General features: G+C 57.7%; 1 protein-coding gene across 3 annotated transcripts; it reads right to left on the reverse strand.

The window, feature by feature from the left end:
• Positions 1-475: 475 nt before the first annotated feature.
• SPSB1 (splA/ryanodine receptor domain and SOCS box containing 1) lies at positions 476-59,505 on the reverse strand. 3 transcript variants are annotated; one of them, XM_037045307.1, is made up of 3 exons: positions 59,297-59,505; positions 9,992-10,797; positions 476-2,380 (listed from the first exon to the last, which is right to left on the reverse strand). In XM_037045307.1, the coding sequence occupies exons 2-3, from the start codon at positions 10,683-10,685 to the stop codon at positions 2,253-2,255; spliced, it is 822 nt and encodes a 273-aa protein (XP_036901202.1). In that variant the 5' UTR covers positions 10,686-10,797; positions 59,297-59,505; the 3' UTR covers positions 476-2,252. The 3 variants fall into 3 exon arrangements, with proteins under 3 accessions (XP_036901202.1, XP_036901204.1, XP_036901203.1); XM_037045309.1 differs by lacking the exon at positions 59,297-59,505 and adding an exon at positions 22,975-23,229; XM_037045308.1 differs by lacking the exon at positions 59,297-59,505 and adding an exon at positions 22,855-23,229.
• Between the last annotated feature and the right edge of the window lie 10,636 nt (positions 59,506-70,141).

Raw genomic sequence — 70,141 nt, forward strand, 5'->3', positions numbered from 1 at the left:
TGGGGACCCTGCACCTCCTCAGCACCACTGTGCTTGGCACAGGGGACAGACGCCAAGGGGCGTGACCGGCTCCTCCCGCCCACTGCCCACAGCCTGGGCTCCACCACGGACCTCCGTGCTGGCTTCTACACGCCCACCCAAGTTTCTAACCCCTGGACAAGCCTGAAGCCCCTGTGGATATCGGGGCATCCTTTCTATCAGGTCACAAGTCCCATGGTCTGGGGGGGGGGGTGGCGCGCTGGCTCACAGACTTCTGAAAAGGGATGGGGACATTCCAGGATCCACCTCTCCAGGATCTTCCTGATCCTCTGCGACTCTGGCTGGCATCCCGCCTCCGGCCAAGGGGTGGGGCTGGGGGCAGGTGATCACCGCATCATCTGTCGAAAACTGTGGGCAGCGGAGCTGGCCGGACCCGGGAGGGGAAGGCATACCTCTTTCCCTTCCGCCAAGGCACAAAGGAGGACTCAAAGGTGGCTTTGTATTTTAATAAACTTTCCTTTATTATGTTACTGACTATGATCAACCATCATAAAATAGATTGGGAGTCTCAAAACTGTACAGGCCACGGGGCTCTGGGCTGAGAGGGGAGAAGGGTGGGCTTGAGGGTGGGGCGCTGGGGGCCGGGAGTGCAGAGATGGCCGAGCGCCCTGTGATGCGGCCGGCCGCTGCGGGAGGTGCTGGGCCAGGGCGACAAGGCTGGATCTGCTAAGTGAAATGCTCTCGTGTGCAACATTCATCAGAAAGGACCCACCCTGGAACAGGAGCGAGGAAAACCTTCACAAGTCTTACAGGTAAGGTCTCCATGCCTGGGGGGAAAAAAAAAGCCAAAACCCTCCCAATAATAAGGGGGTAATTTACATTCCTCACCCAGTCCTGGCACCAGCTTTGTGCTTTAAAAAATATATTCCACTGGAAGACTTTTTTTTTAAAGGTACCCTACAGCAGCTGTTTAAAACATAATTCTTACGGACAAATATATATGCATATATATTAAACACTTTAAACAAATAAAGTTATCTATTGTACCTGTACAGAAGTGAGCTGAAGTCAGACTCTCAGACAGAGTTGACTCTGAGATACAGAAATGCAGTGGCAGGGGATGGGGTCTGCTAGTTGGGGGGCTGCGGCCTGGAGGGGGCGTCCCTCTCCTGCAGACAGCCCACCTTGCCTGTACGTGATGAAAGGGGGGCACTAAGCAGGGACTGTGTGGGTTCCCCGTGAGGCGCACCTCCCCAAGGCCTCCCCCGCCTCACCATGCTCTTGGCTACCCGGGAGGAAGACACCCACACTTCCCTTCTTGGTCCGGTAGTTCTATAGGGCGCAAGTGGGAAATCTCAGCCGGGAAGCAAAACCTCACCCCGCCTTATAGCCACGCAAGACCACGGAAATAAAACCACGTGCCATGGTGAATGAGCCGACGTGTAAGTGACTGGGTGGAGACACGGAGGCTGCCGCAGCTGTGGGGCCAACCCCAAAGGCACTCCTACTGCACTTGAGGCTGACGCCCCCTGAAGGGCCCACTCGGGGACTCGGAGTGGAGCCCCCTGGAAACTGTAGGTCAAGGGACCCAAACAAAGACCCCCGTGCCCACCTGGGGACACGCCATAGACGCCCAGCCCAGGGAGAAGGGCAGGTGAGACACACGCATGGGGGCGGAGCAGCAGGTGGAAGAAAAGCAAGAGAACACTCCAGAGAGGTGACCATGACAAGGTCCCTTTCTAAATGGAATAAATAAATGGCTTTTCTTATTGTTAAAAGAATAAATACGGGGTCCAGGGGCGCCGGCAGCGGGGGCTGATGCTGAGCGTGCAGCCCACGGGAAGGTCCACTTCGGGTTGCGCCTGGTGTTCGGTACGTTTCTGACGCCCTGAGCTTGGTTGCGGGACACGACCCCTCGTCGAAGCACCTCTTAGCACCCCTGGGGTCTTCTCTCCAGGCTGGCCCCTCCCATCGGCCCTGCCCTGGGACCCGGCAGGTGGAGGCTGCCTGTGCGCCCCCAAGAGCAGATGGGCACTCAGCGCTGGCTTCGTCGGAGTCCACTGTGTCCTTCCCCAGGGAGGGGCAGTGGTGCGGCGGGGCCTGTGTCCAGAGCTGTTGGTGTCTGTGTCCTCAAGGGCAGCCGGGAAGACGAAGAGGAGGAGCAGGGCCTTCCTCACACGGCCGTGGATGCCCGTCCAAGGCGCAGGGTGTGGCAGAGGAGGCTCCGTGAGTTGGCACCAGGTGGCTGTCCTGCTGCGATCCTGGGTGGAGGGTCACTGGTAGAGGAGGTAGGCCTTGAGGGAGGCGGGCAGCGGCAGCGCGTGGATGTCTCCCAGCCGCTCCTTCCCCAGGGCCAGGCGCACGGCGCGTCGGCAGAGGTCCATGAGGGGCATGGGCTCGGCTGTGGAAGTGGAGGAGAGAGAGAGCGTGGGTTAGCGCAGCTCCGGACGGGTCTGCAAGGAATACTATCGGCAGGGGAGGAGCATCACTAATGGTAGCTTTAGGGCACAGTGGATCATTTGATACTTTTCATTTTAGATGAATTATTAATAGCCAACACAGAACCCATTCTGGGCCAGGCACCTCGGTAAGCTCTCAGCAAGCACTAATTTAACTCATTTAACCCTCACAATGGTTTATGATGATTTCAGATCGCAGCAGAGGAGGAGACAGGACCCAACCCAGGCTGCCCCTGCTTTTCCACTCAGGATGCGCAGCACCCCACGCCATCAGACCCCACGCCAGCTCTCAGGTGGGGACGCCTCTTGTGTCGACCCAGCCTCACGCGGGTACTGTTCTCATCTGCATTTTACAGTGGACGACCCTTAGGCACAAAGGGGACCCGACGTGCCAGGCACGTGGATTTGAAAGAAGCTTCTAACTGCAGCCTGCACGGGCACCAGGGTCCTGTGTCCCTGAAGCGCCGTGCAGCCCGTGTCTCAGATCAACTTTCCTCCTCAGAAAGAACGTGGAAGTCGTTCCCTCTAAGGCCCGGAGGCTCTGCTCGCCCTTCCTCCCACTGCTGACTTTTCCCTGACCTCTTCTCTAAAACCTGGTACAGGTGAGCGCGTCTGGAGCTGCTTGGGGCCACCCCACCGTGTTCAGGACACAGAGCTGACATGAATGGACCTGTGTCTTCACCCATGGTCTCCCCTGACTCTGAGTCTCCTTTGTGAACAACACAAAGATCAGACCAATCCCCACGCCCCCACCCACACACACAAAATTTAAAAAAAAAAAAAAAAAAACAGAAGAACTCCAGCTTTTCCCTAGAGAGCCCATTCTACCACCAAAAAGTGGATTAAGGTTCTTTAACATCAACACCATGTCTCAGACTATTAAAAGTAACATTTAATATTGGTAAAGACCAAATTATTGAAGACCAAATCCTATGGCTGGGGTGGCGGGGAAACGGGGATTGGCTGTGAACACGTCTGGGTTTCTTTGGGGTGGTGAGCGCGTTCTAGAGTTGACTGTATTCACGGCCGCGCAGCTGTGGACATACTGGGGACCGCTGAGAGATGCCTTTTAAACGGGCGAAGGTGCGGTGTTCAAATTACATCTGGACAAATCTTGAGATGTCATTTAAAATGCACTAACTTGAGATGTTTAAAAGAAAATCTCAGACTTGGTCACGTATTTGCTAAATTCTAGGCTTTGAAAGAAGACGACTGACTGCTTTTCATCTCTCGAGGGTCATCGCCGGAACGGACTGAAGTAGTAAAGGTTTTTCGTGGAGAGCTTTGAAGCGGGGCCATTGCTGGCGGCAGGAGGATGAATGAAATGACCCTGCGTCCTTTGAGACAAGGGGCCCACAGACTCCAGATGAGTGGAGCCGGGTTTCTCCCCCTGACTGCTTGCAGAGCCTTGGGCCTCCCTCATCATAGAACATCCTTTCCCGGTGACCCCAGATCTGGCTCCTCGCTTCCGCCCCACACGGAAGATGACTCTTCTCCCTGGGTCTCAGTTTCTCCATCTGTTAAGATGTGTAGCTGGTCTCCCAAGTCCCATCTAGCTGCGATCCTGGAGGCCAGAAACAGCCGCTCTTGGCCTGGACCTACAGTTGAGGAGTGGCCCCCCGCACTGGACCACGTGGGGAAATTTGGAGGTGCTTCCTCTCCTCCACTCAGGGGCTCTCTCCCATCTTCCCCCAGCCCCTGCCTCCCCAAGGATGCAGCTCAGCCCCCACTGGGAGGCAGAGGGGCTTTCCCTGGGGGCCGAAGGTACTGGAGAAAGCATCAAGAGCCACTGAACTTGCCCAAGGACCCTGCCGGGCTGTGGAGTGAGGGCTGAGAGGTAGTTCCCATCATGCCCTCCTGGCTTGAGGGGTTTCTGGTCAACTCATGTACAGCCTTATGGAGAAATACCATCAACAGCAGAGGCCTCTGTAGCCAGTGTCCCGCCCTCACCCTTAGCTGGTATGCATCGAAGCACTGGTGATAGCTGTGGCTTGTGGAGCACCTACTGTGTGCCTGCCGGGGACCTTGGTGCCCAGCCTGCAGATGGGGAAGCAGCTCGGGGATGGGAGAGTCAGGGTCCAAGGCCTGAGAGCCAAGGGCTAGAAGATGGACATCAGTCCATGAAATTCTCAAGTGCCGCTATTTCTACGCCTGCATGAAGAGGAAGCTCCCAGCAGTTTACCCAAAGGGGCAAGGACCTACAGCCACCACTCCTGCCCCTCTGAAAGCAGCTGGGGGGGGTGCTTCCACAGCCTGAGCACCTTTGGACTACCCTAAGTAGCCAGCTCGAGGGGGTCTGTGCAACTGGAAGGGACATGTCCTTCAGACACGCCAGATCTTGCACGATGGACTATAGGGGTGGCAGCTGACAGCCATGCTGATGTTATGAGCCGGAAATGTGACCAGTCACCCAAGCATCCCCAGTGCGGGTCTATGTTCAGGGGCCTCAAGGACAAAGAGGTCACCCCCCTCCGCCGACCTTGTAGGAGCCAAACGGTGATGTCCGGCCCACGGCCTGATTGCTTTTCAAAGGCCAGGCAGGCTGAGAACGCGCCGGGCAGGCTGAGAACGCCCGGCCACAGAAGCAGACGTGGGCACCATGCATGTCTGTCCCACAGGTTTCGGTCGGTCGCTAACAGGACCCAAGAAGACCCCCTTCCCCCTCAATACTTCTGACTGGGGGCTGTGGCCTCTGTATCCAGCCCCATCCTCAAAGCTGGGTGCCCCCTGAGATTCCACTGAGGGTTTCCAAACAGAAGGCGGAGCTGGTCTGATGACTCCTGGCGGCTCGGCCATCTTCCGAAGCCCATTTACGTGGTTCAAGTGAGCGAAAGGGGGAGGCGCCCAGTGCGCAGCGCAGAAATTGGGAAGTGAACCAGGGGCTACTTCTGGGAGCAGGAGGTTGGGGAACTGGCCAGTCCATGTGCCAACTTCCGCGTGTCTTGAAGAAATGGTGACCTGGTGGCCCCAGTACCCCAGCCCGTGGCTCTTGAAGTCCCCTGAGACCACGACACAGCTTGAACTCCAGAGTCCGACCCTGTGTCTAGTTCTTGGCTAAATGAATGAGCTTTGGGGGGGATAGGTGGAGTCAAAGACCAATGTCTCACGTCAGGAAGTGCCCCAAATTCAGCGATGTCCCCACCTCACCTTCTCCACTGCAGTCACTGGCATTGTGCTTACTCCTGCAAGCAGCATCAGCGAAAATGCTCCCGGAGACGGAGTCTAGAAACTTGCTATGGGACAGTCACCCCAGGATACGTGTGCATTTCCCTTTAGAATTAAGCAGTTCTTACACAAAAGCATTGAAACGAAACACTAACCCTTGCTTTTGCCAACTAGGGAAGACTGCCTGACACCCCGCTGGGTAATGTGGATACCCTTGGTCCCTGGCCTTCAACTCGGAGAGCTACTGTCCCTGTATGACCAGCCTTTTGGGGGGCGTGGGGTCTAGAAGAACCTTATCCCTCCACATGGCCTTTGCCCCCAGAAAGAAGCCGCCACAGGGTGGGGTGGTCAGTCTCCCCAGATAGGACCCTCCCTAGCCCCAGCTGGACTAGGGGTGTAGGGAGAGGCTGACATGGAGTGAGGTGCCCCAGGAGGACACCGGGAGGAGGTCACCAAGTTGAAAGACTCCTGAGGAAGTGAGCTGAGCCTTGACTGAGCCTGCAGTCACGACAGACTGCACCAGACTTATCTGGGCGCCTGAAAGGGAGAACTTGAGAATGTCTCACTCAGCGAAAACGCTCCCATGGGGAGGACGCCTGCTCCCCGCGGGGGTGGACGGGGGGACTCTCGGGTCAGGGACTCTCCCTCGGGTGACAGTGGACTGCTGCTTGCAAATAGGCCTTTTCCCTCTGCATCTCCAAGGAGGGTGGCAGGCGGTCCTGGGGCCCCAGCTGGGCTCTGTGTCCCCACCTCAGGGCCATCCCCTGCCCTTCTCCCCAAGAAAGAACAAAATGACACAGCAACCTGTCTGGTGGCAGCCTCAGTCCCAGAGGTATCAACCCCCCCCAAGGAGGAGTCAGAACAAGTGGCCTGTGGTCTGAGCTGCCTGGGGGGTGGGGGAGGGTCCCCAGCATGGGGCAACGACCCTGCTGTGCCGGGGAAGGTGGGCTGGGGAACCACGTGCCCACTGCAGTCCCAGGCAGGGTGTACTCAGGGGCAGCTTTAGCTGGCCTGCTCTGCAGACAGCTGCTCCCAGCTGAGGTGGAGACCTGGTGGCTGGGGTTGGGAGGGGGTAGGAAGGTGTAGACAGGTTCCCCCAGGTGTCCCAGGGCGGAGGAATGGATCAGAACGACCTCCAAGGCTTTGACAACAAAGCCCACTCCAGGCCTAACTCCAAGAAAACCTGGCCAGAGCTTCCACCTGCCATGTCCTGCTCCCTGGCTGGACCCCAGACCCAGTCTAGCTGTGACATTCCTTCGTCCTCGCCTGCCTTGGAAGGTAAAGCAAACCCTTCTGGGCAGAGGACTTAGGCACCCTTTGCCCTCACCTGACGGGACCCCACCATCCTAGTGCTGGGTTGTCTCATCTCCCCCCCAGGCAGTGGCACGAGGAAGGGCTGGTCTCATGGGCATGGGCTCTGCTTGCTGTCTGCACATCTTTAGAGGGTGGGCTACTATCTGCCCCTCACCCAAATTCAGGACCACCTGGAACCTCCGAATGTGACGCCATTAGAGCAGGTTCTTGGCAGGTGTCACTGGGTAAGATGAGGTCTCACTGGAGTAGGGTGGCCCTGAACCCGATGGCTGGTGTCCTTAGAAGCGGTGGGGAGGCACAGAGGGGAAGACCGCGTGACGGAGGAGGCGGAGATGAGTGCCACGTGCCTGCCAGCCAAGGACTGCTGGCAACCAGGAGCCAGGAGGAGGCACAGGAGGGAGTCTCCTGGGAGCCCTCAGCAGGAGCTGACCCTGCCCACACCCAGGTCTCAGACTTCTGGCCCACAGAACTGTGAGAGAAGGCTGCTGTTCTCAGCCGCCCAGCGGGTGGTCATTTGTTCCCACAGCCCCCAAGACGAGCACTCCACCCTTCCTGCTCCTCTCTAAACCGCCACTCAGTCAGGCGTTTGACCCCTCCCTACCCGCCCACGTGACTCTCATCGAGGTTTCCAGTGACTGCCTCGTCCCTAGAGTTCATGGACAGTTCTCAGCCATCAACACACTCCACCTGGCATGACCTTGTCCTTCTTGAAGTCCTTCTTTGCTTGGTGTCCAGGACACCAATCTCCCCTCCAGCCCCAGGGCCACTCTGTCTCCCCTCCTCATCCATCCGACCTGACGCACCCCAGGGCGTGGCCTGAGCCCTCTCCTGTCACCCTGAGGTGATCTCATCCAGGGGTCACACCTCTAAACACCATCTGGCCATAGATGCCTCCCCACTAATACTGCCCCAGACCCTGTCTCCAGACTTCCAGAGCCATCTGGACACGTCAAGCGAGAACTAGCCCCCATCACCTCTCCCCTGGGCAGCTGCCATAGCTCCTCCCTGGCCTCCTAGTGGCCAGTCTTCCCCTAATGTCCATTTCTAAACAGCAGCCTGACCCTTTTGGGATATGGAGTACCCTCTCAACAGAGAACCGAGGTGTGNGCCACTGTCTCCCCTCCTTCTCATCCATCTGACCTCAAAGCACTGACGCACCCCAGGGCATGGCCTGAGCCCTCTCCCGTCACCCCAAGGTGATCTCATCCAGGGGTCACACCTCTAAACACCATCTGGCCATAGATGCCTCCCCACTAATACTGCCCCAGACCCTGTCTCCAGACTTCCAGAGCCATCTGGACACGTCAAGCGAGAACTAGCCCCCATCACCTCTCCCCTGGGCAGCTGCCATAGCTCCTCCCTGGCCTCCCAGTGGCCAGTCTTCCCCTAATGTCCATTTCTAAACAGCAGCCTGACCCTTTTGGGATATGGAGTACCCCCTCAATAGAGAACAGAGGTGTGTCAGGAAGCGGCCGAGGCTGGCAGTTCTGACACACTGCCCCTCACCCTACTCCCCACATGTGCAGTGGGCTGAGGACGCTGCCACACCTCATGGGTTTTCCCATCTGGATCCTCCAAAGTTAACACTGTGCAGAGTGGGGCCCAGACTGGGGAAGGCGAGAAGCCACGTCTGGCGTCAGGAATCTGGTGCTGGGGAGGGGAGTCCTCAGCACTGTCCACGAAGGCCGGAGGTGGGTCCAGGCCACGGGCACTCCCAGCATCCCCCCAGGGGCCAGCTCATAATGGAGAAGTTCTCGACAGCTCCCTCCCAGTGCACCCCCTCCCCTCAAACCGGAAGGCCTGGAGACTGCAAGACCAGGCTAAGCATCTGTGCTCCTGACACTGAGGGGCCTCCCCACCACCTGGCCTGCGGTGGGGGTTAGATCTGGGGGCACTTGCTGCTCAACGACAGTCGGTACAAGGGTGGGTGGAGCTTTCTAGGAGGGACCCAAGAGGGAGGGTCAAGCACAGTGGTGGATGGCTCCAGAGTCCCAGGTCTGCCTGTCACCACGGGCTCCCAGCCAGGTGGCCACAAAGCCCTCCGCCTCCCAAACAAGGACAGTACTGTCACGTGAGAGTTATTTTCACACACAGCCTGACAGAGGCCACTCCTCCCTCCAAAGGGACAGGCGGGAAGTGCTGCTGACTCAGCCTGTTGCTAACCCAGGTCCTCCTCCCGAAAAGCCCCCGATGCCATGACTGAACAAGCCCCTCTCAGGGAACTGTGCTCCAAGGGAGCCTACGTAGGAGCCTCCAGCACCAGGGGAGAAAGGCCCTACACCTGTCCAATGAGAGCGAGAAGCCACTGGCTCAGTTACAGGGGAGGACCAAGAACTGCCAAGGCTGCAACCCCCGCTCCAAGATACGCTGGCTGCTGTGCTGGAATTTGGCCAACTTCGTATCAGACCTAAAGACTGGTCAACCAGAAACACCTGATCTTGGCCAAAAGGCCGAGAAGCAATAGGTCAACTGGGAACAAACCACATCTATCAAAGACCATCTATCATTTACTTATTGCCTTACTCACCATCCGTCCGTCTATCCACTCACCCATCCACCCATTCATCCACCCACCCACCAATCTGTCTTTCATCTATTCATTCATTCGTATACCCTCCCATCCACCTACCCACCCACTCATCTATTCATTTATCTACTCATTCATCCATCCACCCATCCATCCACCCATCCATTCACCCATCCATCCACCCATCTGTCTTTCATGTATTCATTCATTTATACACCCACCCATCTACCTACCCACTCACTCACCCATCTATTCATTTATCTACTTATTCACCCATCCACTCACCCACCCACCCAACCATCCGTCCATCCACCCAACCTTCTACCCATCTCTGTCCAGCCACCCATGAGGTGCTGCCAGGTGCTGGCAGGCTCCAGCTAGAATTTTTCATTTAACCAGAGGCAGGCAAGAATCACCTCTGAGGATCCGAATATGCTGGGATATCTACTCAAAGACATTTTAATTACAATGACCGCACAGATTTCTGGCGAGGCCCTTGGGGCCCCAGGGACACAGGCAACCTGGGGACAGTGCAGAAGACACTTACGGTCAAGTCCATTCAAGTAGCGCATGCGGATCTCACAGTGGCCCCAGACAGCACTCACAACAGGATACAGTTTTTTGCCCTTGAGTCCCCGAAAAGCCACTCCCATGTACTGTCCGTCCACAATGAAGCTCAGGGTCCCGTCGTCCATGTCCAGGGCCACGAGGAAAGAGTCGGGGACAATGAACGTCTCGTCCGGCTCCAGAAAGGCCGGGTATGTTTTGCTCGGTTGGTTTTTGCCGTCATGGTAGAGCCGGTTGCGCCCCAAGTCCCAGCCCCAGGACTCGTGGTTGTTCCCCACGAGGGTCGTGTACCCGACAGAGTGCAGGGGGGCGTCGGCTGTCGCCACCCCCACCACGGCGTGCGTGCCCCGCTGCCTCGTGGCCCACGTGATCTGCCACACGTGCAGCCCCCGCGTGTACCCGACTTTGCCCCTGATGGCGTCCGTGCTCTGGGCCACCGGATGCCGGTGAAAGATCAGCTTGTCGTCCTCCTTCACGAAGACGTTGAGTGAGCGGTCATTGTTGTTCCACGAGTGCAGCAGCTGGACATCGTGGGACACAGGGGGCATGTCCAGCAGCAGGTCCAGGCGGGTGGGCTTGCAGTAGTCCAGGCCCTGGAGAGCCTGCTTCAAGGGCCGGTACGTGGGGTCCCTCATGTCCACAGTCTTGATCCCTCCGGTGACCTTCTGACCCATGGTGGCCTGCTTCACCTAGTCACCGACTCCCAGGGCAAACTCATCAATCGCGGGGCCTCTTCTCCTGAAGGCTGCTAGGCACCTCTGTGAGTCGCGGAGCGGTCAGTACGGCCTAATGGGTAGAAAGAAGAACAGGGGGTGGGGTGAGCAGGGGTGCAGGGACGTGGAAAGGGAGTTAACTAGTACATTCAAACAGGCTGACTGCTGCCATGTTCCAGCGGTCTGGGCTCTCAGAGCACCCGACACGGGGCAGGCTGGAGCCTTGGCACATTTGGAAACCCTGCTCTGTCTCTGTAGCTAGGTCGTCCTAAGGGAGCCCGAGAGGAAGGAGGGAGGGAGGGAGGCGCGGGGGCTGGCGTTGTGCTCCACTGTGTTGGGTGCACCACGTACCTAATCGCGGCTCTTCAGGACAGAAGGCCGCATTGGCACAGACCCTGGAGTCAGCCCATGCAGTGGGCATCTCCCCTGGTCCTAGCAGGGGGAGCCGACTTCCTGCTGCTTCGGGAGGCAGCAGAAGCTCTTTGAGATGCCACCTCCCTGCTCCTCCTCTTTTCCAGCACAGCCGCCTCCCACAGGCCCCTAGGCTCTCACCAGGGAGGGGAACCCTGGAGTAGGTAGCAAGTTCAACTTGGGGGCGGCGAGTGGGCTCGGCTGGAAGGCCACAGGGGCTGCTGGCTGGGCAGGCCCCAAGGCTGCAGCAACCTCCCCAGAAGGTCCCACGTCCCGCTGCGTTGGCCTGGACAGTGGTGCCAGTGACACTCTTCTGTGTGCAGGTTGGGGGAGAGTCCTTCCAACACATTAATTTAAAACACGTGTAGAGAAATGGGTGGGAGTGGAGAAGGACCGTAACAGGGAGGATGAGGGGAGGGAAGAGACGACGGGGTGCAGGGTGAGAAAGGGCGAGAGGGAGGGAGCTCTCAGGCCATTGAGTCTGGGCCTGGGCACACCTGTAACTCCTGCTTGGGCTGGAGCAGGGATCTGCTTCGTCTGTACAGCACTAGAGAGCAAATGTTTTAGGCTTTGTGGACCGGACAGTCTCCATGCAACTGCCCAATTCTGCTTGGAGCAAGAAAACAGCCACAGGTAGTGTGTAAGTAAACGGCGAGCATGGTTGAGTTCCAACAGAACTTCGTTAACAAGAACAGGTGGTGTGCCAGCCCACCCCTGACGGAGATGAAGGTTCCCCTGACCCAGCCCCCGCCCGTGACCTCTGCTGCAATGGCAGCAGTAGGAAAGCACAAGATGTGTACGAGGAGGAATCTCGAAGCAGCCAATTCAGTCCAAGCTCAGAACGAGTGACGAGGAAAGGCAGCATCACCTCACAGGGGCGGGCCCTCTGTCTGTCCAGGTCGGCTCCACAGGCTCTTCCCGTTCTGAGAGTCCGCCGCCTTCAAGGCCGGGTGCCAGGCTAGTCTACGTAACGGGTCCTTGTGCTAAGCTCCTACCCTCCTGGACGCCCTGTAGGGAGCCATCCCGTAGGGAGGGCCACTGGACCACACGACCTTGAACGGAGGGAGTCTCTGGGAGGAAGAGGTGGGAGGGCACACATAGCACCTGGCGGTGGCTCCGCACAAGGGGCAGCTCAGGGCCTAGCCAGGAGCGACGTGGGATCTGCCACTTCTGGGTCACCTTGCCCTCTGAGTCGCCTCCTAAGCGATCAATCACTGTGGCAACCCTAGGGCCACTCTTGACTCACCGGTCACCTGCCAGTCTCCACCCAACGTCCAAGCCCTGGTTAGGGCCACCACTCCGTTCTCATTGCCTTTCTGTCATCCACACCCGGCCGCAGCCCCACAAGGCCCCTGAAGCCATCCGTCCGCCTTCCTCTTCCCATCACTTTTAAAATGTGATCTGTCCTTCTGCACGTCCCCCGGGAGCTCCCATCGCCCCCTTTTTGGGGACTGCTGTCTAGCAGGATGCCTCCTCTCCCAGGCTCCTCCCCTGGGGCTTCTAATGCTGGGGGAAACAGAGGCTGGGGACACTGCCCAGGACTCCCCATAGCTTGCCCAGGCTTCTGCTTGCTCCTCTGTGAGATGGGTGCCCCACGCTTGGCCCAGGCTCCACGGAGACAGTGCTCCAGAGAGACCGGGGACAACTGGCAAGGTCACTTTTCTTTCCTCTAAAGTGTGCTCCGTGCCCTGAACAAAGATCACTGTTATCCCTCCTCTGGGTCACCACACCTGGTTCTACAGATGGACTCTGTCTTTGGGCCGAGACCCAAGTGCTTAGAATGATGAGCTAGAGCAGATCAAGTTTAAGGTCACTTCTAAGCTAGGCATTGGCAGAACCCCCCAAGCCATCCTCCCTCTTGTTGCTTGGGCTCCTCCAGTGGGGCCCTCTGTGCCCTCGGGTGGAATTAGTGGAGGCACGAAGAAGGAACCCCAGAACTGGATGCTGAGCCCTAGGTGGTGAGGAGTCCAAGGCATCCCCAAGTGCATTGTGGGGGGGCTGAGACCCGGGCCGGGCCTTTAATGGCCCAAAGGGGGAGGGGATGGGCACACCCACCGCCATGTCCCCTGGCACATGGGGATGGAGACACCTATTGGATACACCCACTGTTTTCATACACAAGCCACGGAGAAGTGGGGTGCTGGCTGAGAGCTATCAGTGAGAGGGGACGAGCCACGTGGGGTCCACAGGGTTAAAAAAGGTCGAGGGACACGAGAGGATGCAGGGTGAGTGTCTGAGACACACAGACAGACCCCCAGACTGGGACACACTTCTTGGCTTGCAGGTGCCATCGGGGTGTAAAACATCCAACAATCGCCCGCCACCCACTCTTCCAGGGTCTTTGAAGCCACATAGCCCCGCCCAGGGACATGTGGACAGAGACATGCACGGAACCGTGTGCTCCAGCAGACTTGGAGAGAAGGGGGCAGCCCTTCGGATGTACTGACTTAACATAAAATGGAACGTGATGCGCTTCCGTGTTAAAAAGCAACTTGGAGATCAATACGCAGAGTGTGACCCCATCTCTGTAAGAACGGGGTTTACAAGGCTTCTCTCTGTGAGACGTTTTCGTAGGCTCAGGCGGAGGGCTAGAAGCGTAATCCCTGAACCTTGCACAGTGGTTGATCCTGCAGGACACAGGGGTGGCGGGGAGACGGTTCACTTAGAAAACTTTTTGAACGGAAACTGTCCAAAAATGCATACATTGTATGCATGCATTGTAATGATAATGACGTTTAAGTACACAAAAAAGAATGCAAGGCTGAAAAATACCAGGTTCACACACTACATCCACAAAAACCAGTTGTCTTCAGAGCAATTCCTACGGGTGGCCCTGTGTGTTCGCTTCTTTTAATCGAGCACATGACACAGGTTTCATTTGCCCACCAAGATACACATTGAACCCAGAGTTGAGGAGGACATTTAAACTGAAAGGTCGGAATTCCCAGCTGGAGCTCTGAGACCATCCGCAGGAGAGACATTCTTTCTCCAGTGATTTCTCCTAGGACATCCGATGACACAGCTTTCTAAATGACAAGTTTTAATTTGCCCAGTAGAAATGGGGAAGCTGTCTGTCCCTCCCAGCCCCACAGGAGAAAAGGGCGCGCAGGGGAACCCAGACCAGCGGGAGGGCAGTGACCGGAGAGGGGCAGGAATTCCCACCCTGGGCTCTGGTAGGACAGCAGGCTCAGCACCTGCCCGAAACTCCATGCTGTCCCTCCCACGAAAGCCCAGCTCTGCAGTTCACCTTCTCTTCAGATCAATTGACCCTGAAGAAAAAACATCTCTTCAGATCAATTGGCCCGGAGCCCCGCCCCTATTAGAACCGGTCCCTTTGTTCTGTTGTTGAAGAGAAAGTTCACTGAACCAGCAGCACTCCGTGTGGGTATTGGCGACCACGCAGCCTAGGTGACGGGTGACAGATGGATGGAGTAGGGGTGGGGGTAGGGGACACACGCAGGAGGCAGACACCCAATCACCTCCTTTTGGGCTCCGTTCCCCCTCAGGGCGACTGACCCCAGAACAGTAAAACCATTGTTTTGACTCAAGATGGGGAAAGAATGAAATTCAGGATGTGGAACAAGGTGACCTATTTATAAAGCCGCCTTTCACCTGAAGATCAAACACGCTCCCTCCCTCCCTCCGCTGCCCCGCCTCCCTCACGGGTGGTGGCAGCCCAGGATTTTGCAAGAGAAGCTGCCCTGAGTGATCTGTGATTATAGCAGAACCGACCTCTGCAGCCCGGTGCCGCTGGCTCTGCCTGCTGGTTAGGGTTCCGGCCTCCTGGGAACCATGGCTCACCAGCAGGCTTCGGAGTGGGCGCGCCCAGGGTGTGTTCCCTGCCAGGCCGGCCGTGGGGCCCTGCACTTACAATTCCCTGCCCCGGCCCACCTGTCCACTGAGCTGGGTTCTTGCCCAGGCAGGGACACAAAAGTGTCTGCCCCTAGAATCAACGAAAAGTCTTGGACCCTTCCGGAAAGTTCTGACGACTGATTCTGGAGAGAAAAATCCCACACGGCCGGTCCAGAGCTCTAGCCTCTGACCTCAAAAGACCAAAAACGCACCTGCCGTAAACACCTACGAAAGGACCCAGATTACTCATACGGCACTTTCAGAAAGGGCTCCAGTCGGTTGAGCGGCGCCTCTGGGAAACCAGCCTGACACTCATACAGAGACTGAAAACTAAAACAAAGAGCCATGACTGCGGCCGGGCCAGGCTTGTGATGGCTACGGCCTGTGCCTCCTCCAAACCAGCCACCCTGTCCTCGGAGGCCTTCAGTGGCACACAATGACCCACAGAGACCTTCCAGAGGGGTTACCTGGGCAGTGGCAGACACGCCTGCTAGTGGCAGGGGGAAGGGAGTCTTGGTTGCAGGCCCCCAACATCACCCAGCCTGGGATTGGGCATCCACCTCGTTGGGCCTGTGTGGTCCACCCCACAGAAAGGGGGCAGGAAGACAGGGCAGGGGGCAGTGCCATGGCCACCTCCACGGGAGCCCAAGGCGGGGAAGGCTGAGGGACAATGGTCGCCCCTTTCTGGCTGGGGACAGAAGCCCTCAGTCCCCCAGGTGGACTGGGCAGCCTCAGCGAGCTCACACCAGGTGCCTGTTATATGAAGCTCCCGTTCCCTCCTGCCTCTCTCTAACCCTGGAGGATACCTGAAAGGATGCAATCTTGAATGTCAAGGGCAGGAAAGTGCTCAGCCAGGAAAGGGCCAGGAAGGCACAGATTGAGGCCTCACAGGATGGCCCAGGGAGCCCAGCCCCAACTTGGAGGGGCATTTGGGGAGGGAAGGGACCTACGGGCATCCTTGTACCTGGCGGGGAAGAGGGTGGGGAGGCAGGAAGTCCCCTGTGAGGCCACAGCTACAACAAAGCTGCCTGTGGGTGCACAACTTCAGAGCCCCTATATTAGATAAGCCCCTAGGTCCACAGCAGGGGCCAAAATCCCATAAACTTTCTACAGGGAGTAGGGGGGAGAGGCTGTAGGGATATGCTGTAGTCAGGTTCACAGGAGTGCTTCTCAAAGTGAGGTCCCCGGACCAGCCAATCAGCAACACCTGCTAGAGCCACAATTGCTCAGGCCCCGCCCCGACCTACGCATCACAGATTCCAGGGGGCCCTGCCATCCACATCCCGAGGAGCCCTCCGGGGGCTTGGGGCAAGGCTGGTTGAAAGGAAGAAAGGACTCCAGCTCGACATTGGGAATTTTGAATCCATGTTAAGTGAGAACAGTCAGGCTCGGATGGATAACCACAATTTTTACAACTTCTTGTTCTATCTTGATTTGAAGTATTTCAAATGTTATATATGCTCCTAGAAAAGCTCGATCCAGAAGTGGACAAAGTATAAGCCGAAGTGTCTGCGCTTCCACTCTGGTGCACGTCCACCGGCACACACAAGGCAGCCCACGTACAGCAAAGGGTCCACCTCCCAAAATACTCCCCGGTCTGCTTTCCCCAAGGGGTGATACATCAGCGCCTAGGTCGATTTCATGAACAGCCTTCCACCGTCAGAGTTTTTGTAACTTTCCCTTACAGATGGACACCTAGGTTGTTTGACGGTAATGATGCAGAGTTGAGAATTTCTCCATCACGAGATGGCCCTGGAGCAGCTTCTTTTCATGTAGTTCACGGCCACCTCTCCTCTCATCCCCCTTAAAATCTTGGACCTCAGCAACCTCCTCTCCTGTGCCCCACTGTCCATTTTTAATAGAAGAAATCAAGTGTCCAGACAACCCGCCACCAGACTTCCTGGTCTTTGAACCGACCCTGGTGGGCTGACGGCGCTCGGAGCTTCTGCACAGCTAGCTGGACTGCAGGTTTGTCCACTGGGCCTGGAATGGACTGCAGCCAATGAACTTGGAAAGGGTTCTCAGAGGACTTGGGCACTATGTCTCCTAGTGCAACCTGATCACCACTCCCTGCGGGGTTTTCAGAACTGGATGGGACGCCAAGGGCGAGGTAAATCCCGGGCCTAGAGGCCAGTCGGCAGGGAGAGGACTCAGATCCAGAAGCCACCCGCCTGCAGGAGCTCCCTCTGTCATGTGGCCGCCCTTCCCCAACGATCCAGTCGACCTGGACTGTCCTGCACACCTGGGCTGCCAGCTCGGCAGGGGGTGGCCTCGGTGAGTCTAAAGGTGGCAGATAAATGATCCCCAACTTCTAGGTGAGCAGAAGGATTTGGGTGCCAGGTTCCAGTGGCACCAGCTGGTCCCATGGAGGGGCACAGCAAGGACATGGGAAGAGGCCTCCCCAGCTGACACGTCTGTGGACTAGGACACAGCTCCTAAAGGTGCTAGCCAGAAGGACCCCTGTACCCGGGACCAACAGGTTGGCTATGTCAAAAGAAAGGAAGCACACAACTGTATCTGCCCCCAGGTAAAATCTAGAAAAAATTTATCTAGGCATTCTCAGGGAAAGAGACAAAAAGGAACCAGAAAAATGGAAGTGTCTGTGTTTAGGGTGATAAGTTTGAGTTTCCCTTTTTTCAACTCTCCTTACCATCCCTCTACTATTATTGCAAAAACCACGAATGGATGAACTTAAATGTCCATCCATGCATGCATAAATGGATAAACAAACTAGAACACATTACAATGGAATATGACTCAGCCACAAAGAGGAACGAAGTACCGATACATGCTCCAGGGTAGGCGAATCTCAAACACTTGAGGCTGAGTGACAATGGCCAGATAGAAAAGGTCACGTATTGCATTACTTACACAAAGTAACCAGAAGAGGTAAATCCACAGAGACAGGAAGCAGATGAGTGATTGCCAGGAATCATGGGGGAGGGGAGGGGCTGCACATGGGTGAGTGAGTGCCGATGGGGTCAGGGCCTCTTTCAGGGGGAACAAAAACGTTCTGGACCTCGATAGAGGCCGTGGCCGCACAACGTGGTGCCTACTAAATGCCACTGCACTGCACTCTTTAGAAACGTTAATGCTGCCTTCTGTGAACTTCACCCCAACCAGTAAAAAAATCACAAAGAAGTGAAAAATGTCCACCTCTGCAAACCCCGCCTAGCAGGAGGTGAGGTGGGAAGGGGCCACCTTGCAGAGAGGCACCAAGGTCTCTGGGGCGGGCGGCGGCAGGCCTGTCACCAGGGTTACACGCAGGGATCGGCTAACGAGATTCGTATGTGGGGAGAAAGCCTTCCAGAGCTGCGTCTGCAACCCAGTCCCCTGCTCCCCACCCCCTTTCCCTTCCTCCAGGAGAAAAGTGCAGAGCTGGGGTTTGGCAGCCCCGCGGCCTTGAGACGGCACCTGTAGATCGCATTTCTCTGGAGGAATCTGGAATGCGTGCCTGCATCTCTGCGCTGGCACCCAGAATATGGTCTAGGAGGGGCTGGCTGACACGCACCAGGGCGGCCGGCTGGAGTATGAGGACATGGAAGAACTGCTGTCATGGCGCGTCACGGGTACTCACACTCCCCACTCTGGGAACGAGGCGGGACGAGGAGAGGGACGGGCTAGGCCTCCCAGGTCCTGCCTGTCCACAGAGCAGGTCAACACCCAGAGGCCACCTCCAAGTGCAGAGGCCCTACCTGGTGCTGCCAGGAAGCCATCACAGCCCTCAGATCCCGCTGGTCCCTCTGCCCCTGGTGCCGGGGCCTGCCTGTCACCGGTGATGCCACGGCACGGGGCTTCAGCCAGGCTAACGCATGTTTTGCCTGCACCTGTTGCCACATGGAAACCTGTCTCACGGGGTTCAGTTTCTGCGTCCTCGCCGAGACTGCTTCTCACAGATCCAGAGTGATCCATGCTTCTCGTGCCAGGCGCCACCAACCCCCACAGGCCCCTTCTGCCAGACTCCCTCCCACGAAACACACAGAGCTGTCTGCACTGAGAGCCTCTGTGTCTGTAATAGGCACCAAACAAATCTCAGGGGCCTGCTCACCCACCCCACAAGCACCTGCTGAGCCCCAGTGGGCTAGCACGGGCTTCCCAAGACCCCTTCTGTGCTCCCTAGTCCCTGAATATCTCAACACAGCGACGGCTCCTAACTGTGGGCCCAGGCATCCTGGGGTGCCCCAGGCATCCTTTGATCTGGGGTGGTTCTGTCCCACTTGTCACTTCATCCCAGGCATCCTGCACTGGCAGAAGGTACCTCCTCCGGATGAAACCGGCAGGAACTGACAAAATCGGTAAGGTGGTCACCTGCAGAAGTGAGCCCACCCGAGAGGTGGTCTGATAAGTGCTTGAGAAACACCTGGGTCTGAATTCGGTGACTTAGGGATGGAAATCGGTCCACAGACATTTGCCAGGTGCCTATCACACACACCCAGGTACAACGTGTTGCCCTTCTGGGGCTTGCCGGCTAGTGGGACACAGATAGCAACCATTCAAATAATTAATGCAAGCTTCCAGGGCAGAGGTTTTTATCTGTTGTGTTCACTGTGGTGGCCCCAGAGCCTGGAACAGTACCTGGAACAGAGTGGGTGCTCAATAAACAAGCATTGAATGAATGAATGAATGAATGGGCCGGGTAGTTACGTGTCAAAGAAAAATGAGGCCAAGTAGTGAGAGCAAAGCAAGTGATGAGGGTGGAGGGCAAGGGAAGGTGACTCTGATTCTGTGACAGATGAACAGAGACCCGGATGAAGGCAGGAAGAAAAGCATGGGACTGTTCAAGGAGAGGAGCATCCTGAGCAGAAGGAATAGGACGTGCAAAGGCCCTGAGGTGGGTGCATGGAGGCCAAATGGCTGGAACAGAGGATGGCGAGGCTGCAAGGGGGAGGTAGGATGAGAGATGTAGAGGGCAGGCACACCAGGTGCTGGGGGCCGAAAAGGGTTGGATTTTGTCCTCAGCACGATGAGACACCAGCTGAGGGCTTTGAGCAGGTGGAGACGCAGTCTGACTTCTGTGCCAACAGAATCCCTCCAGGCTGTTGCATTGAGAAGAGGTGTGACCAGCTAGGGAGTCAGTGCTAGGGTGCACCTGGGGGTGGGCTGGGGGGTGGCAGAAAGCCAGGATCCAGAAAGATGGGGTCCTAATCCATGGACCCCAGCTCTCGTTAGGTCTACCCCTAGGGTGATGACAGAGATATCAGGCTACAAAGCTAGAGGTAAAAGTCCTGAGGGCCACTCGCCGGTCCCCTGACTATGGACTGGCACCTCCTGTTTGCTGCTTTAAGAGGCAAACCCAAACCTTTAGCACACCCAACTATCCTACCCCTTACTGAGTGTGAACCAGGGCCCCCAGTTTGTACATCCGTCTCTGGTGAATCTGGCAGAAGTCTCCCAACGATATCAATGCTGGGTTCCCTGGGAGGAAATCCAGTTCCTGAAATCCAGTTCCTGCAAAATGTGGGTGGGCTGTACTGACCCCAAGGGCCCAGCCCACCCCTTGGGATCCTCACCTGAGTAACCCTGCTGCCCCTCCTCAAGACTTCTTGGAACTGGAACAGGGTCAGTCAAGGGCGACTCATTAAGGGCCTACAAAGCAAGGAGGACACGCGCAGTCTGGAGTCAGGCCTCCTGGGTTTAAACTTCACAGGCTGAGCGACCTTGGGCAAATCCTCTAACTTCTCTGAGCCTCAGGTTGCTCACCCATGGCCATGGGGGTGATGATTGCTTGCCTTGCCGGTTGGCTTTAGGGTTAGATGAGAAGCCCATGGAAAGCTCAGCACGTCACAGAGAGCCAGCACCAGGGACACGCTGCCATTCGGTGGTCTGAGGGAGAGGGCGTGGGGAGGGAGGGGTCGGTTGCTCTCGAAGGAGGTCTCTGCCTCCTCCACGGTGGACTGCGGCCATGCACACCCAGCCACCCATTCCCCAGCCCACAGGCAGCGATCTCCACAAAGACCAGGTGTGTCCCTGACGCTCCTCATCTGAAGCCCGTTAATGGTGACAGAGACGCCCCCATGGGAAGCCTTCCACAGCAGCGGTTTTGCCTCCCGCATGCCCCCCCTCCCCCCGCCCTTGTGCCTGCCCCAGGAAGGGGTAGCAGCTGCAGCGGGGAGTCTGTGGGTCCCGGGGCGGGAGGGGGCTGCCACGGCTCTGTGCTCTCCGAGGCTAGATGGCTGGGAAGTTTCTCAGGAAAGCAACTTTGATCTGGGGTGGTTCTGTCCCACTTGTCACTTCGAAGAACACAAAAGGAAGAAAGGATAGGTGGGAAATAAGGCAGCTGGACTCATCTCTATTTAATGGCCTAGTCCAGGATGGCAACCAGTGCTAAGAGGAGAAGAAGCATGAGTGAAGACGCTTCCGTGCCCAGGACCAGCCACTGGAGCCAGACCAGGTCCCAGGGACACACAGGGCCTACAAATGCACACTTCCCGCGCCCGCCTCTGCGGGGCTGCACCGTGACATCAGGCGGGCTGTGCCGCAAAGGTATTTCCTCTGCAAGCTGGACTTCCCCGTAAAACAAAACCGTGCTGCCTTCACAGGCAAAATGAGGAGCAGGGGCTGTGACCCACACTCCTCAATGTCAAGGAAGGCCTGCTTGTCCCAGCCAAGGGCGGCTAAGACCACAGACCCAGGTGTGGGGACCCTGCCCAGCCCCCCGTGCCGAGGCCGGCCTGGGGCAGTGGGTTTCCAAAGCTGGAGGAAGACCACAGGCCCTCTTCGCCCAGCACACTGAGTATTTCTAACGCCGTCCCAAGTTTCCGTTCCCATATCGAAAGCGCCTCTTTTCTGCTGAGGCAGCAAGACCTGCCAACAAAACAAGCCGCTGGGACCCACGTTTTCGTAACACAACGCCTTCCCTTGAAACGCGCTACAATGAATCACTGAGGTTTAATAGTTTCGGCAGCTGGGCTCATGGAAGGAATCCGTGTGAAAGTCGGACAGCGGAGCTCGGGCGGTCCCCACGCGCCCTGTCCCAGGCCCCCACCCAGATATCCCACCTCTCTTGATGGACAGCACCCCCTCCCGAGGCCCCCAAATGGAAAACCAGACACCACTGAGATTCTGCATGTGGAGTAGTCCGATCGCTCGCCTGAGAAGCAGTCCCTTTAGGGCCGAGAGTGCCAGGGACCCCGAATCTGGTTCCACCCAGGGTGGCCCCCAGACCCAGCTCAGGCATCAGAGATGCGGAGTCTCAGGCCCCTCGCCCACCGATGGCCTCAGAATGGCACTGTAGCCAGAGGCCCAGGTGCCGTGTGTGCCCAGGGGTGGGGGCCGTGGTGTGGGTCCTCGCCAAGGTGCAGGCCCGGAGCAACGCACACCAGAAAGAAACACGGAAGAGTGCCCATCCCTCTCCAGGAAGCCAGTCCTGAAATATAACAGACTCACAACAAACCAAACCTGGAAGCCGACAAATCGCACACAAGCCACCAGCAGAGCCTGTCAGGTCCCCGTCCTTCTGCCAGACTTGGGAGGGGGACACTACGGATTCCCTGCCTTTCTAGAAGGCCTTAGGTGCTCAGGGTTGGAAAGACCAAGGTTATGGCAAACACCACATCCAGGCCCCTCCTGGGCTCACAGTTCGGTGGGGGCTCCCCTCTGCCCCCTGCAAGCTCCTTGTAAGCCCCCCTCCACTCTGCTCCTCTAGTGTTCCCCACCTGCCACCTAGCCAAGCCAGCCTTGCCTCGAGCTTTCTCGTGACCACACCTGTCATTTCATGTCAGCGACCCCACCCGACCGGCCCCCATGACCAGTGGGGCTCCTCTCGGCCGCAGCACCTTCCCTGCTCCAGGACAGGGGCTCCTTCCCAGCTCGGCTCCTCCTCCCCCGAGACCCCCCCCCCCAATTACTCCAGGACCCTGGGTCTCACCAGAATCTAGAAGGCTACTCGTAGCTGCAGGTCACATCCTGGCTGAGGTCCACAACCCTGCCTGAAACCCACCGCACAGGGCCCGCCGGCCAGGAGCCGCACAGTCTCCCGGACACCTACCAGGGATCTGGAGTTCTGGAATGTTTCGGGCCAGTGCCTGGGGAAAGTGCCAGGAGAGAAGCCCTAAGTCCTCAGACGGGGGGTGGGGGGTGGGGGGGTCTGAGAGGAGGAAGGCAGCACCTGGCGTCCTCTCTGCTGGCTGACGGGCCCTGCTGGGTCCCCTGACCTCCCTCGCTGGGGCCGGATCAGCCCTGGCCTGCAGAGCTCCTCCGTCACCAAGGGGAAGCGGCCCTTGGTTACCACGGGCCCGGACAACACAGAAGGCCAAACAAACCCTGGAGCTGCTCCTGCTCCTCGGGCTGGCTCCTCGCTGCTGGGAACAAGGGCAAGGTAATCGGCCAGTTCTTCAAAGCCCTCCCGAAGGCAGGCTGCAGGCCGAGGGGAGGCCTTTTGTGACCGAGCCCTGCCCCCTGCCGCTACAGTCCCAGGACCCAGGGACCCTCCCTCTGCTCCACTCGGGGACACTGAGAGGAGCAAGGCTGCAAGTTACGGAGGAGGCTGGGCCCACGCAGGAGCAGGGCAAAACACAGCACCCATCTGCACGGCCACTAAGTCACATTTCCAAAAGGACAGGTGGGCCCCTGGCAGGTGGACCGGTGGAGAGGGGCCGTCCCCACTGAGTCCAGCTCAGTCTGCAGGGTGGACTCAGGGGCGTGCTGTGCCCTGAGCCTCCTTCAAGACCCCTTTCCAGCAACAGCCAGCTTGCTTGTCCCCAAGCCGCTTGTCACAAAACAAACAGAAAACCTGCCAGTGAACGTAAGATGCTCTGCTCACCAGGTTCCAGATGGTGCTGGTGGGTGACAGCCAGGACTGTGGTCACCCCCCAGGGGCACAGCCTGGCCACTGACCTCCACTGCCTCCTGGCAGAGACCCCGACACAGTGATATTCCTCCTCCCAGGGAACAGGGTGCCCCCCACGCAGGGGAAGCCCATGGTCCTGGGCCCTGGCTGGGTCCCAGGTCTCTATGAGCAGAAGACAGTGGGGGTCCTGAGTGGAATGGGGCAGAGGAAGAGCCCGGCAACAGCACCCCGGGCTCCCCAGGTGGCAGTGGGGCACGAGCCCCTCCCCCTATCTCCTTTTCTGGGGACAGACTACTGACCTTGGCTGAGGAACGTGGCAGCAGGTGCAAACTCCCAACAAATAGGAGGAGCCACCAGAACACCTGTCTCACCCGCTTGAGTTACTCCCCCCCAACCCCACGAGACACACGGGTCAGCTCTCCCCAGTCCTGACGAAGTCAGGCCGGCCTTCCAGGCTGGAAGAGTCCACCCTGGCTTCGAGGGCCTCCCAGGGGACAGAGGGAGGTACAAACAAACACAGGCAAAGAGAGAAACAGAGAGACGCAGTGTGAACCTGGCAAGGGAGCAGAAGGAAGAGGAGGCAGCAGGGTGGGGGCCGGGCAGCCTCAACAAGTGTCAGCCGGGGCTCCCGGTGGCTGGAGCATGCCCACCGGGAGGGCCCGCGCCCACGGCCGGGGCTGGGGTGCAGGGCAGGAGGCGAGGCGCCCCTCCGACTGTCCCTAGCCTCGTTCTGCTCTCCCACCTTCCAAAGAGGGGTTCCCATTCCCACACAGGGAGGTCTGAAGTTAAAACCAGTCGACAGCCTCACTGGGCAGGCAGGCCGTCGGCTCCGGGGCTACAAATCAGGTCCTTTGGGGACAAAGGTCTGGCTCACCTGAGAATCAGGAGACAACCTCCCAGTCCCCTGCTCGTCTCAGAGGGATGCGGGGGCCAGTCCCACACCCCATCCTACCACACCTCACACAGCTGCTCCTTGGCGGGTGGGGGCCTAGCTGTCGGAGTTATAACAGAGTTGGTCTCAGACCCCGACCCTGACGTGCTGGGAATGCAATGGAGTATTTTTAGAACCACCAGACAGAAACTGCCAGAAAGGCCCCCTCGCCCCTCAAATGTGACTCAACGGAGATGTTTCTTCCAGACTTTCAGGTGTGGACCTGGACCTTGGAGGAGGCGTGGAAGGGCCAAGGATCACTGGACCACACGACGACCCTCCTTGGGTAGCAGACCACCCTCTGCTACCCCAATACCCCTCCCCTTCCCCTTCCTCCCTTTGAAGACCGTCCCCTGGGCAAGGCAACCCTTGCCACTCCCCCAGCAAGAGCCCAGCTGAAAAGAAGTCGCATAGAGGAGTTTTCTGTTAAAAAAAAAAAATGCCCCCCAACACAGCCTGGCCTGTTTTTAAGCCCCAGGGACCTGTTTGGCAGATGCAACGGCCTGCCCTGCATGGCAGAGCCTGGGTGGGATGGTGCAGGCTGGGCAGGGTGAGGGTGGAGGACGTGCCCCTTGGAGATCCTCACCAGGGGCTGAGATCTCAGGAGCAGAGATGTGTCGAGGGAAGAGGTGGGAAGGAGAGACACCCGGCCACCAGCGCTGGGGAGGGGTATTTGGGTAGCGGAGGGTGGTCAATAATTAGGGAGAGAGAGAGGCCAGGGAACAGAGTTTGGAGCCAGATGGCGAGGGCCTTCAAGGGCCATGACAGGGAGTCGGGACTCAGGCAGGTGAGCACCACCCCCTGGCCCCAGCCCCCAGGTTTCCCTGCAGAGCGAGAAGCACTCTGAAAGGAGAACTGACGTCCCCTCTTTCCACATCGCAGCTACACCTGCATGGCTTAGTGGCAGGTGCCAGAGGGACGAGGGGCAGTGGTTCCACAAACACGGGACAGGTGCCCTTTTATTGTCTCCAGATGAGGGGGCCGTGGCAGAGGGGGTGGTCTCCTGTCACCACGCCCCCAACGCTTCCTTGGACGCTTCCTCCCTCCCTCTGTCCTGTCACTTGGGGGAGGTAGGTTAAGAGCCGAGAGGAAAGAATCAGAAAATTTCTTTTAGAGAAAGAGAAAATGGGAAGCGTGTTAACAACACAAGAAACGCCACTGTGAACCGGCCGCCCAAGAACCGGGTTGGTTCTCCCTGCAGAAGCAAGAACAAGGGTGAGTCTCGGCTCTGCAGGCGTGCGGAGAGAGTCCCAGGCCGTAACGAAGGCCCACGAAGAGGCGAACAGGTCCCGGCACGCAGTAGGCCTTCAAACGACACTGGGTGCTTACAAGGCCCTGACTGCGCTGGGGCACTTCAGACGCTTTGCCCTCGACACGTGTCAGTGTGTTAGGTGCTGGCCGTCACCATCACTGCGCCCTGTGCTCCGGGCCTAGTCTCAACACCAAAGACCACCTTCCAGCCACTGACCACAGAACCGGGGGACTACCACTTTCTTCTAAAGCGCAGAGAAATCTTAAAGGTCACCTAGTGAAAACGCTTTGTTTGTAAAATGGTGCAGCTGCTGGGGTGCACAGGACGGCAGACCCTCCAAAACTTCAAGGCAGAATTACCGTATGTTCCTGCCATTCCACTTCTGGGTATGCTAACCCAAAAGAACTGGAGGCAGGGTCTTGAACAGACGGGTGTTCACGGCAGCATGATTCGTAATCCCCAAATGGTGGAAGCAACCCGAGTGCCCGTGGACAGATGAATGGGCGAGCCGTGTGCAGTTGGTCCATACAACGGCATTATTCAGTCTTAGACAAGGGCATTCTGACACACGCTGCAACACGAGTGAACCTCGAGGACACATGTGACGTGAAACGTGCCCATCACGAGAGGACAGCCACTGCAGGAGTCCACTCACTGGAGGCCACTGTGACCCCCACACAGTCACAGAGACAGAAAGTGGACAGTGTGGGGCCAGGAGCAAGGATGGCGAGTTAGTGCTTCCTGGGGACGGAGGGTCAGTTTGGGAAGGCGGAAACGTTCTGGAGACGGAGGCACGCATGGTTGCACAGCCACGTGACTGCTTATGCCACTAAAATAGAGACCTGAAAATGGTTAAAATGGTAAATTTTAATGTTATGTATATCTTACCCCAATTTAAAAAAGCTTTGTTTCATATGAAAAGAAAAGAGAAAAACCTGAGGCATAGAAAAATTCCATGATGAGAGGGGGTCCCTCCACCCTGAGGCCACTGGAATGGTGCTCGGGGACCTGGCCAGCTGTCGGATGGGACCCGCCTGCATCTTTAAGCCACCTGGCGGCCGAGCTTGCCCACACCTGGAGCGGCTCTCCCGAGAGCTGCGCCAGAGCGGCAAGCTGGCCTACGCAGCGGCAGAAAGTCACCCTTCACTTGGCTCCTGGGCTCCTGAGGCCTCTTCGCCTTCACAGACCTGACACGGAGACCGGCAGGAAATAGAAGCGGCCTTGAAAAAGAAGGTGCATTTACGAAAGGCCGAGCCCAAAATGGCTAAGAAGCTGGGACAGGTCGCTGTTCAGGAAATGACTCATGTCTCCACGGGTCCCTCGGGGCTGCACTGGGAACGGACACTGCACAGGGGGGACCACGGTTCTCAGGAGGAAGTACGCGTCTGGCGGATTCCCCCAGCGGCCCGTGAAACCTGACGGGCCTGTTTTGGACACCTGGGGTGGCCGGTGCCTAGCACGGCCCACGAGGGCAGCTCGATCCACGCTGGCTGGTGAGGAGCCGAGAACCCGGGGCGCAGTGCCACAGAGCCCCGGGTGCCAAGACCGCCCCGTGTACCCAACACCCTCTCCCGTAGCCACCCACACTTCCTGGGGCCTCCAGCACCTTGCACACACTCAGGCTGCAGAACACAGCAAGCTCCCTTCACGCCCCAGCACTTTAGGGAAAGTGCTCTTCCGAGTCCCAACCTCCTGATCGATGCACTGAACGGCAGAGAGAAGCATCTTCTTCACTTCCCGACCGCGTCTGAGACTCCTGGCCACGTCTCTGACCTTGAAACTCGGTCCCCGGAGTGCTGCTCTCCCTGCTCTACAAGGCTCCCCCGCCCAGCTCCTTCATCAGTTTTCCCTCCTGCCCCAAAACACAGATGTTCTTCAGGGGCCCTCCCTCCACAATTCCTCTGCTCTCATGGCTCTGGGGAGCATTTCCTCTTGAACTTGACACATCCACCATCAGCATCTTCTTTTTTCCCAGCTACAGCTCACATTCAGTATTATCCTGCATCAGTGTCAGACGCACGGCCCCGTGGCTGGACACTCATGTACTTTGCAGAGTGGCCCAATAGCAGCACTCTTACTTTTTTAAAGATTTTATTTATTTTTAGAGAGAGGGAAACATTAATGTGTGAGAGAAACATCGCTCCGTCACCTCTCGCACACCCCCAACTGGGGACCGGGCCCACAACTTGGGCATGTGCCCTGACTGGGAATCGAACTGGCGACCTGTCAGTTTGCAGGCCAGGGCTCAATCCATCGAGCCGCTGCAGCCAGCACCATGCTTATGGCAGCCCTGCCCCCCAGGCACACTGAGCACTGCCCCACAGGTTCACACACAGCCCCCTCCCAGCCTCTGCATCTTTGCAATGTCCAGTTGGTCACCCAGACTCAACCCCCTCATTTCCCTGGATTCCTCCTCTTCTTGGCTTCTCACGTTATCAGCAAAAGGTAGGAATTCCTGCATAATTGCCCAAACCTGTCCCCATCCTCACTGTTCAGTCTTTGTCACCTGCAAGGCTAGTGCTGCAAGTCTCCAAATTGGTCCGGCCGACCCAGAGCATCTCTCAGACCTCAACCAATCTTCCTAAAACACTCTCACCGAGACACACTTTTTCCTTTTGAAAATCTGCAATTCAAAAAGGCACAAAAGAAACTCATCTTTTCAACACCTAAAGTCGAACAGCTGTCAACAGTTTGTTACATTTGCTGCTGGTCCTTTTATTGCACAATTGTCCAATGGCCAGAGCACTCGAACGGCAGTTCAGAAGAACGGTCAGCGAGTGAAAAGATGCCCAACCTCCCCAGGAAACAAACACAGAGTTCAGTGACAATAAGCTGTCACTTGCACCCCCGCATTCCTCCACAGTTAATACAGAGATGGCGCTGCTGCAGGTAGGGAGGGGAGGTAGTGTGTGCCCACGTGGCCCTGAACTGATGCAGGTCTGGGGAACCACATGGCAATCGACCCGGCGATTCCGCTCCTGGGCTTGGGCCCACAGGACTGGAAGCACCTGCACTAAAGACAGAGTGTTTATTACAGAGTCGCGGCCACGCCCTGCCACTCCAAATGAAGTGCACTGCCCTCGGCGGAAGCTCCTTTGGTGGGCAACTTGGGCATGTCTCTCTGCACCGTGAACTCTTACACAGCAGGCAAAAAGACAAAGGCAGAACCAGAGTGGAGCAGGGAACAATATGAAGGGCGAGCCCATTATTCATAAAATAATGGTGTCTCCCAAGAAGCATAAATCTATATGCCTGGGCAAGAAGGAAGGCACGGAACTATTGGGATACCTCACTCTTCAAAAAAAGATTGATGTTCAAAAGAAACCTAGACAATTCTAGGTGCTGGCAAGGACACAGGGAAACCAAACCTGTGTGCACTGTTGGTGGGAATGTAAAATGGGCCAGGGGCTGGGGTCCTCCAAAACGAAAAATAGAACAACCTTGCCCTGGCTGGTGTAGCTCAGTGGATTGAGCTCGGGCCTGCGAACCAGAAGATCGCAGTTCGATTCCCCGTCAGGGCACATGCCTGGGTCGCAGGCCAGTTCCCAGCAGGGGCCAGTTCCCAGCAGGGGATGCACCAAAAGCAACCATACATTGATATTTCTTTCCTTCTCTCCTTCCCTTCCTTTCTAAAGATAAATAAATAATTAAAACACACACACACACACACACACACACACACACACACACACACAGAACAACCTTATGACTCAGCAATTCCATTTCTGGGTATACTTCCCAAAGAATTGGAAGCAGGGTCCCAGACGGATGCTTGCTCACAACAGCCAACAGCCAACAGCCAACAGCCAACAGCCAACAGCCAACAGCCAACAGCCAACAGCCAGAAGCCACGCGTGTGCTCAGTGAGGGTGAAGGGATAAACAGCGTGTGCTCCTTCCTGCAGCAGAATATGATTTGGCTTGAAAAAGGACGGCCAGCCCGACACACGCCACGACATGGAGGGACCCGGAGGACATGACGCTGAGTGCGATGGGCCAGTCACCCCAAGACGCCCATGGCAGGGTCCTGCTGGTGCGAGGCACTGGGAGCAGCCAAGTGTGCAGAGACAGAAATCTGAGCGGCAGCTACCGAGGGCTGAGGAGGAGAGGGACACGGAGAGTTATGGTTTAATGGGGGCAGTTTCAGTTTTACAAGATGAAATGAGTTCGGGGGACGGGTGGTGGCGACGGCGGCGGCGGCTGCATGACACTGTGACCGTGCTCAACACTACTGAATGGTTCCTGCAGAAACGGCTACGACGGCATCACAGCCTGGACATCTGTGTCCCCACCAAGAGTCCTACACTGAAATCTGAGCCCCCCGTGCATGGGTGTGAGAAGGCTGGGGCCCTTGGGCACGGGACTGCCAGAGGGAACACCAGGGAGGTCACAGCTCTCCCGGCAGGGGACAGACAATGAGATGGCTGTGAGCAACCCACACAGGGCTCTCACCAGACAGCAGGTCAGCCGGCACCTTGACCTTGGCTTGTCCCGCCTCCAGAACTGTGAGAAATAAATGTCTGCTGTTTAAGCCACCTAGTCTACCGTATCCTGTCACAGTGGCACCAGATGACTAAGACAAACGGCAAATTTTGTTATGTGTATTACCACAATTTTTTAAAAAAGAACAGAAAGACATGCTGCAGGTTAACATCAGTTTGGGACGGGAGGGAGGGAGACAGGAGGGGAAGGAGGCAGGAGGGGCGGTTGGCAAACACGAAGCAGGGCCCCAGCCGTGCACACGTGAAGCCACGAATGTGTGCGAGCCATGGGCATGGCCAAAGGCAGCGTCAGGATGTCAATACGGGCACCTGAGGGTCTCAGGCCATCTGTCCTCACGGACATTCACGCGTGTGCCTCAGGCAGCTTCTTCACAACGGGCGTGGGGCAGCATCAGGCACAGTGAAGCTATGTTCCTTGTGGGAAAAAATCACCTACAGAAAGCGACCAACCTCAGATTTTTCCCACGTAGAACTGACAACTGTTAACATTGCTGATTCAGACCGAGTGTGTCTCCTGGGAGCATCTGGCGGAAAAGCCCCCAGAACGTGCACACATTCTGCTTTCCGCGCGCGCAACTTCCCTCGGGACGCTCTTGCTCTGATGCCGTCTGTGGCTTCCTCCCGCCTGGCAGGCGAGTCCGAACCTGAAATGGGCACTGAAGGCTGCTTCCACACTGGCGTTGGCCCACGTTGCCCCAGACTTTCTCGAACCCTTCGTCTGCTCTAAGAGCTATTCCCGCCCCCCCCAGTTCAGCTCCCACACATGCTCACACTGTTCACCTGGTCTACACACCTAGAAGCCGCCGCCCCAGAACCACGCAGACCCTCCAGAACCCCTGTGAGACCAGTACCTCAGTAAACCACAGCTGACTGGCTGACTCAGCAGCCACAGCCTCTGCTTCCCATGACCTCATGGTGGACTGGGACGCCAAACCTCAGTGTCTGCCTGCTGCCCTCAGACCCCGCGGTCCCTAACGGCCTTTGGTGAGAGCGGATGTCCTGGGTCCCCACCGCGGTGGTGCGGGCCCTGTGCAGACCGTCAGCTTCCTCTTTGTTGGCACACACGTGCGGCCACCTGCTCCTGTCTCGGGACCAGCTGCTTGTCACCCAGAGGAACGTTCCTCCCTCGACTGTGGGAGTGAGCCCCAGAAAAGACTCCAGAAGCTTCCCACTGTCAAAGTCTGGAGGATGAAATGTCCTCAGAGGGATACTATCTACAGATGGCCCCCATGCCCCTGCCGCTGCACACAGCCACACACAAGCCCAAGTGCTCCCGGCTATCCGTCTAAGGCTGAGATTTAGGATGTTTCCTGGACCCCAGCCTGGACTTGTAGCCAATTGTCAGGCTTCACTCCTGAAACACTCTCCACCCTCATTGCCTTCTGCACCTGTCTCACCTCACACTGACTTTCCAGAACATTCGATCACTTCCCCCTGCAAGGTCCCCTCCTGCCCTGGCGTGAGGTCCTCTGACTAGAGCACACACATCCTCTATCCATTTGGGGTCTTGCCTTTGCCTTCCTCTCTACTGCATTTCTGGCCCTGACTCCCTCAACCAAGGGCACCTGGCCTGAATGCAGAACTGAGCTGCCACCACCCCCTGTATGGTTTCATACCTCCAGGAGTCTTGCAGCAACCTGCTTGGGATGCCTTCCCTGCCGACCCCCCCTGCCCCCTGCCCCCCCAGGGACGCTGCTCACCCTGTCAGAGCTCAGAGAAACCCTTCTGCTGTTCACCAGAGAACCCCAGAAAATGCAGCTCCCTACCTGCTGAAGGTAGGCCAGTGGTTCTTGATGGGCTGATTTCTCCCCCAGAGGGCACCTGACCAGGTCCGGAGACATTTGGGGTGCTTGTAAATGAGGGTGGGGGTGCTGGTGGAGTCTGGAGGCCCAGGGTGCCACTAAACATCCCACAGTACAAAGACAGCCCCCACAGCAAGGATGTATCCTGCCAAATGTCAGCTGCGCCTCTGTCGAGAAACCCTGAGACAGAGGGAGCCTCTAAGGACAGAGTGCAGCCCTGGGATGACGTCGGCGTCGTGTGGCCAGGAGCACAGTCCAGGGCACCCACATCTGTGACTCTGCATCAGGGCAGACTGGGCAGGGGCACCTCACCACCAGGGGTCTGCTCCGCCAGGCAAGAAGCACTCAGTGACTGTCTTAACATGGTCACCTGCCCCAGGCAGGATGCTTGGTCTCCCTGGGCCCTTGGTTTCCACGTCCAGGAAACAAAGGGCCGAAGGAGACTGGCTCTTCCCTAAAGTGGTCCAGACAGGTTCTTATGCACAGGAAAGCCCCCAAGTCTGGGGAAATATATCCCCTCCCAGAGAGTCACAGCACCCACCAGCATCTCCAAGGCTCTGAGAAGTCCTGCAGGGCCAGCTTGGCAGGTTTTGTTTGACTCTGGTGGTTCCCACATTGGGAGAGAAGGGGCCGTTCTTCTCACAGCGCATCCCCCCACATCCCAGGGGGTATGGAGGGTCCCTGATTCTCTCGCAGCTCTGCTGCCTCTCAATCCTACGCTGGGCCAGGCCCTGCCTCTTCCCACAGCCCCGTTAACCTGGTTCTTAAGGAGGTGGAGTCAAGTGCGATACACTGTGACGTGAAGGGCTGTTTACCTGCTCCAGCTGTGTAGATGCTCTGTGGGGTCCACACCGTGTCCCCAAGAACCCCCAGAGTAGGTCTGACCAGCATATGCATTCATGAGCCCAGGGTCAGGGACTTGCTTTTTAGTGAGTAATCTTGGCTGGTTCTGAGCCCTGTGGGGCCCATCCTCGGACTCGAGACCAGGGGTTGGCAATCAATGACGCATGCACAAATCTGGCCCCCTGCCTGGTTTTGTCAATAAAGTTTTATTGGCAACCCTGCCCTGTTGTTCAATTACTATCTCTAGCATTCTCACTCACTGGCTCTACCAGCAGTCAAGTAGTCTCCACAGAGGTCATATGGGCCAGGAAGCCTAAACATGTGCTCTGACCCGTAGAGTTGGCTGATCTTTGGTCCAAACCTTAGAAAGTTTTGTCAACCCCTGAAGAAACAGGGCCAAACCTCTGTCCCAAACTCCCCAGGACCCGTCCACCAGGCTCAGGCCCCCATGCCCATGGGCACTGGGTGACACAGGGGGTGTCAGGATCCTGCTGTCCATCCTCCCACGCCCAAGCCTGCCTTCCACCACACCTGTACCACGCCCACCCCCAACTTCCCTGGACCCCCATGCGGCCCCTCCCTTCACAGCCTCGTTTACGGCAGCTACCAGCCTCTCTTGATTATGCACCCAATTAGCAAACTTTCACACAAGTACCCCCCAAAGTCCTATATTGTGCAGCAGCCCCCTGTCTTGGAAATATGTACCAGACATGGGCACCGTGCCCGTCTCTTCTCCCATGACCGGCAGGGAAGCTAATAAAGGCCAGGAACCCTCCCAGTGCTCTGCCCTGAGCAAGGAAGGCCCCAGAAAACTCCAGGGGCCAGGGGGAGGCTGGGGACTCAGGACCCAGGAGGTATCCCCACCTGGCAGCAAGCAGGAAGGGAAGGATTAGGGACCCTCCCCCCCAGAGAAGGCGCCAGTTGCTTCCCCAGCAGCAGATATCAGGGCCACGCAGGGGGATTTCTGTGTTTTGACTCAGAGCAATAGTCTTTCAGATTAAACCAGCACAGGCTACAGGGCAGTCATGAGGAAAGCCCCTTGGAGACAGTGGGCAGGGCAATGGCTTCTGCCAGGAGAGGGGGAGGGAAGAGGGCTGAGGACCGGCTGGCAGTGGCGGAGAGGACAGGAGGGCAGGGTGCCCCCGGCCAGTGGGTGCTGTCCAGGGGTTCTCAGGCCACCCCCCAGTTCTCACACTGGGCCCTCTGACCCTCACCCCAGTCCTCCCAGGCAGCCCACCCACCTGGGAGAACTTTGGGCCACCGGCTGCCAGTGACCCCGGGGGATCAAGGGGCCATCTCGCCTTCCCAGCCATTCGGTGGCCTGTGGCTGCGCTGTTCCAGGGGTGGTTTGGGGTAGCTGCTTGGGCACCACCCACTGACTTCCTGTGGGCCCGTCAGGCAGCTCTGAGTGCCCCACAGGTGAAGTCTGGTGGCCTCACAGCCTGGGGTAGAGGGACGGGCTCCGAAAAGTGATGCGAGCAGTGCTGGGACTAGGGACTAACCAGGGGGAGGTGCTTCACTGCCCGAGGCCTCTCATCCGCACCCACGTCCCAGCCTCCCAGCCGGCCCAGCCGCCCAGGGCAGGGAAGAACACCTTCAGCCTCACAGAGAGTACAAGGGCACGCCACCTGACCCCTCCCAAGCTGGCTGCCCAGCCACACCCTCAGGGGCTGATGGTGACCTCATGGACCCCAGACTCCTCCTAGCGTCCTCTCTGCTCCCCAGACGAGTTGGGTCAGACAGGAGGACCCAAATACAGCTCCCCTCAAATGTTTATGGAGAAAACAAATTTGACCACGGGGAACTCGGTGCCAGCCGGGAAGCAGGGCCACCCAAGTGAAAAGGCAGCCTCCCGGGAGACGGCAGACGGGCTGCTTTTAGAAACACACCCCGCTGGGCCGCCACAAACCTTAGCCGGCGGCTAAAAGAAGGAAGTGAATGAAACAGCTCTCTGGAGAAGACAAGAGAGAGGATGCGGGGGGCAAAGGTAATGACAGGCTTCGACTCCGCCACCCAAATTTGTCCAGACGGCCCTCTAAGGAGCAGGGCATCCTGGAGCGTTCAAGGACCTTGCAGGAGGGAGCGGGGGGAGGTGCCAGGCTCTGTGCCCAGCTGTCCTGGGGTCCTGAGTGTCCCCACCCTCCCCACTGGCCTCCACCCAGAGTCCCCCCAAATGGTGGCTAGCTAAAACTGTCTGCTGGTTGTTCATGAAACACACAGGTGACCCTAGAAGCTTACTGAGTGCCCACTACATGCCAGTGTCAGAGGGCCACCTCAGGGACAACAGACAGGACAGTAAGAAGCCAGGAATATTTCTTGGTGAGTGGAATAGGGAAACTGAGGCAGAGGCTGCACACAGTGGCTGAGCAGCCAGGAGCAGACGGTCTTGGGGGGTGGGGGTCAATAGGGTAAACTCAGAAAACAAGGATGTCACCCCCAGGGTGGCCTTTCCTCCCCAGAGACAACATCCAGGCCTCGGCTGCAGTTCAGCCCCAGGCCCAGCGAAGCAGCAAAACTAGGTGGGAGGCACCAGGACCCGATGCAATGACTGAAGACCCCCTGCCCTGGCACTGACCAGTTAGTACAGACGAGGACCCTGGAAGGGCACACCTGGAGAACTGACAGATATGCTACTGAACCCTCCCCCAAGACCTCCCCTAAGATTCCCATCTGCAGGAGAGAGGTAAATGCCTCGGGACTATCCCCTTCCCCCTCCCCTTCTCCCTCTTCTTCCTCACAGGCACTCTTGAACTTTAAGGCAATGGGCAGCTGGCAGCTTGTCCTGGCTGACCCCCTGAACCTGTCCCCAAAGCCCCCTTTTCTCTGACTCCCCAGTGAGCAAAGGCAGTCCAGCCTGGGCTCGCCTGTTGCTTCTTCGATGCTGAGCCCTCCTGCATCACTGTCCCCAGCGTTCATAAACGTGCTCTCACAGTCACCTGGCCTCGTGTGGTGAGGTCTGCCCTCCACGAAGTCAAGCGCTCACACGCGGCAGCCGGCTCGAGGCAGCCCCATGCAGGGCCGGGCCCCTGTGAGGGAACACGGTGATGGAATCTCGCACGGAAAAGCATCTGGTGGCCTGGTTCTGACTACCTTTCTGGCCTCACCCCGCACCGCCCTCCCTGGCACAACAGATAAAAGCCAGGGAAGGCAATGCACTGTCCCTAACGAGTGGGGGGCCGGCACCCGGCTGCTCTGCCAGCACCTGGCTCCTCCTGGTCTGGTGATGTACCTCAATTCTGACGTGGGGGCCTCCTTCTTCCCACTCTTGGCCCTGGGCAGTGGCCCTGTTCTCTCCTGGCTCTGGGAGCAGTGGGGACACACCTCAGTCCACAGCACCCCACCCCTGTGACAGTGAGAATGCAGGCCAGAGCCCAACCTGGGACGTCTGCTTTACTGGCCTTCCGAGGAGGCCAAAACAAGGAAAGCAGATGCTCAAATAGAGCAAGAGGTCATTGCCAACACCAGCGTTTGAGCCTCTGGATCCATCTGTGCCTGCAGCCCCTTTTTAGCTGTGTGCAGCTCAGCATACCCGTCATGTGGGTAAGGCCGTGTAGATGGGGCTTTCTGTCCCTGACAACTGGAAAAGTCCTACCTGACTCACAGCCAAGCTTTTAAAGACTTCGCTTTTTTGCTGCTGCTGTTTCTCCCACGTGGAACTTCTGGCTCCCTTCTCAGGCGCCTTCCCAGGGAGACTCTGACCCTGGGCTCGGGTTCCCTCTGGGCGGCTGTCCGGACCCCTCTGCCGTATCATTCAGATGCCTCCATGCTGTGTCCTCTCAACACCTGTGGGTGCCTTCCCAGGTCTGTGGGGCCCCTCATTCCTTGAAAACTCAGTCTTGGAGCGTGGCCACAGCTCACTCCTACATACCCCAAACTGTCCCTAGTGTGTCAGGCCGGCCAGTGTCCAGACAGCAGGGGACAGCCAGCCCCTTCCCTCGGCAGGAGCTGGCTGCTTGTTCCTGGAAAACCCCGAGTCAGCTGCCCCCCACTGCCCGCCTGGCACAGACCTGCCCAGGAGGCCCCTCTCATCACAGCCCCTCCCTGCCGCCCCGCCCACTCAGTTTTCCAAGAAACAATGTGTCTGGTCTGGATCAGACAATGCTGGCCCCGAGACACGCACTGCAGACTTGTCCCAAACATGACCGTCTGGCCGGGTGTCAGCTCTATCTCAGAGGTCAAGGGTCACAGGAGTTATCATCGCTGTGAGCTGCGGCCCCGAGGCAGTCCGGCCTGTTCCCAGGGAGAGCCTGGGCGCCTCCTCCCCCCACCGGGAGCCACACAAGGTTCCCTTTATGGGAACGAGGCGGCTGGGCACAGGCAGTTTCAGCCTCAGGGAAACGCAGGTTTGGGTTTTCTCCTCGGGCACAACCGGGCCTTTGTTTTGGCTTTGCCTGTCCCTACCGCCTGGGCTGGGTTCCCTGTGGAGTACACAGCGTCTAGGACCCAATCCCCTCCAACTACCCCTTCTGGGGCTGGGCCCAAACAGATACCACGGACGACAGCAAGGGGCATGCACCCCACACTGAATGCAGCCCGTGTTTCCCACCAAAACCTCACAGAGGTCCTACTACACGCTGAGCAATAGAATCAAAGTGGAACCTGCGGTAGAGGTGGGTGACCGATGTGACGGCTACTCAGAGTACAACGAGTCAACGAGTTGTACCAATTCAACAAGTCATTGGGAGCCCCTCTGTGCGCCTGCCCGCCGTGGAGAGAACAAAGCACCGCCCCCCTGAGCCCTTTGCAGCTGCATCAGACGCGTCCCCTTGTTGAGAAAAGCATCAACGTGTGATTGCTCATCAGGAATTTGGTCCCTTTACTTTGGCACACAAAAAAGATATGGCCTAAAAAAACCTAGGAAAAAAGAAATGGAAACCCCCCCTCAAAAAAACAAACAGGAATTGGGACCAAATGGAGCGACCAGGACGCCCCAGGAGGGGTTCAGAGCTCGATCGAGTCCAGGAGGCCAAGGGGAGACAGTGACGAGCCTGCATGTGACCCCCTCTTTGGAGTCTGTCTCCTGGTTCTTCTTCTTGCAGGAAAAGTCCCCCTGATTTCCCACTGGCCTCCAGGGGAAGGGCCTAAGAAGGAAAGAGGGAGAGAGGGAGGGAAGAGGCCCACAGTCCCGTGGGGCATAGCCCCTGCCATCTGTGAGCATCTCAGCAGAAACCGACTCCTCAGCTCCCCAAGAGCCCGGCTGCAGGGAGGGTGTGAGCCCTGTGGACGGGGCACTGTCTCACTGCGGCCCAGGAGGCCTTAGAGATCTGCAAGGGCTCCTTCCCCAGATTCTGCCCAGCCTGGGCTCTCGGCACCTGAGACACAGGGGCAGCCGGAAACCACCCCATGGAGGAAGACAGGTCTGGAGTCCTTCCTCCCTTCTCTGCTTCGTGCACCTGTGCATTCCCTGAAGATTGAAGATGAAGCCCAAACTAAGCCCCCCATTGTAGACAGGGCTCCAGGCCCGAGCGAGGGGCAACGCAGCCCAGCACTGAATTCCAGGCACCAGCAAGGTGGCAGCATGGACCTTCAGGGACACACAGCGTCTTGTGAGATCCACCATGCTCTCTGCCAATAGGCCCTGAGGGGACAGGTCCCCAAAACCAGCCAGGGAAGAAATGGAAAACCCCAGCAATTCTGTGGAAGAAACATCTGGGGCGGGGGGTGGAGAGGGGCCAAGTCCAGCTGCCAGCCCCCCTTGGCGCTGGACCAGTCTGCCCCACGCAGACAGCTAAAGCTACGGGCCCAGCCAGGTGCTCCACGGAGAGGAAAAGGTTGGACGCAAAGACCGAGGGTCAGGACTGTGGATTTCCCCGTTCAAAGATGGCACATAGAAGGAGGGGCGGCTGGCAGGACCAGTCGCTGAAAGCCAGAGCCCGGGAGGGGCGGCCACCCTGCTGCCAGACACTGACTGCCCCTCCACAGTCAGCATCAAAGAGTGACGGCCAGACACTGTCACCACGGGGAAGGTCACATGTCGGTCAGTGCCGCCGGCACGGGAAGGGAGTGACCTCTTTCCAGGGCCCATTCAGGAACCTCCCTGCAAGCCCAGACGTCTGACGCAGCCAGACAACAAAGGGAAGGGGAGCTGGGTGGGCCGAGGTGTCTGAAAGTCCGGCGGGGCGCTCCCCTCCATCACGGGGCCTTCCGTACCTCAGCCCCCCACTGACCATCAGGGTGGCCACGGCGGGGCCAAGCGTACTCTACCATTTACACCTTGCACTGGCTTCCCTGACCCTCCAGAATGTTCTGCCAATTTTCTGCCTGGTGGACCCAGAGGTGTTTCCAGCCTCCCAGCCCAGGACCCCGCGAGCCCACCACGTCTCCCCAGCAAACATGCCATTTCTCATTCAGCTCTGAGGAGCCCTCGGCACACGGGGCTGTACTCCGACCCCCTTCTCGGTCAGCCCACAAGCCAGAACTGTTGAATCCTTCTTGACAACACACACCGGGCGGACTTGGCGTCAAGACTCCGTTGAAAACCTGTGAGCGTTGGAAGCTGGCACGGGCTTTGGAATGGACGGCCCTGGGCTCCAATCCCAGCTTCTCACCCTTCCCTGGCTATGACCTGAGATTTTCTGGGGGGGCCTCAGTTTCCCCATCTGCAAAACGAGGTCAATGACCATATCTGTGTCACAGGGGTGAATCCACGTGTGGTTTTAAGGGGAGATGATGCCGGTGCACACGCATCTCGGTATCTGGTTCACGCCGAGTGTGCATTAGAGAGAAGCTACGGAGACACGCCCGAGACAGAGAAGAGGGAGCTCGGGCCCCAAGGACTCAGCCCCAGGGATCTGGATCCTTAATAAAGAGCCCATCCAGGCCCTTCCAGGGTGGGAGCTTGGGGGAAGCAGGCCTTGAACCCCCGCCCAGTGCTGTTCCTGGTGTGAGGGACCTGGGGCGGCCTCTGCCCATCTGTATAACAGACACATGGTGGCCACTCCTCACCCCCCAGGATGAGAGGCCGTAGCCAGTAAATAGACAGTAGAGCCCCGAGGGGGCTGCATGGGGCGGGCCCTCGGTCAATGGTGCCCAGTAGCATTGATCTTGCTGCTGCTGCTGCTCGCCCTAGCCCCACTCTTCCCAGACGCTGCCCCCCAGGTACCTGCTGAAGCCGAACAATTCGGCGATGCCCCGAGGCCAGTCTCATTCTCCCGTCCTGTCTCTTGTGACTCAGCTTGAGTCACACCTTCACTTCCTGGAGTCAACAGCATGTTACGGGGACAATCGGGACAAGTTACTAAAAAACAGTGACCCCCTCTTCCCCTCAACGGGTCTCAGATGTGAAGAAATGCAGCCTCCACCAGCTGCCAGGTCTGCCTCCCCCCCTTGGTTCACCAGCTTCTCAAATGGCTCTATCACTCATTTTTAGCTGCATAGCATGTGTTCGCTAAAGGTCTGCGAAGGCGGACTGTGGGTTCCATGGTGATGATGACGGGCAGGTCAGGGCAAGTCTGGATAAGGTGGCACGGGGTCTGCCCTCTCCCAAGAAGGGGCCCCATGGTTGGAGGCCACCAGGGCCACATAGGATGTGTAGGCTTTCACACAGATGCTCCTTTGTAACAGGTCCCGGCTTCCCCTTGCACGCACCACTAGCCCAGAAACGCAACACAAAAGAGTCGGCTGAGCCCAAGGAATGCAAATGCTTAAGGCCCCTGCTGCCATGCTCTGCAGACTAAACTAAGGTTTAAGAGCTTTTGTCATCTTGGTGGGTGGAGGGGAGGCCTGGGTGGAGGAGGTGCAGAGGGAAGCAGGCTGCTTCCAGCACTGTACCTCCACGGCCACCTTTTGCGGACGCAGTCCATGGCCTTGGCCTGGCCAGTGGCTCAGACGCTCAGGGGTTCGGAGACAGGATCAGAGCAGTGGAGAAGCCAGATGCCCATCTTAAAGGGGGGTGGGAGGTCTTCCACTAGAGCCTGGGGGAGACCCCTCCTGGTCACACTAACTTTTCCCATAATCCCATCCCACTCAAACCGGCCTCCAAAATAACAGTGATGAAAATGAAAAGTCCCCCACAAGGAAACAAGAGACACAGAGTCCAGCCTCCAAGTCACCTTTGGAAGGGAGGTCCTGGTCAGCCTCCATGGAAGCAGCCCCCCAGGAGTGCGGGCAGCCCCCCAGGAGTGCGGGCAGACCCTAAAGCTGGGATAAAGCAGTGGCTGAGGAACGCCCGGCTGTTCCAGTCCCTCTGCGGGCCAGGCGCTGTCCTAGGCTCAGGGGCTGCTGGAGGAGGGAGAGGGAGCCCCTGCCTCATGGAGACAGTCACAGACAGCCAAGGGCTACAAGCTTTGACCAGCTATGAGCTGGGTCAAAGATGCTAACTTTTCCATTGTTACGAAGAGGCTGGCTACCTCATTCATTCATTCATTCATTCATTCATTCAACAAGTTCCCACCAAGCCCCCATGTGTCCCGGCCACTGTGCTACACTGGCACCATGGTCCAACAGTGACAAGCAAGGTCTCTGCCCTGGAGGGTGTTTCAGTGACCCCAGCACATGCTGCAGGTTTTCCATGGGGCCCCCGATCCCTTACAAGCCCCCAGGGAGCACCGAGCCCGGGGACCAGCCCCAGCTCCAGGTCTCCATCTCCCTCTGTGCCGCAGGGTGCATCCATTTCTCCTGCTCCACTGCCTGAAATGCTTGCCAGACAGATCGGGTGGGCGCATGCTTCCCCCAAGTACCAGGGATAAAACACCGAGCAAGCCCACTGGGTATAAAGCACCCCAGCAATTACACGCTCCAGAACACTGAGGTGAACGGGCTCTCCGGGACCCCCAACCAAATGGGGGAGCAGGGACCCCCCACATCGGCGTACGCCTGAGGCAGTGCCAGGGGAGGAAAAGCCAGAGGAGGGGACAAGCCATCTGGCTGGGGTGGGGGGCGGGGGGGTACTGTGGTGGAAGAAAGGCAGACACACCTGCCACTGCACAGAGGGAGGTTCTGCCCCGAGACGACAGTGGCCCGTTCTCACCCCAGCCTGTCTTGTTCTCGCTGCAACCCCCCACCCCAGAACAATGCTGGCACATCATAGGTGCTCAGGAAGCGTTTGCAGAAGGAAGTTCTGCTGGGAACATTTCAGAGGAAGGCAAAGACAAACCTAGGGTGGGGGTGGGGACCAGAAACAGTGGGAAACAGACACCAGCCTGGAACAGGGGACTCTGGCCCTGTCCCCTGAGCAGGTACATCTGGCTGCCACAGGCAAAGTCACTGTGTTCAATGGGCTCGAAAGTACGGACTCCTTCCTCCCTTCTGAGGACAGCGTCCTGCCTCTGACCCCAGGACCAGGAAGGCAGGTGGCTGGCTGGCCCAGGGCCAGGGCCAGGGTCAGGCCCAGCCAGGGTCCTTCCGGAAGGTTTAGGGCTGGCTGCTTGCAGACAGGAAAGGCAGGGAGCAGATTCCCACCCATGGACCAGTGGGTGTGGACTCGGGAGCTCACTCAGAGAGGCTGTCCTGTCTCTAGCCACCAGGCTGGATGGTACTTTGAAGCTCTATCCTTCAAGACGTGGGCTTACCAACACCACCCCCCACCCATACCACACCGGCCACTCCAATCCAACTCCCACCTGCCCCTTCCGGGCCCCTGTGGCCGCCCCTCTCCGAGCCAGGAGGACACCTGGGGCTGCTCTGTGGTAAGGCCCCCTCCTCTCTCAACAACGGCCAAGCTTCACCCAGCCCCATCCCCACTGTTTCCTCAACTGGGCTTCAGAGGGGAATAGCAGTGGTCCCACGTCCTGAGGAGGGGGCAGAGCGGCAGGGCCCCCAGGACCTGGCCTCTCCTCCTGCTCTACCACATGAGTCTCATGCCCATTTTTATAGACGTGGAAACTGAGGCTTGAGGCCCAGTGATTATCTGGGGTCCAGGTCAGAAGCCCTAACCCAAACTCGTGGCCCTCCCAGGACATTGGAGTCTGATAGAGGTGGGGGGCCCTTGGGGGACAAAGAAGAAAGAGCATGACAGGAAGGCCTCGTGGGCCACAGGTGAAGGGTGCTGTCTTGGTCCCCCTCCTGCTCCCTGGGCCTCAGGCAGGGCCTACAGGGTCAGGGAAGAGGCAAAGGGGCAGAGGCCAGAGGGGACAGATGGCAGAAACAGCACAGACCCGGGGGGGACCAGAGTCGGGGTGGCAGCTAAGGCCTGAGGGTATCCCCAGTTGAGGAGCCAGGGATGCATCCCGGTCTCTGGGTGCCCAGGTCCACCCTCCCCCCTCCCCCTGCCCCCCTCATCAGGCCACAGGAAATGCCATCCCTCCAAGACTGGAGCTTCCAGAACCTACGCCACGCTTCCCTACCTGCCTGGTAACGGACAGTGAACACAGCTGTTTCCTGTGGTCCACACTTGGCTGGCCAAGGAGCCCAGACTGTCCAGACGCTTCCCCTGACCCCCAGGGGACTAAATTCAGAGCCTGCAGGAATCCTGGCCACTCCAGGGCAGGCCCCAGGCACTGGGCAGTTCCAGAAGAGCCTGGTCTTTCAACCCCCTGAGGCAGTGAGAGGGCCGGGGCTCCCCCTGGGTCTTCGCCTATCTCCTTGTTTCCTGTCTGTGTGCCCCACAAGGCCACCAAGGCAGGACGCAGCCCCGCACACCGAGGTTCTAGCTAACACGTGGAACAAATGGAAGGTCAAAGAAGGAAAAGTACCATCCAAGGAGCTTGAGGAACTGCAGAGCTCAGAAAAAAGAAAAAAGAAAAATAAATTGGTTCCCTGGCCACAGGAAATCTGTTGCAAAGAACTTTGAAACAATCTTTTCCCACCTGGTGGCCTAAAAATTCCTCTTCTCCCCACCCCTCCCCCACACTCTTCTCTCAGATACCTAAACTGAAAATCCTGGCATCATACTGATTTTTACGATGATGTTTATTAAGTGCTTACTACACGCCAGGTACCACCTAAGTGCCTGGAGGCTCTGCACACACATGTGCCCTGCCACCAGTGACAGGGATCTTCCCTCACTCCCCACCCCCAGTTCTTACGTATCTGAAGGGCCAGCTTCAATGTCACCTCTTCCAGGAAGCCTTCCTGGATTCACCCACTGAGCATAAACCCTTATCCTCATTAAAATCCTCCAGAACTCCAATTATCTTTCCTCCTATTACCCCCTGCCTAAAATGATCTTGTTCGAGATATTCCTGTCTATGCGCTCTCTTCCCTTCTAGAAAGCACAGGAAGCAAGCTCTCCGAGGCCAGGATTAAGGATGACAAATCCCAAGGCATGTTCCCTCCCCAGAGCAGGAAGGAAAACAAGAAGGTGAGGCCCCACTCTACCTCAGGCCTCAGACCCCAGTGATGGGAGGGACGGCCCCAGAGAGCTCGCCCACATCAACCCCTTCCATTCATGGAGTACTCCTTACCCACCCCCATTACACAGATGGGAAACTGCGGCCTGGGTCGCACAGATAGGAAGTACCAGAGCTACACTCCAGCCACCTCCACCTGCCTCCCCAGCCAGGCCCCTAGCTGCTCCAGCCGCCACACGCAGACCCCAACGGCTTCCGGGGCAGCCTCCTCCAGAGAAGAAACCCACGAACCAGAAGCTGCGCACGACAGACCGCCTGCTGTGCTCTGAATGGTGCGTGGGCTTTAAGATGCCCACACACGCCCAGGGACTGCCCCAAGCCCCCCAGCGCCCCCGCCCCCATGATGGGCATCGTGGAGACCCCCGGACCCTGCTAACACCCAGCCCTGCTCTGTTGGGTCAGTGCCCACTCAAACCAGCAGCGTGCTCACATCACCTGGCTGAGCCCATGTGGGGAGACATACATGTGCACACACACACACATACACGCTCAGCCCCCCATTGTCCCCTGGAGGCTGCCTGCCTCTCATCACCCCCCACCCCCGGAATCAAAGGTGCCTGAGGGCACCACTGTCTCCAACTCACCTACAGCCAGCAGCCCAGCTGGCGGGGCAGCAGGAAAGTGTCTCCTCCCCAGCTCAGTTCCCTTGGGAGGGGAGCGAGCCCAGCGAAGATGAGGCTGGCTGTCTCACCTGGCACCTTCCTCTTCCCCCCAAGATCCCCCTCCCCTGCCCTGCTGGGCAAGGTTGAGTAGGGAAGAACACAGGGCCACGGTTCCCTCTGCAGGACCTGGTGGCCGCTGCACCTCCCTAACCTCCTGCACCCGGTCCCCACTTATAAATGACTAAGCGATTTCCACCTCAGAGCCTGCCTGCCAAGAGGCCCTGCTGGCTGCAGAACTCTGCACCAGGATGCCCAGAGCGGCACACACTAAAACCCATAATTGGTGAGTCCTCTTCTTGGGAAAGAAAACCCCCTCCATGTTTTGTTTTGTTTTGTTTTCCCCTTAAATGAAACAAATCCACCCACGTAGTTACTGGAAACTCGAGCATGTGAAACTGAACCGTTGGCAAAGGGAATTAGTCAGCAACATCGTGAGCAGAGGTGCGGCCCCTCGGTAGGTGGAGCGGCCCCAGCTCTGGAGGTTCCCGTGGCCTCCACACCACACTGCAGGGGACGCCCGGGCATGGATCCAAAGGAGAGGCATGGCCCGTCCCATGGGCAAGTTCACCTGCATCGGGTCAAGGGTGAAATGTGGTGCCCCGGTCACCACAGGTGATGGTTCAAAAGCCCCCAGCTCGGGAATCTGACCCTCATTCAAAGAAATCCACACCATCCTCTTAGTTGATCCTCTCTGAGCCTCGGTTCCTCAGCGGGAAGATGGGGACACCAGAACCTACCAGGTGCCTCACCGGGATCACCAGACACCCACATGAAGCACTTTGCCCCTGGCACCCAACAGGCAGCCATGGACGCCGGCGTCTGCAGGGGAGCTAGATGCATGGGGCTGTCTCAGAGTCCGGTGCTGCAGAGCTCTGAGCCCGAGGGGCAGTGAGTGGAATTTGCTGAGTTGGTTTCCGACCCTCCCACTGTCCCTAGGACACTGCGAGGTCAGGTGGGAAGCAGCCCCGGCCAGGTACCAGCGAGCACAGCTCTAGTCCCAGCACCCTGAGCCCCAAGCTAAGTGACCCCACCGAGCTCCTTGACCTTGTCCTTCTCATCTGTACTTGGAGGCACAGACATTTAATAATGTGTTGTTTATTTTAAAACAAACAAGGAAAAAACCAACAAAGTTATTCACCAACATTTTTTAAAATCCCGATTCCCAGTTTCTCTTAGGGGGAGAAAGATATGGATGCTATTGGTGTGCCAGACGCTACTCCTGCAGGTAGGAGAAACCACTGCCTCACACAGGACACGTGGTTCCACTTTGGCACAGTCCCCCCCACCCCACGGCCTCCCACCGGCTGCTCATTTTGCACCTTCTTCCGGATGCCTCGAGGCATGTGAGTTTGTGACCCAGTTTCAAACCCTAATTTTATGTAGGAACATAACATTAGCCACTTTTCCCTCGAAATATTCACAGGAAGTGTCCCTCGGGAAGGTAATTAAAGTCTGACACTTAAGACTGATTCTTCTCCCAGAAAAACAAGGCAATGTGAGAAGACCTATGCCCCAGTCTGGCTGAGGGAAACCCGGTGATAAGGCGGTAATTTTATGATTCTTTATGTGGTTCACTAGACAGAGAGCAGAGCAGGTGTCGGGGGTCCTGCCCTTCATTTCTCCAGCTTCCTTCCTCCACCTTCTCTGGGTCTTTCCCTCTGGACACACGGAACACACGGAAGGTGGGCAGTGGGCGTCAAGACGCACCCTTCAGGAGGGTCTAGGACAGCTGCCCGCAGAACGGGACGCCCCCAGCTCTCGCAGCTCAGCCCTCCGTTTGGTTTACCTGGGGGCCGGGGAGGCAGGGTCCGGAGGATAAAACCAGATCTACCCACGGCCCAGCAGAGATACAGAAAATGTCAAGTGGACATCGGAGAGCATGTTCAAGCTGTCCTGGTCACTTCTGAAGGGAGAAACACATGATTCGGAACCTCCAGTTCTGTTGCCTCTGCAATGACACGTGGTTCACCCAGCCTCCACTGCGGGCCTGCTCAAGGTTGGCTGCCGAGACACAACAGGGGCACACGTGCCCGGAGCACCTGGTGCAATCCCTCACACCTGTATGACAGAGCCGACCTGTGCATAGCCTGGTGAGCGCTACCTTCTGACCCACCCCCATCCTCCCCAGATCACGAGCCTCATCATGCTCAGAGGCCATGCAGCGTGGTGACTCAGAGCACAGGCTGGGTCTGCGTCCAGCCTGACTTCTCGGCTGGGAGATCCCAGCCCAGCTATTTGACTTTCCTGCTTCCGTTTTCCCATCTGTAAAATGGGCATCCTGAGCCATGCCCAGCAGAACTCTCAGCAGGGATAGAAAAGCTCATGCGTGGGAAGTGCCAGGAACAGGGCCCGGCACACAGAGAGGACTCGACGAATCTTAAGTGAACAGGTCTCAACCCAGAAGGAAAAGGTGGCCCGTGTGCACAGGTCCTCCAGGGACACAACGGCCTTGGGCCTAGCTTGGGACAACCGGCATGCACGGTCACTGGCCACCTTCACTGCCTTCAGCAGGTGCTTTCCCAAGGTGCTCTGCTTCAGTGTGAGGAGGACAAAGTGCAAGACGATGCAATCCTCACGAAATGCAGCCTGTGAGCTGCTCCCCCAGAAACCTCCACGACCACCCCTGCCTGCACGGCTCCCACACCAATGGGACTAGGGCCACTGCCCACCCCCCCGGGCCCCGCCCACACAGACAGCAGGCTTCAGGGCTGAGAAGAAATGCAGCCTAGGATGGCGCAGCGGGCTGCCCGGCTGTGCACGGTGACAAAAAACCATCCGAGCAGACATTTGCCATGGGCGGCAGGCGACTTATTCTGTTAGAAAGAAATCCTACCTTCGCTCCTGCTGTTTCTACTCTGAACCTCCAAGAGAGCAAACCACGCACGGCTCCCCCATTCAGAAAGGCCGGGTACTACCTGCTTTGTTCTACAAGATTCGGCGGAAATGGAAACAGTAACGCCGAGACAAGCCCTCTCTGGCCTCGGGAGGTTCTGCTTGGTCTAAGCACAGCTATTTCATCTGGCTGCGATTGAAGCGAGGTTCAGTGGCAACAGAAAATTCCCCACGGATGCTCCAAACCCACTTTCACAGGAAGAAAACATGGATCACATCCCGCACCCCAAAATCTGGTGGCTAAAGCCACATGGTGCCTGACACCAAGTAGCTCTGGTGGACCCATGATGAATGCTGCCAGCTTACCCTGCTTTTGACCTGTATCTATTCCTGCCAGCTACTGAAGGATTTGGGGGAGAAGGCAGAGGCAGGAGGAGGCAGGGGAAGACAACCCCCAGTCTGCCTCCAGGAGAGTGGCCCCCAAAGCTTGCTTTCAGCAGTTCAAATGATTTCTCCCCTAAATTAAGCCTTATACAGAATTCTACCCCCTAAAAAATATGAAGGTCAAAGTCAGACTGCTCCGGTTCAGACGGCCTGTCTTCCCCCTCTGGCTGGGCCGGGGAGGTGGTGTCCACACGCCTGCTCGCCCCCAAGCCCGGCCCACCTTCTGGGGTTCCCACAAAGCTCGCTGCCCCTGGTTGAAGCTGCCCAGGACACCAGAACGTGGTTTAAACCCCCAGAACACAAGAACCCCAACTGACCGTTTCTTGGACTTCGGTGCCTTCCCTAAGCCCGATCTTTCTGGAACAGAGACGGTTCGTGCACCTGGACGAGACGGCCGAGGACTGGTACCCATGGCGATGAAGAAGGGGGCCTCCCCACACCAGCCTCAGCTCCTGCACGTGCTCAAAATTTTCCATTAAAAAAAAACACCCGTAAACACTACAGCAAAGCAAAACCTCCGTGGTGGTGAGACACCCTCTGGCGCGGGGGGAGGAACCCCCGTTGCGGCTCAGGACTCAGCTCAGACATGGTGGCCTCCCAGGCCGGGGCTGTCTGGGCGTCTCGGCGCGGGCACCGCGACGGCCCAGACAGAGTGGGCATTCACGGAATATTGGCCGGATGATGAAGGAATTCAAAACACACACACACACACACACACACACACACACACCCCTCTACCCTGAGCTGTCTAGACGCCCCGAGTGTGACTCGACAGTCAGGGCAACAGGCTTTCGGGGACCCCGGGGGGCAGGCGGGGAAAGAGGGACCTGCTCATACAAATGGTTAAAAACCAGCCCAAGAGGAACGATAGAGCCAGAAGGAGGGGGAAATCCTGCCTTTTGAATATCACATCTTTCCAGAGACAGGAAGTTTTGTGAAAGAGACTCTAACATGTACCTGTAATTGAACACAGTTAGGACACATTCCACACTAGGGTCGCCTCTTAGGATGATTTTCCAAGCTTCACAAATGCTGGGTGACTTTTCTCATTACAGCTTCTTAAAATGTTCAGACTGAGAAGACCCTTAGAGAAGCAAAAACTCTCCCAGGCACCCCCACCCCCATCTTCAAAGTCATTAAGCAGTGACTTCTGATTTCCAGGTCCTTTCTGATCTACCCAGGGGCTCATCCCCCAGAAATCCACAGCAGTGCCCTCAAGAACTCGCCTGGCACAAAAGTTGCCATGCTCTGAATCCTGTTTAACCTCGGGGTTGCTGGGGACTCCCTGGGATCTACCTAAGAGGCACACCCGCCAGCATGGCCCATGTCCGGCATGGCCTTCCGGAAGTGGGTGCAGGACTGTCAGGGGAAGTCTCCAGCTCCCCCTGCCCCTGGAAAGATTCGGAGCCACAAGGCAGCCCCACCCCAGCCAGAAACCCTAGCCTCAGTCAGACTCAGAGCCGAGCCGCCCAGTGGACGGTTACTGGCCTGCCGGGAAGGACCCCAGGGTGTCCAGGCAAAAGGTCCTGGGAGTTGACCTGGGGCTGCAAAGGGAGACAGCCAGAGCGTTTAACCAAGGAGGCACCGACAGATGGAAACAAAGATTTCTGGTTTCTCCATGCCTCTTAGGAGCAACTTTTGGGGTGAAAGAATGGGGCAGGAGACGGGTGCAAGGGTACGCTGTACCCACTGACAACTTCTGGACCAGGCATTCAAGGCCCCCCTACCATACAGCAGCCTTCCTGTGACCCTTCTCACCATGGCCAGTCCCTCCTCCCTGGGGTCACTGCCACTGTGAAGACTCCCAGCCTAGAACAAACCCCCTGGAAGAGTTACCCGAGCTGCCACCCCCCACCCCCGGGCCCACCCAGCACACCTGGCAGTGAGCTTGGGCATCCCACACACACCTGCCGCCTCCACCTGTTCTTCCGCTGACTCCCGGGGCCGAGGCTGCTTCGCACACCTCCAGAGTCACCCCTGGTGAGCGGCCCGTGCCCAGTAATCCATGCCACCACGTTGCACACTCACAGTAGAAAGGACACATCATGCAGGTAGCCGTGTCACTTCCTGCAGCTCAGAAAATGCCCTTGAAGGGCATGTTTCTCGTGCATGAATGGCAAGGTCAGAGCCGACTCACAGGGTGGTCGGAAGGGTGAGAGGTCCATCGACGGCGTTGAGCGCTGCACCTGGCGCGCGGTGTGCATTCATTCGATAAGGTTGAGACCATTTCTGGCAGAATCCCATGCAGAGCCGTTGGGGGTTGAGACGCCCTGAACCCAATGTTCGGTCGAGAGTGGGAGGGGGAAGGCAGGAAAAGGACGTCAGGGGCTCCAACGACCAAGGGGCCAGTGTTCCTCGGGGGGTGGCAGTTCCCCAGCAATCTCCTCTATACGAGCTGTGCCTCCACCCACAGTCACGGCACCACGGCTCTGGGGGTGCCCGGGCCAGCACCCCTCACTGCTTGAATGCTGGTGATGTCAAGGGCGGGCAGAGAGCAAATGGCACCACTGCTGGTTGACACTGGTGAGGGCGGCACTGCCTTGGAGAGGCAGGAAGCTCTGGGTCACACCTCAAATGACACAGAGACGGTCCACACCCTTCAGGGCCTGACTGGTCTCAAAACACCAGGAGAAAAGAAGAAACCATGACTGGCCAGTGCTGAAGCTGCGGCCCCAGTCGGGCCACAGGGCGCAGCAGTCAGAGAACGCACCTGGAAACAGCCCCACCCTGGGTGGCCCCGGGGGATGAGCCCCACAAGGACAGACCCCAGGCTCAGGGCGGGCATCCCTGTTGGAGATGGTGGGGGTGGTTCATGGGGATGTCGTGCCCGGAAGGTCACATCATGGGTTAGGGAATTTACCTGAAAAGCAGCAGCCGCTACTGATGAGCTCTAAGGAGAGCTGACATTGCCAAGTGGTCATTTTTAAAAGGTCGCTGGGAAAAATTTAAAACAACAAGAAGGATGGCTAACTGCAAGATGACTGGGGCTGAGTCTTTGACGGCCATGACAGCGACAGAAACGCAGTGTCTGCAGTTCAAGGTGACCGTTCTGGACTAGCTTTAGACCCAGCTGTGCCGCCCTTGTAGTAGCCCTGCCGTAAACTGGGAAGGGAATCCAGCCTCCCTCCCGGAGCCACTGGGACCTGAAGCCAGACACCAAGGGTCACAAAGCGGGCGGTGCCATTCACAGGACAATGTCCAGAGCAGGCAAACCCATGGACTGAAGTCTGATTGCTGGTTGCAGGGGCTGGGGAGGGGGCCTGAGGAGCGACTGCTGAGCGGGTACAGGGTTTCCTTTTGGGGTGACGCAAATGTTTTGGAACAAGACAGGAGTCGTTGCAGGACACGGTGAATGTCCAACGTCCCTCTGTACCTGTGGAGGATTGGTTCCAGTTCCCCTGTGGAAACCCAAGTCCACGGGTGCTCCAGTCCCTCATATAAATGACGTAGTACTTGCATGTATCCTCAGCACATTCTCCCGCCTACTTATGTAAATCTCCTCTAGGTTACCGTCACACCCGACACAATGTAAGAGCTCTGGAAACAGTTGATACACTGTATCGTTTGGGGGATAATGACGAGAGAGAGAGAGAGAGAGAGAGAGAGAGAGAGAGAGAGAGAGAGAGAGAGAGAAAGTCGGTGTGTGTTCAGCACAGAGCTAGGCCGGACTGCACAGTGCGCGTGGGCAACCATGTGACTATTTTCCAGACCTGTCCCCTCTGTGGTTGGTTGATTCCGCGGACGCAGAACCCGGGGACACAGATGGCCGACTGTACTGGATGTCACTGAATTGTTCACTTTAAAACAGCCCTTTTGCTGTGATGTGGCATTCACCCCAATAAAAACCAAAACCAAAACCAAAACGAAACACCACCATTGGCCAATGTCACAGAGCACACCAGCACATTAAGAATGCTAAGAGACCTCCGGGAGTTAAGAGTCTCCTGGGAGCCACGGATCCCATTTCGGCTGGGGCGCCACCATTTCCTCACAAACCTGGGGCCACTTCTCACTGTCCTCGGTCCCATGTGTCCCCATTAATCCTGTGGAGGACGGTTCTCCCCACACCCCCAACCCCACTCTGTTCTGCCCAGAATGCTCCCCGGGTCAAACCCTGGCTATTTATAGCAAACACTGCAGGGAGCAGCACCCACCACGAGGGAGGCCAAGGGACCCAAGGACGAGGAGGTGACAGTCCACGGGAAAGAGGAGCCGCCCCGGTGGCCCTCAGCTGGTGCCTGAGAAGTCCCAGTCAGAGGACCCCACCAGGAGCATCCCCTGGGTCCCGGCCCACCCCAGCCCCCGCTCACTTTCCACATCACCACCCTCCCCCCAGGAACGCCCACCTGCCTCTGTCCCTCACCTTCCCCCTGCCACCGTCGCCATAATGCCTTGAGTACTGCCATCCCAGGGCCTGCGTCTCCCCAGCCACACAGAGAAGGAAGGGTCCCCCTCCATCCTTTGCATCCTCAGCCCCAGCAGATTCGCTGCACATGGTAAGCGCTCAATACATGTGTGAGTGAAAGAATGAATAACAAGCAGCCCGACACTAGCACACAAGAGGAACCTCACCTCGGAGTTCCCGACCTCCCGTGGGGCCACGGGGGACTCAGGTCCAGGACAGGAAAACCCGGCAGTCAGGTTCTGTGAGGGAGGTGCCGCCTCCCACCCTGCCCCACCCCACCCCCAGCACGCCGTGGGCCTGGCACATGGCCAGTGCCCATGTACGTGACCTCACCACCGCCCCGTGGGGTGGCACCCACCCCGCACGGTCAAGCAGGCCAAGGCTAGGAAGGGAGGCTCGTTACTGGGTCGCCCAACCGGAAGGCACCATGTGTCCTCTGATCCCGGGCCCAGGCCTCTCTACACCCTGCTCAGAGCCAGCACACCACCAGCTTGGCTATACTCCTCCATCCAGTGAGTATCCAGCAGGAGCCTACTGTGTGCACCGAGCACTGGGGATGCAGTAATGAACAAGGTCCATGTGTCCTGGTCCTGCTCTCCTGGAGCCCACAGTCCAGTGGGACAACGGCCAGCTGCCCATGGGGCCTCGCGGGGGTCAGTGTGTGCCTGGCTTGGGTGACTGTTGGTGCAAGACAGGATCACGGGAGCAGGCGCGTCTGGGAAGAGGGGAGGCATGAGGAACTTCAGGTTTTTTGTTTGTTTGTTTTTTTAAAGATTTTATTTGTTTTTAGACAGGGGGAAGGGAAGGAGAGAGAGAGGAAAACATCAATGTGTGGTTGCCTCTCGTGCTCCCCTACTGGGGACCTGACTCACAACCCAGGCATGTGCCCTGACTGAGAACTGAACTGGCGACCCTTTAGTTTGCAGGCCGGCCGGCACTCAATCCCCTGAGCCCCACCAGCCAGGACAGGAGCTTGGCTTTTAAAAGTCAAGTGAGGGGCTTGCAGGCTGTTGAGACAGACAGTGCAGGTCTGCTCGGCATGAGCTGTGTGGGGCAGGGAATTTGCAGGAGGAAGAGTTGAGGGTTGTGGGGTCTAGATCCCGGGGGACCGCACCTTGGGGGGAGGGTGATGGGGAGAGGAGGCGGACAAGCCCAGAGGGCGGTAAGGAGGGGATGGGAGACAGAGCAGGGAGGGCCCAGAGGCTCAGCAGAGGCGGAGGGGGTGGGGGGCGGGGCTGGGAGTGCTCTCTAAGCAGATAGTTGGAGGGCGGGGTGGGAGGCCAGGTCACCAGAGCAGCAGATCTGGCGGGTAGACGCTGTGTGAGCTGGCGGCTAGGATGGTGCCCTCCAGGGGCTGCTGGAAAGGTCTGGAGGAGCCAGGAAGTGAGGGAGTGGACACCAGGTGTCCTGCCCCAGGAATGAGACTGGGCTTTGGCTCCAGGGGCCGCTCCTCCCACTCTGACAGCAGCTCCAGGGGCTCAGGGGCCCCTTGAAGCCAGACCCCTGGGTCCCCTGGCCTGAGCCCTGGTTCCCAGCCCCCCTCTCCCCTGGCTTCCCCCAGCAGCCTCAGCGCATCTCTGATCGGCTGGAGGGGCAGCAGCCTGTGAGGCTGGGCCGGTCACCTCAGGGCAGTGCAGGGGCCCACAAAGTCCACCATCAGAGCCCCTTCAGCCCCACAAGCACATGCTGAGGCCCGTCCCTGGGCCCCGTAACTGAGGGAGTGTGATAAAAAACCAGAGACCAGGTGTCCACGGGTGGAGGAACGGAGGACCTCAACGTGGTCCACCCACACCGTGGAATGTCACCCAGGCTTAACAAGGAAGGACATCCTGATACCCACTACAACCCGATGACTGTGCGGAGGGAACCATGCTAGTCACGGAAGCAAGCCTGTGTGATTCTGCTTCTCCCGGGGACCTCAAGTCATCACATGCATAGACACAGAAAGGAGACAGAGGTGGATGCTGGGGGCTGGGGGTGCAGAGTGGGGGTCAGAGACTCTGTTCCTCAGGATGAGGCATCCTGGAGACGGATGGTGGTGACGCACAGTCGTGCGAATGTACTTCATGCCCCCGAGCTGCACGCTTACAAATGGTTACAATGGTAAATGTGATGTTGTGTGAATGTTACTGCGACCTTAGAGAGAGGGGAGTACAAAACCCCTAAACCAGAGAACCTTTGTAGGTGGCTCTCGGGCACCTTGGTGCCCGGGTGAGACCCCCGCACACACCCCTCTCATCAGAGGTGTACTATCCCCAAACAGGCAGGCCCAGCCGCAGCACTCAGCCTGAGGACACTGGAGCAGAGGTCTCCCAGTGACAGTGCTGGGAATGAGGGGCCCTCCCCTAGGCGTGCCTCATCTCATGCCAAAGGCTCTGCGGCTGATAGCGATAACCTGCTTTGAAAGCAGGTCCCTGACTCCAGCCCAGGCCTCTCTCCCAGGGACCCAGGCCTAGCTGTGGTCTGGACAGATCACATACACCATTTCTACTTAGACAGGTTCAGGGCACCGCCGTGCCCCCTGTCCCACCCCTCTCCAGGGGGTCATCATCCACTATGACCCCCACCCTAGCGGGGAACGTAAGGACATCCACACTTGTTCACCCTTCTTCACTCCCACCTCCAGCTGATTGCCACACCTGCCGAACCCACGTTACAAGCGCCGCCGGCCTGTCCCAGCTGGCAGGAGACACGCGAAGTAACACGAGGAAAATGTGTCAATCATCAGAGGCCCAAACACAGGCCCAAAAGCCCACCTGCAGCCTGTCTGGTGCAGCCGTCCACACCCTGTCCCCATGCAGACCCTGGATGACCACTCAGTGTGGCGTTTCCATCCCCGCGCCCTCGATCCTGGCCCAGAGCACCCATTGCCTCCTCCACTTTCCCAGAGTGCCTGCGAGCTGCGGACGCTCCCACGCTCTCCACCCATCTCCCCGACAGCGAATTCAAGCCAGTGAAGCTGGAGATTAGGTTGGTCGGGTCCAGGGCCTGTGACAAACCATTCCCACATCCCCTGCCACCCATCCCTGACCCACATCAGCACAGCGGGGGCAAAGCCAGGTTGCCCCCCCGATGAACACAGGGGACTATGGCTGACCCGGTTTGTGCCGTGGCCAGCGGACGCCACCATTTGACAAGTAGCCGACAGAACTTTTAAAATATGAAACAAGTAAGAAGCTTTTCAAAGGCTCTCAGGCAAGGGGGGCACAGGGGGGCAACCACACAGATACCCGATGGGCCTTCCCTCCTCAAAGCCCGGAAGGTCCCTCAAATCCACGTCCGGAAGAGTGTGCTTATCCTGACGTGCCACCTAGGGGGGTCACAGGCCCCTCTCTGAGACTCAATGCTCCCCTTAAATGCTGCTTCTCAGGGGGTCGTTACAGATGGCCAGATATCAGTAGGAGACTGGCTTCCTAATAACATAGTCTGAGTGTGCACCCGTGTGTGCCTGAGTGTGTGTGTGCACGTGTGCCTTGGTGCACACGTGTGTGTGCCTGAGCGTGCAACCGCATGTGCATAGACACTCAAAGTTGATGAGAGAACCCTATATATTCTTCTCTCAACTTAAAACTGTCCATAATAATAATTTTTCATTTAAAATTATGTACTTCTTTAAAAAAAGGCGAAGCCGATGGCAGTGGCACACTCACTGTGCCAGTCCAGCGCTTGGGCACCAGAATCGGAGCGAGAGTTCTGCTCCACCCCTGGGGAGTGGAGGCGGGACTGTGGCCGAGTCACCGGCTGTTCCAGCCTCAGAGGCAGGTGGAGGGCAGGAGAGCCCGCTGGTGCCTGGGGCTCTTTGGAGAAAACAAGGCTGAATGGGTCGGGGACGCATTTCGCAGCCCAGTACTAGTACAAGCCGTAAGTCCTGCCGTCATTACCACAACCACCACCACCACCAGCCTCAAACAAGGTCACGGCCAGGAAGTGCTTGGCCACACAGCGTCTGGCACCTGGCTAGGAGTGGACTTTCACCCAGAGGTGGGAGGGATGCTATCAGGTAACTGGGGCAGTTGAAAGTCCAAGCTAGAAGCGCCTCCCTGTAAGGCGTATTTTGTTGGTCGGGCTCGTGGGGAAGGACAGGGTTAAGCGCCCAAGGCAGACAGAGCCCCACCTGCTCCTACCCTGTACTTTGGTCCAATATAGATGCTCATTCTCCAACTTTTCAGGAACAAAAGATAAATTGAGTCACGCATTCCACAACCTATTTCTTGAGAAGAACTGGTATGAAATTCCCAAACTAAGCTTGTGAACACATCACAGGGATCAGAGGTTTGGCTCAGTGTGAAAATGGATCACATCTCTGCACACCCAGAAGCCGGGGTGGGTGCCAGGGACCCAGCACCGCACAAGGAAGAGAGCATCCATTGTCCTTGGTGGGCAGTGGCCAGTGCTGGCCTCCACCCGGAGGACCGCCATCCTCCTGCTGCTGGTCACAGGAGAAATCCGACATCAGTGCTGACTCCCCAGGGGGCGTTCGAGGGTGAAGCGGTGGCCCTGGAGAGCCCAGGGTGGCCTGAGAACCGCAGCCTCACCCAGCTCCACAGCGACATCCCTGGGAGCCCCTGGCAGGACCTCGCTTTCCTAAGACGCTGGGACCCCTGACGCCCAACCTCCCTGAAGCCACGTGTGTCCCTGCTCACGGCTGTCAGAGCCACTGCAGTTGATGTGTTCCTGTCTTTTTGTCTCTGCTTTCCTGGGACAGAAAAGGAAGATCTGTCAAGTTACTGTGTGAGGCCACTCCACGCCCCCAATCTGTGCACACTCAGGTCCTCTCTCCCCCTCTCTCCCTCCGTCTACTGGGTAAAGCACTCCCCGGAAGAAACAGCAGTGAGAGAACAAGAGACGTGCTTAACATGATCTAATCCATCGCTCTACAGCTGTGGCAGCCCAAGTGCCTGGGCCGTGACCTCGGCACCAGGGGCAGGAGCCACAACAGCTGGCATTCTGGAGCCCTGGCTGAGCACTTGGGGTCGGTCAGTGCCCCTCTCTGGGCCTTTGTTGGGAAAGATACCTGGGAAGTAAGGTGGGGCTCCCTCGGCTGCTTGACTTTTCCCAGGGGAGAAACCAGCCTGTGCCCCTGAAGCTGAATCCAGCCCTCCAACCATCCAGAGCAGGAGTGCCAGGAAGAGAGGGGCAGCAGCCGATGTTCCTCGCCTGCTGTTCCCCTCCCCCATCCCAGGACCCTGTGCTCTTCCCAGGACACCAAACTCGAGTCCCTGGGATGGCACTTTTACCATCCACACCTGTTAAAGCACACTCATGATCAGTTTCTGATGCTACTGGCTGGAGTGTTTAATTAAATATTACTCACCCAGGAAGCAGCCCCTGCCAACTCACCCCTAAACCACGCAGTTCAGTTCATTTTCAGAGAAAGAGAGAGAGGCAGGGAGAGCTGCCTGCACCCTCCCCAGCAAGCACCAGCCGGGCTTCCCTGGCCCGGAGTGTGGGGTCTGGCACAGCCCGAAGTCAGGAACCAGAGGTGCCACTGCACGGTGACCGTAGATGGCACACTGTCACCCCACACCCATGCACACCAATGCACAGACACATTCACACAGACACAGATGCATTCGGGCACACAGAAACCCAGAAACATGCCTCAGACACACATGTGCACTCTCACACACATTTACACACCTATTCACACACCCAGACAGGTGCAAGAGACACGCTCACACAGGCACACACTCGGGCACACACCGCCTCACTCATACACACCACTTGCAGTGTGACGGCAGGCCAAGCGGGGCGTTAACATCTCGAGGAGACTTTGCCGTGAACTTGAACAGCACCATTACCAAGTCCCTGCACACACTCGGGGGGCAGGGATCCCACGGTTCCACCGCCCGACCAGGCTGCTCAAGTTTTTCCGTTTTGATTGATTTCCTGACATAACACTCGGCTCTCCCTCGGTTGCCCGGAGAAGCCGCAGTGGCTCCGGGGAGGCGGGAAGGGTGGCGCCGCCCGGTGTCGCCCGGCGGGCTCCCCGGGGGAGGCGCTACCGGCCGGGCGGGGCAACACCGAGGGGGCCAGTCGGGCCGTGCTGCAAATGCGGGCCCGGACTGGCGGGAAAAGCGAAACTAACTTCGCGGAGCGGGAGGGGCTGGTCGGGGCTCCCGCCTCTGCCGCGGGAACTGTCGCGTCCCGGGATCGGAGGCCCTGGGGCACCCCGACACTTAGAAGTCCGCGCGAGCCGCCGAGCGCCCCAGGCGCCTTCGCTTGATCTGCAGCTGCGGAGCCTCAACCTCGGGCGCAAAGGTTGTCCCGGCGCTGGGACCCCTGCCCCGTCCGCCCCCGCAGGTGGGACCGGTGGACGCCGCGAGCAGCCAGCACATGCAACCGCAGAAGCGGCAGCAGCGCTGGGCGGCGCCCGACCCCATCTCCCGGGACCCGCGGCGAGAGAAAGCTCCTCGCGCCCCCTACGGTCCCCAGTCGGGACCCCACCGGTCCCCAGCGCCCAGCCCCGCTCCCAACCACTCGGTCCCCGGGTGCCGCGACCCCCGCACCCACCCCGTCCCGCCCCGCAGCCACCCGGTTCCCGCGCCCGGCCCTGCCTACCGCGCCAGGGAGGCCGCTGCCGCCGCCCGCTCTCCGGGGCCGAGAGGCTCGGGGCGCCCGCCGCAGGGAGCGAAGTCGCCTCCTCCTCGCGGCCCCGGCGCCAGCGCCTGGAGCCTGGTTCCTGCTGCGAGCGCGCGGGCTGCCCGAGCGCGACTTCTGTGCAAAGAAGAAAAGCAACCCAAGGATTTAAAGTGAAAAACGAGAAAAGCGCCGGGGGCCGGGCCGGACGGACGAGATCCCGCCCTAGCCCCGCCCCGCCCCGCCCCGGGGCTCGGGCGCGCGGGCAGCTGCGCACTGCTGGGGCGCCCGGGGGTCTCGGGGTCTCGGGGCGGCTCCAGCCCAGACCCCGCAGCGCCCCGTGCGTCCTGCGCCCTCTCGACCGCCCCCGCCGCCATCCCCACTGGGCCCCACCCGAAGGCCTCCGGGTCGCTGGAGGCCGAGGCTGAGCGGGCGCGCGGGGCGGCGCCGAGGCGTCGGTCCTCCGGGGGCGTCTTTGGGAAACGCCGGGCGGCCTCCGCTGGGCCAGAGACCCTGGTTGCAACACCCGCAGGGCCGCCGCGGCAGTGCCAGGCCCCGGGAGAAGGGGGTGAGGGGCTTAGTAATAATAATTTTTAAAATCTCTTGGGAGAGAGTTGTTTCAGTAATCCCGGAGCAAGGCCTTGCTTGCCTCATCTGAAATTCCCAGCAGTTTAAAGTTCCGTAATTCTCGGGCACAGAAGAGGAGCCTGCGGGCCGGCCGATCAGCCAAGGCGTCCCGAGCCCTGCTTGAGCGCCCCCGCCCCCACTTCCCCGACACATTTCCCGCGTCGGTACCCACAAGGGGCGAGGGACTCCGGATTCTCAGACCCCGGGGCCCGGCGCCTGACGGCTCCAGGCGTACAGCAAGCAGGCCGCGGACGAAGGCCTGAGTGAATGTCCACACCCCGGAGGACTTCTTTCATACCGCGTGCTGTGGCTCTAGTTCATCAAAGGAATTTCCTTCCCCCATACCCCCTGCAGAGCAGCCACTTTATACCCTAGAACGGGGAAGGTTTTGAAGAAATTACTGTTTTAAGAACAAAACCGTACGTGCCTCCACCCCTCGCTGTTCTTGTGCCCACTGAAAGGAATGGGGCATTAGCATTACTGGAGAAGTTGTTAACAAACAATGTGGTTTCTAGTTATTTCATCTTCACCAGCACCTGTAAGGGCGGGGCTGTTAACTCATTGTAAAGAGGAGGAAGCAGTAAAGGCCAGAGGCCCTTCCCTAGCAGAGCTTGGAACCCAACCCCACTCTGTTAGTTTCCCAAGTTCAATATTTTCTCCCCTCACTGTGCTGTAAATTAGTTTTGCTTTAATTGAATTTTTTTTTTAAATGCCCTGGCTGGTGTGTCTCAATGGATGGAGCGCTGGACTGTGAACCAAAGGGTGGCTAGTTCTATTCCCAGTCAGGGCACATGCCTGGGTGTGGGCCAGGCCCCCAGTAGGGGGCACTCGAGAGGCAACCACACATTGATGTTTCTCTCCCTCTCTAAAAATAAATAAATAAAATACATATTTTTAAAAGACTGTGGCTCAACTGGCTGCCATGGGCAGAGGGGCCTGGGCAGTCATTCTGGCTGCTCAGCTGACACACCTGGTTCAGGTGTTCTAGGCTAGTCAGGTGGGCAGCCACTGTCAGCAACCGAGGGGTGGCTGGAATTTAAAAGGGCCCATACCTCCCTGTAGTCAGATTCTTCCCAGGTTGCTGGTTGTACCCCAGACTCTAGTCCTGAGAAAGCACCATGCCCTCTGCGCTTCATGTCTCGCCCTGGAAGGGGTAACCGTGCTCCCTGGGTTGTTATGCATGGAGTGCGAGCCCCCCCCACCGGTGCTATCCTCGCATGGGGCCGCTTCTCTTCTTATCCTGGGGGACACGTCACGGGACAGACTGGAGCGGACTGCACAGACGTGATTCAAGGGGCAGGGTCTGTTTGTTTGGGGCCAGAGACCCCACCTTTGATGGGAACCCTGACAGACGGTTCCCAGTTTGAGGTCCTCAGTGCTCCCGCCCCTTCCCCCTCCCCCCCCGCCCCTGCCCGCAGCATTAGTCTTGAAATCCCAGCCCTGTTCCACTCGGGTAATTAGGTCCTGCTGACCTACATTTCCCAGAGGAAGCCCTGGGGAGTGGGCCTTCCTCTCCTCTAGGACACCGGGCAGGTGGGCCGGACGATGCAGGAAGCTGGTCATGCAGCAGGGACCCCGGCGGCCTGGAGCAGCATTGAGTAATCGTGAGGCCCGGACTGTGTCCCTGTGTGCTCATTGTATCAGTGCTGATACTATTGTTTGTTTAAAGATATATAATCTTACAATATGGTGACATCAGCTGATAAACACCATCCAGGAATTTGCAAGCTGCCTCCAGTCTTCAACTAAGTACAGTGTCTCTGTTCCACAGGGGTGAAGAGGAAGCAGGGTGACTCTTGGAGCCTGGTGGTACAACCCCCCCACAACCTCACCCCTCACCCCCACACACATTTCATCACTTATATCAGTACAATTTGCTCAAGTCTCTAATCTGCCTCAGGAAAATGACAGGGAGAAATGAGAAGATAGCCCATGAACATCAGCTGCTTGTTCTGGTGATGAAAAGTCTGTCCAGAGATGTCCTGGGCACCCTCTGGGCCCGCAGAGCAGAAGCCTGCTGCCTTCGTAAGCGTCAGGGTCTCCATTCTCCCCAAGTCCCTTTGTTGATTGGAGTGAATGAACACAAGGGGTTTGGAACTAGACAAGCCTAACCCGAACCCCAGCTCTGCCATTCACCAGCTGTGTGACCTTGAGCAAGTTGCTTAACCTCTCTGAGACTCCGTTTCCTCATCTGTAGAGTAGCTGTCCATGTTTCCCAGAATTTGAGGGGGGTCGTGATAAGGGGGCAATCATTCAACAAATATTGAGTACGCCATGGGCAGGGGATTGTGTTAGCATGAAATCAGAGGGTTTTGAAGAATCTCAAGATAATAGGCACGTTTTACATGTTATTATTGATAATAATAAAAAGAGGTTTCCTAGAAAAGCATGGGATCTGTAACACAGAAGTGTGGCAAGATCCACCAGGACAGAAAAAACACTGAAGAGTATTAACAAAATTTAGGCCCAGGCTGCATCTCTAACGTAAGGTTTTCTTATCTCATGGAGTGGAACTGAAGCAGAGTGGCCCTTATCCTACAGAAAGGAATTCCTACGTGGCTTCATTTCACAAGCTCTTAGGCCTTAAAACTTGTGATGGGAGGTTTCATGCAAGATCACATATTAGACAGTGACACCTGCTGGCAAAGTGTAACATTGCAGTATAGCTCTATCAGACACTGTCACCCCCTCGGAATGAAGGAAGGAGGCGAAGTGTCCGTGGCTCTAAATGAGACACTGGGTGACAACGAGGCTTGAGGAAAGTCCCTACAACTCTGAAAAAAATGAATGAATGAGTGAATCTGGATTGTGGTAGTAATAATCACGGAGTTCTCCAAAAATACTTTCAGTGAAAGAAACACTTTTGGTCAGCCTGGTGCCCATTTTAACTCTTCACCGGACATTTCCAGCAGCCTCTCCAGGCCTTTGTCCGCCCCAGGATGCCTGTGACATTACATAATAACGTCCATTAAAACAATGCAATACCCCCCCCCCCCCGCAAATATTCAGCCTTTCAGTCCTCCGGAATTTATTTATTTATTTTCACTAAACATAGGACGGCCCTAGTCTGCATACTGGAGAGTGCGTAGTAATTGGAACAGACTGGGCTCCTGGCCTCAGCAGAGCCTCCTCTGATGCTGGAGAGACAGCCCACACCCAGTGACCGGATCGTGTCAGAGAGCACCGAGTTCTGCTAAAGAATCGTTTTGTACAGATGTGCTCTGTGGCCTGCCTCTCCTTTAGGCAGAGAGAGGGCTGCACCTATATGCTAACGTTTACTGAAGGCCGGCTCTGTGCCGGGCGCTGCACGCTGTCTTTTTACACGTATCATCTCACACACCCCTCCTGTGAGGTGAGTACCAGGACGATTTCTATTTTATGACAGAAGGGTCTTCCGCATTTGGTCGCATTTGTCCCTTGGTGCCAGGAAAGACTTTTCCTGGGCGCCTCGTCCCCCAGCAGAGGGGAAGTGCCCAGACCAGAAAAATCGCTTGAGTCCACTTTCGCCAAGCAACAGATACGAAGCTCAACAAGAAGCGTGCGGAGCAAAATGAGAAACAACTTAACAAACCCAGTCCACATGTTCGATGCTCTTAGACCTGAAGGCACCAGCTAATGCATTTGTTTCCTGATTTTCTGTGATGGGGTTTCTCCTTCCCCAGAGACATTTATCCGCATGCGGCGGGAGATGTTTGTTGGCCGCACCGGCAGACGCCTCCTTACTCAAGGGCGACACGGGTATCCGAGAGTCGTTGCCAACGCGTCAAGCCATCTTGCTGAGCTGAAACTGCTTGGCTGCGGAGTCGGCCAGCTCTCCTGACATTAGGGAGAGATTTCTGGTTGTCTGCTCGCTGGCCCTCCCTGCAGTTGGAGTGAAAATGCTCCCTCTGGAGGCAGACCCAGAATCGAACGCGCCTCCTGGGAGTCCTCGGTTAGCGCAGGGTCCAAGATCTCCTGGGCCGAGCCAATGGGAGGCTGCTGTTGTGTTGAGAAGAAGAAATAGGGGAGTGAGGATAGCGGGGGCACATGGCCCTCTGATTCCCCAGCTGTCGAGGTAGTAAGTCACCCAGGCACTGAGGCCATCACCGGAACCTCCTGGGGTACAGGTGTAGCCAGGAGGCGTGCAGAAGGCGCCAGGCTAAGGGACAGTGTCTGGGGTCCCATCCTCTGGTACACGGGTGCTAACATCATTCAGCCAATGTGCATTTTCTGTATGGAAAGGCTGCCTAGATACACGGCAGTGTCAGCAAGCTGACAAACGGTCTGATTCCCCTTGGTTGTCCCACGGCGTTTTGTCCACACTCTAGATTTTCGAGACACCCTGTTTTTCTGTGCCAGGGTTGGGTTAGATTGAGCCAAGTAACGAGGTTAGGTGGGCTTAGGACCCTAACTTTACAAGATGGGCGCGTGGGGCCATTGAAATGTACGGTGGCATTTGGAATTCCAGAAAGATTCCTAGCAGGATGAGCCGAGAGGTCATTACTGTCTCGGACAGATCAAGGCTTCCGATGACAGATCCTGTGGTCAAGTGCATTGTCCTTCCGAGATGGAGAGCGGGAAAACCAAGTGAGGAGCAATGGTAAGAGCAGGGTACGTGGGCCCAGACCGGCCCTCGGGGGAAAGCTTCTTCCTTGCGGTGCCGCCTGCTTCAGCTCCTGGACATCTTTAGTTTCCGGTCACGGGACATCACACAGGTCCATTCGGGGTGCCTGCTTTGGGTGTGCCACTGGGACCCAAGGGGCCACTCCTGGAGTTCGGCGGCACAGGGGTTTGTGAACAGAGCCTGAAGGACGTTAACCTCATCACAGTACGAAGCTGAAGGAAATCCTTTTGGGGGTGTCTTTCCCAGTAGAACAACTTGCAGGACGCAGAAGATGTGGGGCTGTCGTGTCCCCGAGCGCACCACCAGACCACGATCATTTCCAACAGAAGCAATTGGGCTTTTATAGCCTTGAAGTGTGTCCTCCTTGATCCACTGTGGATTGAAAGAAGCAGCAGCCAAGGGCATGGGACATCTGTGATTATCTTGAAAGGTCATAACGAGCCCTGAGGGGTGATGCCAGGGGCATCTCTTCCTATGTGGCCCAACCAGTGATGGGACGGCCTTGACCTAAGATTAGAGGACCTAGTCACAGTGCTTTCGTCCACCTGGGTTTTAACGAGGCCCACAGGGTGTTCTCCTGAGCCCAGGGGCTGAGGGCAGGGAGCAGGATAAAAACGTAAGACCTGCTGCCCAGTACGCAGTTGTTGAAACACCTGACCAGTAAGGTGGGCTCCCCGATCTCTGTGGAGCTGGGGGGGGGTTCCCCACATGGGGACAATCATTGCGAACAGAATTTTAGCCACAGAAGAGGCAGCGGCCTGTCTGCAAGGGAAGGCTCGCAGCCTGGGGAGGAAACGTACACACCACGACTAAAACATTTACACCCGTGAGATGGGGGAGGTGTAGGAAGTCTGTCCGCGGAATCTCAAAGGCCCATTAGGCCACTCGACATTTCCCAGAGCAGGGAGCGCAGGCTTCCCTGGACTGTGTTTCAGACCCGCGGGACAAGGGGGGTGGGCACTTTTTGTCAGGTTATTAAGATTTTCCCAGCGGTGCTGGCTCATGGATGCTGCCATTGTGCCAGCAGACCGGCGTTTTAAGGCAGGTACAGTGAGGAGTGGGAATCTTAGAGTCTCTGGTGGGACCCATTTGTTACTTGGCCGAATCAGAGTTCTCTCTCTCTTTCATCAAACCAACAGTTTGATGAAAGACTTCCAATATTGTTTTTTCCTTTCTGAGATCAATCGTTGGGCATTTCTAGTCGGTTTTTCTCGGCTGTCCTCTTGGGGAGCATTCCTTTGGACCATGACAGCTGTCTGGCCATTGGGTCCTTTGCGGGTGGCATTTGGGTGGAACTGTCCTGAGGTGGTTTCCTGTAGCCTCCAGGGAGTGTGGTGTCCCCCGGGATGTTAATAACAGCCCAGGTGGCTGGCAAGACCCTACAGTCTAACGGATTTGGGGTGCCAGAGCCATGGAAAATCGTTTCCTCCTTTAGAGGTAAGGAACCTCACTATTTCTCTCACATCCCAAAGTCACGGGCTACCCCAGCGGCAAGCCAGCTTCCAGAGTAAATGTTTGGCGTTTCTCCCGTGGCTAAAGTACAAGCCCAGGAGAGTGTGTAGTCCAGCCCTGGCCCGGCAGCTCAGCTGATTGGAGCACCATCCTACACCAGAGCGCTGAGGGTTAGGTCCCTGGTTGGGGGCACGCGGGAGGCAGCGGATCTGCGTTTCTCTCACATGGATGTTTCTCGCTCTCTACCCACTTCCTCGCTCTCTAAAATCAATAGACATATCCTTGGGTGAGAACTTTAAAATTTTTTTTAAGATTTTATTTATTTATTTTCAGAGAGGAAGGGAAGGAGAGAAGGAGAGAAATATTAATGTATGGTTGCCTCTTGTGCGTCCCCTGCTGGGAACTGGCCTGCAACCCAGGCATGTGCCCTGGCTGGGAATCGCACCTCGATCGCGTGGTTCGCAGGCCCGCGCTCAATTCACTGAGCCACACCAGCCAGGGCTAAAAATTTTTTTAGCAAGTGTATCAAATTCAGCCTGTTGGGCTGAAGTGGCTGAAGGTAAAGGCACTGCCTCGGCGACTCAGAAGGAGTTGCAACAGCGCATACCCAACACAGTATTTGCCATTTTCACCCCTTAAGTAAGAACCATCACTAACCCATGGAAAATCTGCTTTGATTGGAGGAACTTCCTGTCAATCATCCTGGGTCGTTGAGAGGTGCTGTGTCGGCATTAAGCAGTGGCTCGGGGAGGAGATGTGAAGGGTTAAGGGTTCTACACCAAGACAGAGTTACAAGTAACTTGTCTGGGTTGCAGCACTAGTAAGTGATAGAGCCTGGATCCCAACCCAGGGTTTCTGGCTCAGAAGTCGACAGCTCAGCCAGTATGCTATGTCGCTTCTTAGATTTCAGATGCCAAAAATGGAAGAGGCTATGGAACAGCAGCACGAGGAGGCCCTTGAGGAGTGCGGCGGGAGACATCTGGAGAACGACTGTTGGGCACTGAAAGCAGCCACCCCCTGAGGTGCGGCCCCCGGTTGTGGGGAAGCCTGGGGCAGGGAATGGCTGGGCGTTTGTTTTACTCTATTTTAAAAAAAACTATTTGCATGCATTATTTTTATTAAAACACAAATCAGGTCAAGAAAAGGAATTTCAGCCCTGGCCGGTGTGGCTCAGTTGGCTGAAGCGTCGCCCCCATACCCCAAAGGGTTGTGGGTTCAATTTCCAGTCGGGGCGTGTGCAGGAGGCAGCCGATTGATGTTTCTCTCTCTCTCTCTCTCTCCCCCTTCCTTCCCCTCTTTCTGAAATCAATAAGCATGTCCTCAGGTGAGGATTAAAGAAAAGAAAGATCAGAAAATTCAGAAGGCATCCCTCCTCCTCAAGGCAAGCCCCTGGCCAGCTTCCTGTGTGCGGTTCTGACCTGTGGGTGCTCGCTAGCACGGGGCTGCACACCACACACCGCCTCCCTCTTCTTCTCTCCACTTAACTGTCCGTTCTTAAGATGGCTCCCGCCAGGTCATAGCGGTCTCTCTCTGGTGTTCCACCCATGGCTGTGGCTCAGGGCAACTCAGATCTCCCGGCTGCGGGGCTCTAGGTGAGCTCCTCCCCTATGTCTGAGGACCCCGTGGAGCCAGCCACCAAGACGTGGGAGTGGAGCCATCAGGCCCAGTGGCTTCTTGTCCCAGGCAGAGCTTAGAGCTCTGGCACCTGACCCAGAGGGACAGGTCCTGCCCCAGCCACTGACCGCTGTTGGCACAGGCCCATGGAGGATCTCCAGGAAGGCGAGGTCATAAGCCAGGAGGCTCTGGGCACCAGAGCCACCCTGCCCCTTCTCAAGTTATGGGTCACAGGTTGCCTTTTTCCTCTGATTTCTATGTGCCCCAGAGATGCCCAGTGCCTCTCTGGATGAATGGTGCACTGGGCTACTGGGCCGGCCCAGTTCCGGCCAGCCCTTCCGAGCCTCCCCTGGGAATGCCCCTCAGGGGTGGCCTTGCCCCTCCCTCCTTGTCCTTCACGCTGTCCTTGCTCCAAGCCCCCCCATATCCTCAGCTGCTCGGTGCCGGGGGAGCTGAGTCTGGGTGAGGTCCCCACAGTGCCCGCTGTGACCCCAGAAGGAGGAGGTCTGGGGTGGAGTGAGTCGCATTTCCTTTCTATGTAAAGGGAAAAAACAAGTCAGTCTTTTTAGGTGCCAGCTGAGAAGCGGCTTCCTCTGCACGGGGTCCCGGCCTGCCGGGGGGCAGGCGGCAGCGGCCCTGGGCTGGTTCAGGGTGGACGCCGACGCCTGGTTTCGAGTGAGGGGTCAGCGTCTCTTTCCCCGTCCAACCAGTGGGTTTGCCGGAGCTCCAGAAGGAGCTTGCAGGAAATTGGTGGCAATTTGAACCCGGGCTCCTTCTGGCCTCTGACTTCACTCCGGTCCCGGACCACCCAGGCCGCGGGCACTCCGCAGGGGAGGGCCGAGCTCTGTCCGGAAGCCGCAACTCCGAGACGCGGTAGCAGATGCCTAAAGCCAGTGCCATCTGTCAACCTGTGTTTCTCCGTGCCTGGCAGGGCCCGTGGCAAGGAGGTGCCCCAGGTCATCCTGCCGCTAGCCTGTGTGGGGGTCACCTTGTCTCCCAGGGAGGTTGGGAAGGACACAGGGATGGCAGCAGAGGCCCAGAAAGAAGCTCCGCCTCCTCTAGGGACTCCGTGCTCTGGGCCTGGCTGGTGGAGGTACAGTGAGCACATGGGCTGAGACCAGGGCACCCGGCGAAGCAGGTGCAGGGGAGGGGGCCCCCACCCGCTGGGGCGCTGGAGGGACAGCCGGGGCCACCTTGGGGGTTGCATCCCATGTAGCTCCAGCTCCTGGGTGGGGGCGCTGAGGGCCCAGAGCTGGGCTGGGGCTGGCCTATGTCCTGCAGTTGCGCTTTCTCTCAGGGGCTCCCAGCTGGAGCACCCTTCATGGAGAAGCGTCTGTGATGCCCCCCAGGGTGGGCAGGTGCCCCCGCAGCTCCCAGGCAGCCTATGGTCACCTGGGTCCTTGTCTCCTTCCCCACCAGACTGGCAGCCCTGAGCGGGGTGCCCCTCTGTCCTGGGCCCCGTTTATCCCCAAACCAAGCACAGTGCTTGGCACGCAGTCGGCGCTCAATAAATCCTGTGGGGGGATGTGCAATCAGTTGGCAGCAGTGACTGAACACATAATCTGTGGCCCCTGGCCAGCTTTGCCGGGAGCCCTGCTGTCCCCGCCCGAGTTAGTTGGGCGCCTGGGAGCCCCGCTTGTCAGGTGCTCAGTTCTCCTGCTAGACTATCACTTCCTGGGTGCAGGGCCCAGTGCCTGTCACCTTTGCATAAGACAGAGCCCCTGGGACATGAGAGACATGCAACTGTCAGACGAACAGACGTGGTGAGTGTACGTACCCACATCCCTGCTTTTGCAGTGGCCCGTGTTTCCTGCCGCCGAGGGTGCCACAGCAAGGGCCACGCCGAGTCCCTTGCCAGAGAGCAGGGTTCATGACCCGGTAACGGGGCCCCTCAGTCAAGTCAGGCCCCCCACTCCGCAGCCAACCCCCATAGCAGGGATTCGAATCCGCAGCCTAGCTCTTGACTTCACGATACACTGTCCTGCAAAGGCCATGACAGCAGGGACCCCGAGTCCTTGCTCCCCACATCCTACTGAGGGGCAGAGAATGTGCCCCAGGCTGAGTGGAGCTCTGCTGGCTGTTTGGTTGGATAGGCCTCAGGTCTGAAAGGAAAGGGCTCCTGGCAGGGGCCCCTCTGTGAGTGAGAAGGAGCAGACAGTGTGGGCAGAGCTGGGGCAGAGCTGGGGCAGAGCTGGCGGAAGGGCCAGTGGGAGGAAACAGAACTAGAGCCCCAGGGGACAGAGACACATAGGGAGGCTGGGCTGCACGAATGTCGCGCCCTTCCTTCGGGACGAGGCTAGTCCGGGCGACCCTTCCCAGCTGCGGTGATAAATTGCCCCCGAAATTCCAGTCCCACTGATGGATCTGACAGGAGCCAGGGACCAAGGGGGCTGGAGATGCAGCCCAGATTCGGGGGGCAGGATGGAGAGGGGAGCAAGGAGATGGAGGATGGGCAAACAGAAGACACCTTCCTGTGTCACCCTCTCTCCCTGGACCTCTCTGTGGCCAGGGAGGAGGACCGGATGGCAACT

This window comes from Sturnira hondurensis, unplaced genomic scaffold (genome assembly GCF_014824575.4).
Source record: "Sturnira hondurensis isolate 20B ecotype Veracruz unplaced genomic scaffold, ASM1482457v3 Scaffold0004257, whole genome shotgun sequence".
NCBI classification, from domain to species: Eukaryota; Metazoa; Chordata; class Mammalia; order Chiroptera; family Phyllostomidae; genus Sturnira; species Sturnira hondurensis.

Excerpts from the sequence above, each read along its gene's own strand:
- SPSB1 (XM_037045307.1), bottom strand. The coding sequence starts at position 10,685 with ATGGGTCAGAAGGTCACCGGAGGGATCAAGACTGTGGACATGAGGGAC. Across the intron at positions 2,381-9,991 it reads CTACTTGAATGGACTTGACC|CCGAGCCCATGCCCCTCATG; the intron begins GTAAGTGTCTTC and ends CCACTTCCACAG.